This window comes from Tenrec ecaudatus, chromosome 4, assembly GCF_050624435.1.
Source record: "Tenrec ecaudatus isolate mTenEca1 chromosome 4, mTenEca1.hap1, whole genome shotgun sequence".
In the NCBI taxonomy this organism is placed as follows: Eukaryota; Metazoa; Chordata; class Mammalia; order Afrosoricida; family Tenrecidae; genus Tenrec; species Tenrec ecaudatus.
In genome coordinates, this window is record NC_134533.1 from 7,300,877 (window position 1) to 7,361,824 (window position 60,948).

General features: G+C 53.8%; 3 protein-coding genes and 2 long non-coding RNA genes across 6 annotated transcripts; 2 read left to right on the forward strand and 3 right to left on the reverse strand.

Moving 5' to 3' along the window:
* Window positions 1–242: 242 nt before the first annotated feature.
* On the reverse strand, window positions 243–2,343 carry BANF1 (barrier to autointegration nuclear assembly factor 1). Of its 2 annotated transcripts, none has more exons than XM_075545362.1 (3): window positions 2,205–2,343; window positions 928–1,069; window positions 243–757 (listed from the first exon to the last, which is right to left on the reverse strand). In XM_075545362.1, exons 2-3 carry the CDS (start codon window positions 1,048–1,050, stop codon window positions 611–613), a joined length of 270 nt encoding a protein of 89 aa, XP_075401477.1. In that variant the 5' UTR covers window positions 1,051–1,069; window positions 2,205–2,343; the 3' UTR covers window positions 243–610. The 2 variants fall into 2 exon arrangements, with proteins under 2 accessions (XP_075401477.1, XP_075401478.1); XM_075545363.1 differs by lacking the exon at window positions 2,205–2,343 and adding an exon at window positions 1,926–2,065.
* Window positions 2,344–2,675: 332 nt separating this feature from the next.
* EIF1AD (eukaryotic translation initiation factor 1A domain containing) lies at window positions 2,676–6,550 on the forward strand. Its single transcript, XM_075545361.1, has 6 exons — window positions 2,676–2,879; window positions 3,366–3,547; window positions 3,667–3,775; window positions 3,886–3,994; window positions 4,152–4,199; window positions 4,735–6,550. The coding sequence occupies exons 2-6, from the start codon at window positions 3,461–3,463 to the stop codon at window positions 4,889–4,891; spliced, it is 510 nt and encodes a 169-aa protein (XP_075401476.1). The 5' UTR covers window positions 2,676–2,879; window positions 3,366–3,460; the 3' UTR covers window positions 4,892–6,550.
* A 13,671-nt stretch (window positions 6,551–20,221) lies between these two features.
* LOC142444456 (uncharacterized) lies at window positions 20,222–30,883 on the reverse strand. The gene is made up of 4 exons (XR_012783916.1): window positions 30,227–30,883; window positions 24,789–25,293; window positions 20,613–20,688; window positions 20,222–20,524 (listed from the first exon to the last, which is right to left on the reverse strand). It is a non-coding gene; the product is annotated as an uncharacterized LOC142444456 (long non-coding RNA).
* Window positions 30,884–30,975: 92 nt separating this feature from the next.
* On the forward strand, window positions 30,976–43,870 carry LOC142444457 (uncharacterized). Its single transcript, XR_012783917.1, has 3 exons — window positions 30,976–31,046; window positions 40,908–41,047; window positions 41,579–43,870. It is a non-coding gene; the product is annotated as an uncharacterized LOC142444457 (long non-coding RNA).
* On the reverse strand, window positions 31,851–40,426 carry TSGA10IP (testis specific 10 interacting protein). Its single transcript, XM_075545095.1, has 8 exons — window positions 40,352–40,426; window positions 38,604–38,737; window positions 37,770–38,503; window positions 37,506–37,653; window positions 35,176–35,346; window positions 33,147–33,246; window positions 32,619–32,743; window positions 31,851–31,992 (listed from the first exon to the last, which is right to left on the reverse strand). Exons 1-8 carry the CDS (start codon window positions 40,424–40,426, stop codon window positions 31,851–31,853), a joined length of 1,629 nt encoding a protein of 542 aa, XP_075401210.1.
* Window positions 43,871–60,948: the final 17,078 nt, after the last annotated feature.

Genomic DNA, 60,948 nt, shown 5'->3' on the forward strand with positions numbered 1-60,948 from the left:
CTAGCTGTTGACTCGACTGGGGAGCATGTCAACCCGCCTGACTCCCAGAATGCATCAACCCACACTCTCACCCACAGTACCCGGGGATTGAGACACCATAGCACCTGTTGAGTCCTGTGTGGCCGCCCTCTGGGAGTGGGAAGGGAAGTTTTGGTTTGCACTGATAAGAGGTACAGACACCTACTGGGTCCCTGGGGAAGAGGCCACTCCCACCTCAAGGCTCCATACACAAAGTCTGGACATGAAGGCCACTGACTTTATTGATTTAAAAAACTTCACAAGGACAAAGGCCGTTCTACCAAAAAGGGGCTAAATGGCCTAAAACAGACCAGAGGTGAAGGTGAGCGTGAGGGAAGGGCCAGGAAAGCTGATAACTGTGACCGTGGACCTGGCAGGAGACCAGAACTTGAAGGAAGGAAGAGGAACTCATGCAAGAGTGAGAAATCCGAAAACGTTGAAATGGTGAGGGGAGAGACCTCCCAGAGGCCCTGGAGCCATTGGATGCGAACGGGACACAGCAAGCTTCTCCTTTGCAGAGGACGGGGAAAGAGTCCCTACCCAGCCGCACCAAAGGAGTCTGGGCTGGGACCTGGGGGCTCCCCAGACAGCATCACAAGAAGGCGTCGCACCACTCTCGAAGGCACCCAAAGCACTTCCGGGACTGGTTGGCATCAGCGCCACACGTGTCCTTGAGCCATTCCCGGAAGAGATCTTCATCTTTCTTCAGCACCAGAAACTGCCCCAGGACCACATAGGCCTGCAAAAAGAGCGGGGCATTGTGAGCTGAGGCGGCAGCAGCCTCACCCCCTTCACGCCCTCCAGCTGGACTTGGGAACAACCTCTGGCTGTCTCAAGACTGTACCCCAACTTCTCCCTCTCCCTCAACAGACATGGTTGCTTGACTCCCCACCAACCTTCCAGACTCACCTTGTCGAAGCCCCTCTCCTCCAGCTTCTTGCCCAGGACATCACCAATCCCAGCCAGGCTCTTCACCGGCTTTTCCCCCATGGGCTCCGCCACAAAATCTCGGTGCTTCTGGGAGGTTGTCATCTTGAGCAGGCGTATTAATCTGGGAATCCCACCCAAAGCACATCAGACAGGGTGGCAGACGTCCAACAACCGGCAGACCCCCCAGGGGCCACTAGCCATCCCGATGAGAAGGTAACCAGACCGGCCATCATACTGCCTTACCGGATCCCACTTCACGGTGGGAAAACAGCCCCTGGGAAGTCTCTTCTCCGCTACAGGTTGGCCCCCACCCATTCATGAGTACTGGTTATCACTACACCCACCATGTGCTTTCTACACATCTCATCAGTAGTCAAGAGGCGCGGTGGCACAGTGGGTCATCGTTGGGCTGCTAACGAGGTCAGCGGTTCAAACCACCCCTCAGTTGTTCCAATATAGTAAGGGGTGGCCTTCAGTTCCCGCTAGGATTTATGATTGTGTCCCCTAGGGTCACGACGAGTCAGAATGGGCTCGTTGGTCGTAGGCTTCGAACTTCCTTTTCAGTCAGTAACACACACACACACACACACACACAAACACCACACCACCCTCCGCTGCAGCTGTAATCGCTTCAGATAATCACTCTCTGGGGTTCCATCATGAGATTTACTGACAACGACATCGTGGCGTTCTGAAAACTTGGAAGCCCAAATAATGCGATGGAGGTGTGCCGCGGCTACAAGCACCGACTCCCTACGGAGTCGTCAGAAAGGGGCCCTGCCGACCCGGGACGTGTGCCCCGGAGGGCGGGGACCTGTTGACTTCCTGCCGGAGCCGGGTTTGGGCATCGCGCGCCAAAGGGCAAAAGCTCCCGGTCCTACCAGGTGGCCCGGTGCCCAGTCACGCCGCCACGGGCCCCGCCCCGCTGGGGCTCCTCCCTCCGTGACCTTGGCACTGACCCGGGCCCAGGCAGTCACCTGGTTTGATTAGCGGACGCGCGGCGTCTCGGTCCCGCCCACCCTCCGCACGTCGCTCCGCGATCTGAGTCACGGGCTGAGCTCGCCGCCCAGCGCCGGCCGGGTCCACGCGGGAGGATCCGCCGCGCTCCGCCCGGCCGCCCCGCCCCCTCCGCGCGCCGGGCGAACGCCTCGGCGAGGCGCACCCCTGGGCTCCCCGCCGCGCTGCCGCGACCCCTCTTCTCCCGGCTGCCCGCGCCTAGCCTCCAACCCGGGCCCTGAACCGTAGCCCGCGCTCACCGGCAGCTCACCCGTAACGGCTCCTCCCGCCACTAGGCTACTCCCGCCGCTACCTCAACCACTAGAACTTTCTACTATTTCCGCTTCCGGTTCACCTCCAGCACCGCCTCCTAAAAAAATTCAAGTTGGGCCCTTCTAGCCACGAAAACAGCCATAGAGATGAGGCGCCCTGGTCTTCGGCCACGCTCTTAGTGAGCATTCCTTTCCAGTCATTTCGGGAAAGGATGGCCGACTTCTTTGTCCTGGTGTCTTTGGAGTCCCTTTCGGTCTCGGAACAAATATGTCTCAAGAGGAAAAAAAGCTTTTTTCCCCTCGCTGCCCGGTGCCCGGAACCCAAGGCTCGGCCCCGGGTGACCTGGTGGTGGGAAGAGTTCAAAAGACGGACAAGATCGGGGGTGGGTAGCCTACGGACTTCCGGGAGCGCGCCGGAAGTACAGTGCATAGAAGGATCCGATTGGCCTTCGTCATCGAGTACTTTCCTCTTAAGGGCTGCGAGGCCGGGGAGAACTTCAGGCTCCGGAGACCTGAGTTCAAGGCAGCGTCGACACCGTGACCGCCCGCAAGTTCCTTCTCCGAACGTTCGTTGGCTCTTTTGCGAAGTGATTCCTCGTGAGCGGGCCGCTCTTTGCGTCCAGCTGGAGAACGGGGTGGCCCGTGGGAGAGTCGAGTATCAGAGTGAGTCTGGGACGCCCAGGAGGAGGGGAGAGGACGGCGGGGAGTGGCAATTAGGAATGTCATGTCCGGGTTTCCTTCGGAGCCCGTCAGCCCTGGTTACTGGGTCGCGCCTCCGGGCCGGGCTTCTAACTAGTCGACTTGATTGTATTGAGAGATTTTGGATTGAGCTGCGTTGTTGTGTGGCCGTGCGGGATTTGGGATGGCCAAACATGTTGATTTTACTCACACTGTTTGGCAGAATATTTCCGGAACACGCGTGACCAGTTATGGTTAGGCAGGTGTGAATGGTGTGGAGTGCTAAGAGTTTCACTGACAATCAGCGCATTCTAATGATAATGCTTTAGGTATTCTTGTTTGGTTTGGCTCACCAGCCCTAGAAAGGCTAAACAGATAGGGGGAGGGGGCGGGTCAGACAAGAGCCCGTGTTCTCAACTGGGACACTGTGAGCTCCTCCTTAAAAAGGCCCCTCTTCATCTTCAAAAACAGACCTGGGCTCTGCACCTGCCTTTTAAAGAACTCAGGAGGAGGAGCTGCCAGGCCTGAATCTCTCACGTGCCGTGCCGTGACTGAAGGAAGCAAGCATGTCTCAGGTCACCAAGAGGAAGTATGTGGTGAAGGAGGTACTGGGGGAGCACGTGGTGCCCTCAGAACAGCAGCAGATTGTGAAGGTGAGTGGCATGGAGCACTGTGCTCCTCCCCCCCCCCACTGGGCTCCTGGGGTGCAGGTAAGGTGGGATGCAGCTCAGAGGGAGGTTGCGATGAACTGACTGCCTCCTGCGGGACTCAGGTACTCAAGACCCCAGGGAACAACCTGCATGAGGTGGAGACAGCCCAGGGGCAGCGCTTCCTGGTGAGCATGCCCTCCAAGTACCGAAAGAACATCTGGATCAAGAGAGGTGAGAGAGCAGTCCCTTGGGAGACCAGCTGGGAGCCTTTCCCACGGCCTTGCCCCTACCCCACCCCCACCCTGATCACTGACCTGGCCTCTCTTACCCTCGCCTTACAGGGGACTTTCTCATTGTGGACCCCATTGAGGAGGGCGAAAAGGTCAAGGCTGAGATCTCCTTCGTGCTCTGCAAGGATCACGTCCGCTCCCTGCAGAAGGAGGGGCTCTGGTAAGGGGCTTCCCTTGATGACTGGCTTCTGGGCGGATGGGCTTCATTGGAATTTCGGGAGGGAAGACCATGGCATCCCGGACAGACAGCTGGAAACAGCTCTTTTGCGGAGAGGCTTTGCATGTTCCTTCTAACCCTGCCTTTTCTTGTGGCCCAGGCCCGAGGCCTTCTCCGAAGTGGTGGAGAAACACAGCATCAGGGACAGGTGAGCACCAAGCTTTGGGAAAGGGACAGCAGGCAGTGGGAGGCTGAGCCCTAGTGGAGAGCTTCCTTTGTTCCTACACTGGGTGCCTGGCAATGAGGTGGTATGAGAGTCAGATCGCGGTATTAACCCTGGTTGTGCCAGTTAGGGAAGATGAAGCCAATTAACTTAATCCCTTGAGCTTCACCTCTTCAACAGCTTGGCAGTCTTAAGGGGATTAAAGGAGGTAATGCTTATAAAATTTCTTGGTATGTAACTTGGTATTATTTGGTGGTCTTTATTCTTAACTAAAACCAGTGACTAGCAGACATGGAGTGGGGGAGGTGAGGCGGGCAATCTTGAGCCAGTTTCCTTGACTTTTAGATACCAGGGACTCTGCTTCTGCCTCTCCTTTCAGTCTAGGGAGAGCTTGGCTTTGAAAGGCCCAGGAGCCCTGACTTCTTGTTCAGATGAGCCACCTTTGGGTGGGGCCCCTGGGGATGGCAGATCTGGTTTTCCTAGAAGGCATTGAGACAACTCGCCCTCTTTCCCCCTGCAGCCAGACTCAGCCAGAACTCCCCGCCGAGCCCCACTCCTCAGGAGACGACTCCAGCTCTGAAGATGATTCAGATCTCTTTGTCAACACCAACCGTAGACAGTGTCTGGAGAGCGAGGAGGAGAGTGAGGAGGAGGAAGAAGAGGAGGAGACAGCTTGAGACCCCAGGACCGCCACTTGAGGCTCCACTTGCTCAGAGACTAGTCCCTGGGGCCTCTGGGCCTGGACATTCCCAGGGTGCCCTGCAGCTCCTCCCCACTGGATGGGGGACAAGGCTAGCCCCTGGACGAACAAACACTGCACCCTCATTCCTTTGCTATGACAAGGCCACATGCTCCGGAAGAAAGCCCCCGGCACCCTGGGCTGTCCTCTTGGTGGTAGTGGTTCACCTGTTCCGTCACCAAATACAGCTCATTCATGCTTAAGGGTCTGCTGGATGGCTTTGTGAGACTGACGACACCTGCTTTTGTTCCTCCCTTAGTGGAGGGTGTTTTCCTTTCCCTCTGCTAACCAGTGGTGTGGAGCTTTGAAACCACTCGAGATGATGAAGATGATCTTGGTGGTGTCCTTTGAGTGGATTACATGATAGATTTCCTACCCTTATCTCCTGAGACCGAGCTTTTCAAAGGGAGCACGAACCATCAATTCCACCTCATGGCGCGCCCATGACGTTTCTGCGTTGGCCTGTGCTCCAGACGCCCTTCAGTGGCTGGTGTTTTGGAACTAGATCACCAGGCCTTTCTTCCAAGGTGCCTGTGAGTAGACTCAAACCCCCCACCCTTCGGCTAGCCGCTGATTGTGTTCACTGTTTGTCACTCCCAGGATTTTTATGTCGCTCCTTAGGCTGGCTGTTTAAGGTCATTTCCTGGAGTGGCTTTCCTGCCCCGTTTGGTGCCAGCATTGAGCTAGCCTTGGAGAGTAAGTTTGGACCTTGTCTTTCTTACAGGCTTTATTCATAACAGGGATTCTTTGTGTCTTATGAATGTGGAAACTATCCAAATGTGTTGTCCCTTTTTAAGGCATAGATTTTTACCCCTTTTATTTCTTCTGTGACATTTTACCTACTCAGGTTTCCTGGAGTCAGATTTGGTAATTTATACTTTTCTAGAATTATGTGTTTTATGAACATGCCCATTTGGGGCACAGAAAGTAGCATGTACTATGAAAGGCTGGCGATCTGGTGCCTTGGCGTGATGTTGGCAAAGGAGCTGGACCAATTCACAGACTGCCCGAGAACAAACACGTGGGTTTGGGACAACAGTCCCAATGCCCTGTGGAAGGACACGCCACTCGGAAAGACCAATCCCTGGAAACGTGCATCACATCTGCTAAGAGGATCAGTGAGAAAGAGGAGGACCCTCAGGGAGCTGGACTGACATGCGGACCCAAACATCCACATGGGTGAAGAGGGGCCAGCCCAGGCGGTCCTGTGTCCGCCATCCTTAGGGGCTGGAGTGTGCTTGACGGCTCTGGCAGCCTTAAATAGCCGGGTGGGACCAGCACATCAGTTCTGTGTAAATTCCTGGAGGGTCTGTCTCGGGTGCCTTTCCCTGTGTGGAAGAGCCGTCTCGGAAGCAGGAACAGATTCCTGGGACCCCACGAGATGGGACCCCTGCCTGAACCACTCAGGCCACGAGCTGCACCACCAAGCCCACGGGGCCAGTGAGGCAGAGGCCAAGGATGGCATGACTGGGGCGCAGAGACTTGACTGCTGGCCAAGAAGAGGTGCTGCTCTGGGACGATAACTGTCCGTTGTCATGTTTTCTGATCCTGGCCCAAGATCACCTGTGAACCGCCCAATAAACCCTCCTAATGGTGACTGGTCCGTCATTCTGCGTGGCCGTTGCAGTGCGTTGTAGAGCGCAGCAGAGAAGTAGACGGCTGTGGGACGGCTGAGTAGGATCAGACTAGGGTTAGAGAAGGATGGGAGGGGGCAGGAGTGTCTGACCTCTACCTGGTGGTAGTTGACCTTGGGCCAGTATGAGCTGGATTCTCCTCTGTGAGTCTGGTGGTATAGTCACACGTTGGGTTGTGAGCTGCATGGTCAGCAGTCCTAAACCAAACCAGCAGGATGGTCACCGACAGCAGAGTTTGGTTTGGTGTGGTCAGAGGTGGCCCCTGAGCCATTTTCTCAGGGTGGCAACAGGTAGGTCGGTTTTAAATTCTAGGTGTTTAGCAATCAAAACACTCGGGCCTCCTGCTCTTAAGTCCGTTCAAGTCTGTAAGAAAAAGACTTTACCGGCTCGTTTAACCAACTGTTTCCAATGGCTTGGCATATTCACAAGCTTGTCTTCTGTTGCGATTTTACCCATAGTTTTGGCGCCCTCTTCAGAATCTCATAGGATTTCATGCCCCTTTTTATCCAGCCAGCCTTGGCAGAAGGTCACTCATTAGTCTCCGCAGAGCACCATCCATCCTTGTCCTTTACACTGTTAGCTTCTCTGTGGTGGTCGTTTCTGCTCTGCTTCCCCCGTGCTTACAGAGCTCCCTCTTCACAGAGAGGAGGCTGTCTGCTCCCGAATAGCTTTCCAGTCTTGGAAACCCTGCATAGGGTCGCCGGAGGCAGAATCAGCGGAAGGACAGTAGCAAACTCCTTCTAAGAGACCCTTATGCTTCAGTGTGAGTTAAGCTGTTTCTCACATACACACACACACACACACACACACACACACACAGGCACTCGCTAAGGGAAACAAATGAGGCGCTCTGTCTCCCTCAGACCCCAAAGCAGTTCTACTCAGAGGGTCACTGAGACAGGTAAGGTTTATTGTGCAGACCTTGCCGATAAGCACGTGGGGTTAACTGAAGGGCGGAAGAATTGTACCTATCAGGATCAATTTTCTGTCCCTTCTCTTTCACACACAGGCATTTATTTGTATTTGGTCCTGTGCTGTCTAAAGGTGGCTTCCACCCTCAAGACCTGGACAGAGAACAACTGAAGCCTAAGGAGCTTGGCAGCCGAGGCCTGTGCCAGTCCCGCTGGGAGCTGGGAGCTGGCGTGGCTGGATCCATGCAAGACGCAGGGCTTTTTGCCCCAGGTGGACCTGACATTGGATGAGGGCTGCCCCTGGGAGGAGGCACAACCTCTGACATGGCAGCTCCCTTTGCCCGTGGGCAGCTTCTGGAGAGAGACTCAGCTGTGAGCTGTGCCCTGGTCCACACAGCAACTCCTGTAACTGGTTGAGGAGAGGGCCCAGAGGCCGGATCTAACCTCTTGTGGGGACTCCCGGGAGAAGACCAACTCCACACCAGCCGAGGCCGACTGCCACCCTCCGCCCGTCTTTGACCCTGTTCTGCCACCAACTCACAGCAATGCCACTCCCGCGGCCAGCAGCCAAGTCTCTCTCTTGGGTCCTCAGCCTCAGTCACGTGGTCCCTTGGCCTTTGTCTCCATGGGCCAGGAAGCCAGAGGCTGCTCTGTCTCGGGGTCTCCATGCCTCAGCCTCTGGTCTCACCTCAGCATGGCCTCTACCACTTCAGACCCAGATGATATCTATGTATCATTTCACTGGGGGCTCTTACAGCCCTGAGAACAGTCTGTACACCAATTGTATCGAGCACATTTATACATATGTTGCCATCATCAATTTCAAAATATTTTCTGTTTAAGCCCTTGGAATCAGCTCTTCTTTTTTCCCCTTTCCTCCCTCATGGGCCGCTGATAAATTCGAAATTAATTTTATATCTCACACCACCGTCTGCTTTTTTAAAAATCATTTTATTGAGGGCTCATACAACTCTTACCACATTCCATCCATCCATCCATTGTGTCAGCACATTTGTACATTTGTTGCCATCATTCTCAAAACATTTGCTTTCTACTTGAGCCCTTGGTATCAGCTCCTCATTTTACCCCTCTCCGCTACCCTCTCCCTCATGAACCCTTGATAATTTATAAATTATTTTGTCATGTCTTATACTGTCCGAAGTCTCCACCCACTTTTCTGTTCATCCCCCAGGGAGAAGGTTATAGGTAGACCGTTGTGATTGGTTCACCACTTCTACCCCACCTTCCTTCCACCCTCCCAGTATCGCCACTCTCACCACTGGTCCTGAAGGGATCATCCGCCCTGGATTCTCTGTGTTTCCAGTTCCTATATGCACCAGTGCACATCCTTTGGCCTAGTCAGATTTGTAAAGTAGAATTGGGATCATGATCCACCATCTCCTTCTGAGTTACTATTGTTCGTCTCCCTGGGGAGGGGATTATACTTCATCAGAGTCGTTTCCCCATTTCTCCCCCCTTGGCCCCCTTCATGGCATTGTCATTCCCACCGCTGTCCCTGAAGGGTTTATTGTCCTGGATTCCATGTGTCCAGAGCTCCTCTATGTACCAGTGTGCATGCTCCAGTCTAGCTGGATTTGTAAGGGAGAACTGGGATCATGACAGTGGTGGAGAGGAAGCATTAAAGAACTAGAGGAATGTTGTGTGTTTCGTCCATGCTGTACTGCGCCCCGACTGACTCTTCCCTTCCTGTGACCCTTCTGTGAGGGAGTGCCCAATTATCTACAGATGGGCTTTGGGTCTCCATGCCTACCCCCATCATTTGCATTGACATATTTGTTTGTTTGGAGTCTTCTGATGCCTGATATCTTCTCCTACCTATACCTTGTGATCGGTCACACAGCTAGTATGCTTCTTCTGAGAGGTAAACTGAGGCACAGGACGAGAACAGAGTGCGGATGAAACAGATGAAGTCAGAGACAGCTTTATTGTGGCAAAGTGAGCTCCCAGGTGAGGTCCCGTGGTCTAGCAAGTAGCCCAGAGGAGTCACACACTTTGTCTGGGGCCTGGGGTTTTTAAAAAGTAGTGGGAAGGGGAGGGAGGGTCCATGCCATAGCCGCAAGATCTATGACCCAGGATGTAGTTTATCACCTGCGCAGGCAGGCCTGTCAGTTACCAGGAAGTCAGGCATTGCATCCATGCTTTGTTTTCTGGACTCCTCATTCCATGAGGCAGCTGCTGACTTTCAGGGACCTGCAGGGAAGCAGGGCCCTGACCTGCCTTAGCTCAGTCCAAACATCTTCCATATGGGCTTTGTTGCTTCTCAGCTAGATGGCCCCTTGTTTATCTTCAAGCCTTTAAGACCCCAGATGCTATATCTTAGTAGCCAGGCACCATCAGCTTTCTTCACCACATTTGCTTATGCACACATTTTGTCTTCGGAGATCATGTTGGGAAGGTGAGCATCACGGAATGCCAGGTTGTTAGAGCAAAGTGTTCTTGTGTTGAGGGAGGGCTTGAGTGGAGAAGACCCAATGCCCGCCTGCTACTTTACTGCTTAACATTTAAGTATATGTACGTAGACCTATATCCCTATTGTTTTATGTTAATGTGTTTACATATATGCATGCCTAAATTCATGTCTCTAAAAATGTCTTTTGCCTCCTAGTTCTTCTATTTCTTTGTACTTTCCTCCTGTCCCACTGTCATATTCTACCTTCATTGACTCTCAGTACTTTCTCTCGGCTACATTGCACTTGATCAGACCCCACCAGGCACTCTACGCCCTCCAGGACAGCGATTGTAGGTCTTTCATTGTTCCCTGCCCCTTTCTCCCACCTCCTCCTCTCCCATGTCCCCCAGAGCTGACAGCCCCTGGTGGTTTTCTCCTCCTGGTGCTTGGTTATCCAACTATCCTCTATGGATAGACATGAGAAAAGGAAATTAAAAAGATAAAGGAAACACACACACACACACAGCCCTATCAGTAGTTCCAGGTCTGTCACACACACACACACACACACACCCAGCCCTATCAGTAGTTCCAGGTCTGTCTCTCTCTCACACACACACACACACACACACACACACACAGCCCTATCAGTACCAGGTCTGTCTCTCTCTCACACACACATACACACACACACACACACACAGCCCTATCAGTAGTTCCAGGTCTGTCACACACACACACACACACACACACAGCCCTATCAGTAGTTCCAGGTCTGTCTGCTGATCCTCTGAATGTTTTCCAATCTGTCTGGTGAAGTGCCATGCCCTGCCCACTGATTCCAAGGTCTATTTTCGAGATTCCTTGGGTACTTCATGGCTTTGCCTCCCTTGTTCTGCGCTCCCTGCGTGTTTTGCTCTGGTGGGTGGGGTGGGGAGTGAGGGGAGGTGTTCAGACCGGGCACAGTTCCCACTTGGTGTCTTCAGTGCTGTCCCCTGGAGCCTGTGGGTCAGTGAAGGGGCACTGTGTCTAATGGTGGGGCCAGCCTGTGGTCCTCTCTCAGATAGACTTGTGAGAGCTGCCAGCTCTTCTTCCTCCCTGGTCTCAGGCATCATTTCTGTTCCTGCCGCAGAGACGGCTCATTCTCACAGCCGGGAAACGAAAACGGACAAATCCCCTCGACTAGTGATTTACACGGCGTATTTGCAGAGTCCCCCCATCATGGGGTGGGTGTTACAGAGCATGGATAGCCCCAAACAAACAACATGCCATCAAGTAGATTCTGACTCAGAGCAAGCCTGTACAGGACAGGGAGGAACTGCCCCTGGGCTTCCAAGAGTGCTGTTCTTTGCTGGAACTGCAAACGTCTGTCTTTCTCCTGCTAGTCGTTTGAACTGCTGACCGTGTGGCTGGCAGTCCAGTGTGTAAGGACTCAGAGACGTAAACTGAAGAGCCTCATGAGGAAGGGTCATGTCCCCAGGGCTACCAGTGTCCGGCTGGACCCTGGAGTAAGGCTCTCCTCCTGTCATGAGGCTGAGCTATCAGTTTGTCATTAGCAAAGCTATCAGTTTGTCATTAGCAATCTAAATAGCATTCAGTCATCTAGATACTTGTCCATGAATGATATGTTATGACTCTGGACTTGAGGCTGCGACCCGTGGTGACCAGGGTCACCCCCAACCAAGTCATTTCCGAACCCTTTGGAGGATTCCCAAGGTTGTACAATCCTTATGGGACCAGGAAGCTTCCTCTCACCCCCAGGCAGTGGCTGGTAGGTTCAAACCATCAGCCTTGTGGTTTGCAGCCCTGCATTTCCCCACAGAGCCACCGGGGCTCCCTGGGGGCTCCCTGCTGAGCAGGGAGCCCAAACCCAACCCAACCTCGGGGCCACTGAGTCCGTTCCAACTCAGAGGGACCCTGTCGGGCAGAGTGGGGCAGCTCCTGTGGGTTTCTGAAGCCAGAGAGTCTCATCTTGCTCCCCAGGAGTGGCTGGTGGGTCCCCTGCCGACCATGAGCGGGAACCCGCCCCCCCCAGCACCTCCAGGCTGGGTCCCTTCGAAGATGTCCAGGAGACGTCCCGGGTGGTCGTTAGGTAACTTTTATGTCAACTTGAAGGTGTAGGGGTGGACTCAGACCTGTCAATCAAGTCGCAGTCTGATGACGCCCTCGCTGAGTGTGAGAGACTGGCAACAGCTTTGTCTCCCTGTCTCTCCCTTCCTGACTCCTGCCAGCAGCCTGCTAGCAGTGTGTGTGTCCACCGGCCTCGAATCCTCGGGACTCTGCCCCACCGCCCTGTGTCATCCTGCATTCTGCATCACTGCGCGTGGTCGAGTGAGTCTGAAGAGGGACTCGTGGACAAGTACCAAACTTAGGCACTTGTTGGACTGAGCGGGGACGCTGCCTTGGTATGTAATTACTCCTTGATATAAAGCTCTTCCTCACACATATGTGAGTGTCCTTGGATTTGCTTCTCTTGTCAACCCGACCTAGCACTCCCAGCTACGAGTGGGAAGGAGCTCAGAGTCGGCAAGATTTGAAGATGCCTCCCGGCTGGCCTGGAAGAGGCCCCGAGCCCTGGAAGGTGCAAGACACCAGTTTCTCCCGCAGAGCCTCCAGAAGGACCGCAGCCCTGCCGACGCCTTGACCGTAGCCTGTGGTGGAGTGAAATCCCCCCATGTGGCGCCTGATCCAAGCCACGGTAGTTTCATCTGCCTCGTATGCAAGTGAAGTTGGACCCTGAAAAAATAATAATTCATAAATTATCAAGGGTTCATGGGGGAGGGACAGGGAGGGAGGGAAAAAATGAGGGCTCAAGTAGAAAGAAAATGTATTGCGAATGATGATTGCAACAAATGTATGTATAGATTTGTGATAAGAGCTGTATGAGCCCCCCAATCAAATGATTTAAAAACCCTTTTATTGGCACATAATCCACGCATCATACAATTCAACCACTCCATCACCTCAAGAAGAGCTGTGCCGCCGCCACCAGTTTCAGGACATTTTGTTTCATGTCCTCAATGTTATTGGCGCTCCCTTCCCGCCAACCTCCCCTGCCAGACCCCCAAGAAATCATTAATCCAGTTACTGTCTACAGATTTACCTATCCTGAATTTCATATATAGAAAATGATACCCCCTCAGTCCCCTGAAAAAACAAACAAACCAACAATAGCTAAACACAACCGAGAAAAACCTCAACAGAAAAGAAAGCAGAAAACATTACAAACTAGAACAAATCTAAAATAGGTCAAAAGGGATATCGAAGGCTGGGGTGTTAAATTTCAGCCCATGTCTGCAATAATCCACTCTCCAACTCACTGCATGGTGGTAAAGCTACTGATTCACTTCCCCAACCGATCTCTCTCCCCCACCACCGAATCTTCCTTCCACCTGGAAGCCTTGGATCTTGGGACGTCCAAGTCCCCAGTCCCACTCGGGGGAGGTCCTCCCTGAGATCCCTTCAATGAGGTGCCTGACAGGTTCTGGCCCCCAGCAGAATCCAGCTCCCGCAGTCTCCCTGGAAGACAGCTGATCCCTGGAAACCCCAATAAGGCATGCGGAGCTGAGGCAGGGGCAGAGGGAGCTAACCTGGGGCCCAAGAGCAACTGAGCTTCCAGAAGGCTGGTCTGGGCATAACTCCGCTCAGGACCCTGGGAACCAGTGAGGGAGAGGTAGCATCCGGGGCTCACGTGTACAACGGCTCTACTATGAACGTGGACCATGAGACAGTGGGAGGAAGTCCCTAAGTCTGAAAGCCTGGGGGCAGTGAACCCTGTTGTTGTTAGGTGCTGTTGAATGACCCTGCAAACCACAAAACAAAACTCCGCCCGGTCCTGCCCCTCCTCACAATTGTTCCTATGGTGGCAGCCACGATGTCCATCCACCTCGTCAAGGGCCTTCCCCTTGCTTGCTGCCCCTCCGTTGGTCTGCCCGTTTGCCGTCCTGCGGTGGCTTGTGGGTTGTGTGGTGCTGGAAGCTTTCTCACTGGCATTCCAAGTGCCAGCAGGGTCACCGCCAGTGAGCAGGTTTCAGCGGAGCTTCCAGAGGATGCAGACGGACGCAACTCCCTACTTGGGAGAAAGGAGCCGCCGGAAGCCTTGGTGAACACTGGTGACCTAGTATTCCCAAAGACTCCAGCCGGCTGGGACTGTCATCTCCTGGCCCGTGTGGCAGGCCTGGCCCCGTGGCGTCCTTATCTGCTGCTGAACCTTTCGGCGGCAGGGCTCTGTCAGTGCTGGCCACGTGGCTGGTGACCCAGCCTTCGTCAGATTCTTAAATGTGGGCCCTGCTGTCTCCCGTCGGGTCCTCTTTCTTCCCTGCTGGTGGGCAGCCAGCCAGCACTTCATGCATCGTGGTTGGGGGACTGACTGTCCAGGGGTGTCCCCTCCATCCCTACAAGACCCTTGAGTAGCAGGGCTCTAGGTTGGGTCTCCATCGTGACCCATCCTCTCGGCGGACTCATGTCTGAGGCGTCCCTATCAGGAGACCATCCGCGGAATGGAGACATGAGGCTGCTAACCAAAAGGTGGGCGGTTCAGTCCCACGCAGTGGCTCGGCGGGAAAACACACTGGTGGACTGTCGTGTGAAGATGGCGGCGGGGAGACCTGCGGGGCAGCTCTGCTTGGTGACATGGGTGACTGGGAGTCAGGAGGGACGGGAGACCCTCAACAAGAAGGAAAAGCCAGAACACCCAACAGAGAGGCTCGGCGTGCGCTCCAGCCGATGCCGGGTTACAAACAAGATCCGAAGGTCGTGTGGTGGCACTGAGGAAACCTGGCATTAGCGATGGCCGAGGCCCGCTGGCAAGTGCCGCCGGAGGGTTCCCAGGCTGTGCGTCTCTAGGGGGGCAGGGGCAGCAATTGTAGGGGGGCAGGGGCAGCTGTTGACGATATCGCCCTCACTGGTGCGTCAATAGGCACTGCCTTGATTTTTCTCTTGCTGCCTCCCAGCTGGGCAAGGAAGTTCCCGTGGCAGACTTCTCACCTTCCTGCAGGAGGCCCAGGCTCGGCTCCAGGAACTGCCCCGCTGCAGCCCCCGTCTGTCCAGCAGTGTAATGGAAGTGTTTGTGTTACAATGATACTGAACTGGGTCCAGTGGGGCTTTGAGGCTCAGATGCACAAGAGGAAAGGCCTGGGAAACTCTGTGGTCCCCAATGTTCCAACCCCAGACCGATCCTGGGGGTGGCCTTCGGTTCTAGGGTGCATGGGGTCGCCCGGAATTGGGGTGGGGCGATGCAACAGTGACGAATAACAAGGTTCACATCAGGGGCTGTGAGTGGGTGCTGGCGAATCCGTACTGCCTCGCGGGGACACTGTGCACAGAAGGAAAGCCCGCCTGGGCCTGTGCCAGACTCCCAGTGTCCTTGTGTCTGATCCCATGGTGGCAGCCACTGTGTGAACTCAACTTGTGGAAGATCGATGAGGGGAGGCGCCGGGGTGAGCCACCTTCATGACAACCCAGACGGGCCCGTTACCCTTGGAGAGGATGCTGCGGTTCCCTCTTTACTCATCCATTTCTGCATGAGAAGAATCTCAAATCCCCTGTCGAGTCTGCAGGGGATTCCAACAGCATGACCTTGGCCGATGTGAGGAGGGCTAAGTAGTTTCTTGGTAAGGATCGTATTCAGCCAATGGTTGTAGAAGCTACCAGCAAGGAGTGGGACACAATAAGTGTGTCCAACCAGCAAGTCCCCCCCTGGTCCTGGGTTTCAATGCAGGGAGGAAGCAATTGCTGCCCAAAGGGCCCAATTGCAATTGTGACTCTGGGCCACCAGCAGGCAGACGCGACCACTACTGGGTGGCTGGAGAGCACTTGGGTGCAGCAGCAGCTGGACCAGTCTGAAAGTTCCTGAGGGTTAAAAGTTTATTGTGCCAACCTGGCCAATAAACACACGTGGGGTTAATTGAAAGATGGAGGGATAAATGGCTTGGTGAGTCTTGCCTTCCTAGTTCTTGGGTCTCTTGATTTCTGATGATCAGACCAGGGTGTAGCTGCCTTAGCCAGTTCCCTGCCTCAGGTGGCAAGGTTCACTTCCTGCAAGACATCCCTGAGGAGAAGCCATATAGACCTGCCCCCATACAGCCCTGGGTGCTGGAGCAGCCGTGTGGAGATCCCTGCCAGTGCTGAGATGCTTACACACTCACTGATTCAGCTTTCCTCCTGCAGTCGGCATCATTGCATCTGTTTTGTGAGATGGAGGAGGACTTTGTGGGCTGGTGTTGGACATATGGGTTAATGTTGGACTTGTGGGTTTGGGCAGCACTGGGTTGGGACGTTGTCTTAATGTACACTTACCCCTTCTATAAACTCTCATGCATGAGTTTCTGTGGAGTCATTCCCCTAGTTCACCCAGACTCACCCAGTCCCCTAATCAGGGCACAGGAGACTCTGAGGGCACTGCCCATGGCCTGGCACACCCGCACCAGAAGCCCTGCTCTGGAAAATGACCTGCTGTTCCACCTTGTGCTCTGAGGGAGACCCAGGGATGCTGTAGGGGTGACTTCATGGATCACCCCGTGTTCTGTGGGAGAATGTCCTTGTTCACCAGGAAATAGACCAAACCTCCCGAGGTTTGTGGAGGACTGCTGTCCTCTGGTCTTAAGCGGTCCAAAGGGGAAAGAGTCATCTGTGTTGTTCTTGAGCTCTGGTAATGTAGTGGCTACCATTGGGCTGCACCCCATGGTCAGCAGTTTGAGATCACCAGCAGCTCTGCGGGGAAGACTGGGCTTTCTATTCTTGTCCGCAGTGGCAGCACAGGGCTCGCTGAGTCAGCACTGACTCAATGGCAGCAAGTCTGGTTTGGGTGCAATTTCCCTAAGGAGCCCTGGTGGTGTAATGGTTATGAGGCAGGATGCTAACTGCAAGGTCAGCAGATCAAGTCCACCAGTTACTCTGAGGGAGAACGATGGGGCTTTCAATTCCCATAGAGCGACAGTCTCAGAAACTCAACAGGGGCAGTTAGTTCTACCGTGTCTTACAGGGTCGCTGAGAGTTGCCATTAACTTCACTGTCAATGTTTGGTTTTTGGTGTGTTTTTTGGGTAACTTTTCTACAGGTTTAAGATTGCTTCGGATGTGGGTGCTATAGCAAAAGCGTGGTGAAGAAGCCAGATGGTGCCCGGCTCTCAGAAAGACTAGCATGTCGGGGCCTTAAGTGAAGAATCCACTAAGTCCACATGGAAGTACACCAGCTTGTGTGATCCAAGGATTGTAAGTAATAAATTCTAAATCCAAGGAGGGCAGGGTATCAGAGCTTAAAGTATGAACGCTGTCTGCAGAAGGCGATGAATGGCAGTGGGAGCCCCAAATCCCCCCCTGGATAAAGGCTCCAGTGATCCCTCCCTCTGACCAGTCCAGACACGTGAGGAGCCTTGCTCTCGGACAGGGGGCGCTGTAGAGCTGATGACGGCAGGAAGCGTTAGGTAAAAATGCAAGAATCACTCGATCGCTCCTTTGACTCATTTTCAAGTTGTTTGTTTTTAATATTTCCTTTCTTTTCGATGGATGTTTCTCTTTTGTCAAGCCATTGGTTTTTATCTTGCTTCCTGTTTGTGTTTCCTATGATTTTCTGAATATAAGATCCAGGAGCAACTGGTGCAATGAATACCTAGGGGCATGGCAGGGAAGGCTGGGGGCGGGGGGCAAGTCACAAGAAGAAAATGTTCTGAAATTGAATGTGATGATGGCATCACTTTTCTTCATGATTGAACAATTCAATGCTATGTCGAGTACATGCCAATGAAACTATCTTTCTTTAAAAAAAACTGCTATGAATTAAACAAACCAATCTGTTACCAGAGCTACAGCTTCCAATTGATCCTGCTCTGAGCCTGCTGATGTCCCTGCCATGAAGACCCATCTCACTGCAGCCCACGGCCAGTCCTGACTGTCCTCCAGCTGCCTCCTGGGGCTACCGGAGAGCCCGGCTTGGGAGGCAGGTCTAGGGAAGCAGGCACCCAGGTCCTCTCCTTGGGGCAGGTCCTGCCCGAATCCGTGTGGAGGAAGCCGGGGTGGGTGGGAAGAAATGTAACCTGCCTAGGGGCCTTGAGAATTCTCTGGTGAGGGAGGCATGTTTGCAATGGGCGGGGCATCTCCCCCACCCCCACCCCCCAGTCCAAGTTCTCAGCTAGCTCCCCTGAGAACAAGCACAGGTAGAGACGGCCACAGTAGAGGTTCTTGATAAGCATGCGCCCCACTCCGCAGGAAGACAGGGTTCGCAGAGGAAGCAGGCCAATGGGTCCAGGGGGTTGGTCCCCATGCACTGAGGACCGGTGCCCCCTTGGCCTGGGACTGCCTGGCTCTCTCTTCCGCATTCCCAGGCCCATCTCTGGCTGAGCATCAGGGGGCACCTGGTGAAATCACAAAAGACTGTATCCTCGACTGAGCTGGACACAGGCCCTTCGGGTCTGGCAGCACGCAGTCCCATTTTCCAAGTAAGCAACCCAGTAGTCAGGTGGTGTGCCAAAGCAGAGCCAACTGCCTGCCCCTGAGCTCATACTTCCCAAGGCCTGGCCTCTAGCTGCAAGGCTCCCAGGCCACCGTGGGCAGGGTGCTCCCCAGATGAGGGACAGGGTGTTTCGCTGAGAAGTCACCAGGGAGCACGCAGCTCAGGCCACCACTGGGGGAATTGGGTGGGTGGGCTATCCTGGCTCCTCGTAACTGTGGGATGTGAGGTCAGCCCTCCTTCTGCGGCCTCCCCTCACCAGGCAGAAAGTCCTGAGTTGTCGAGGGTGGAGGAGGAGTAAGCCTGGCCTAGGAGCCCAGCACCTTCGTTCCCCCCAGAGAGGGGAGGAAGCATTGGATCTTGCCACCCTTAAGGGGGTGCGATAGTTTATTATGCCAGCCTGGCCGATAAACACAAGTAGGATTAACTGAAGGGCAGAGGGATAAATGGCTCGGTGAGCCTCACCTTGCTTGTTCTGTGCCTTAGTTTAAAGGGGTACACTACCTGTGGGATGCCTAGCCTGTGCACTGTGTCGCTGTAAGTTGAGGTCCCTTTAAGCCCACACGATTGGAATGTTCATCTCTGGAGCTGGGGACTGACAGTTGATGACAGTTGGGGACCTGCCTTGCTGTTTGCTGCCTAGATATATATAGCCCAGCTCTCTCTACAGAAGGGGACTGGCAACTGGCGGCTCTCAAGCCTTAAAGGACTGCTAGTGTCTCACTGCTTTATAATTTAACTGTTAATTTCTTGTATTATCTATCTGTATATAATTTAACAGTTCATTTCTTGTATTATATATCTATCTTTATAAATATATTTATATATAATTACTAGCAATCTGGTTTGTCTCTCTAGAGAACCCTGTCCAACACAGGAGGCTTCCTGGAGGCGGGCGGCACTGCTTACTGTCTGCTGAATTATTTGTAAGAAACGGACAGGGCAGCTGGATCTCAGGGCAGCAGTGTTCCGCACCAGCTTGTGGTCAGCTTGGCTTACCAGTGCTTCCCCTCCTAAAGGACCTATTTCTGGCAGTTGATAAGGAGTGAGATTTGCCAGGGATACCAGTCTGGCTGGCCACTCAAGTAGCCATGAGCTTTTGGAAGAAACAGCCGCCAACCCCCCCAAAGCCTACCCATGCCAAGCCCCCCTAGGCGACCCTCCTGCAGACACCAAAGCTAGCCAGGATGAGACGGCAGAATTAGACTCCCACAGGGCTGCTCCGGGCTTCCCAGAAACACCCACCATCAACTTTTGAAGGCAACTGACTCGTGTCCCTTAATGACAGACTTTTCCCCACCTGGTTGTTTTTCCCCTAAAATGTCACTTTATATTTTGGTCTCATTTTTACCATCTTCAAGTCTGTGCGCCACCTGGCACAAGTCAAGGAAGGCGTGAGCATGTGGGTGGCCGCCCTCTGCTTCATCCAGGGCTCAGCAGCTTGCCAGGTCCTTCCTCAGGGCCCACAGTTGTCTGTTTCCACTGCACATGGTGCCAGTCTCCGAGGCGGCTCTGGGCTGATCACCCCACAGAAGTAGATCCAAGGACACCCCAAGGCAGGACTGCAGCGTGGCACGGGGGGTGTCTGGGGCTCTGTGCTTCTGTCCTGCTCGGAGCTGGCCTGGTCCGGGAGCCCTGGGCCTTCCTGGCGACCCTCAGGTCTGGGAGGACCCAGCGGGCAGAAGGCAGGGGCTGCTAACCTTCTACTACAACCTTCCGCATCTTAGCAGGAGGCTGGCGGGGGGTGGGGTGGGGGGGCGGGGGCGTGTGTGTGTGTGTGTGTGTGTGTGTGTGTGTGTGTGTGTGATGTTCAGAAACTAGACAAGGTCTTTTTGACTGGGGGGATGCTGGCTCATTCTGCCCTTCATCTCAGTGACCACTGTCATGCTGTCTGGTGCCCAGGGGAGCGAGTCAGTGAAGGAGACAGCCTGCAGGACTCCCAGCAGGGGGCACCTGCCTGAGGTCATACCAGCTCGCAGCCCAGGGAGGAAAGAAGCCGCTTTATTGACACTGCAGTGGATCTGAGGTGGCTGGGGGGCAGGGTGCTCACATGCTCATGACCCTGCGGCTGCTGCTGAGCACGACATAGGGCGTCTCCTGGCCCTTTGCTTGCCCTGGAGCAGTGCCACCGTGCCCAGGGGGGTCTCAACTGAAGCTCATCCTCTCAGGAGCTGTGGGCAGGGTGGGAAGACAGCGGTCCCTGAGTGCCCCTCCCCAGAGTAACCCCCACTGCACCTGATCCCCGAGCGGGGCACCCACCTGCTCCTGCTCTGCCGCTCCATCTTCATATTGTCTGAGCTCCTCCTATGGAAGCGGGGGACAGCTGCCGGAAGGCCTGGGGACACAGGGCAAGAACCTCAGAGCCCGGTGCTGCCCAGAGGAGCCTCTGGGGCCCAGTGGAGCAGGGATGACTGGCCAGGAGCTGGGGTTGCCAGGGCTGTGGACACGCCTGGGCAGTGGTGGTGGAGTGGAAGGCTGGCAGTGCTGGGGGGCAGGCAAGACAGTAGACGGAGGGTCAGGGCAGCTCAAAGGCCATGGCAGTGGGGGGTTGGAGGGTTGGGGGGGGCAGCCCTAATACACCAAACTCCTTGTGCATGAGCTTGTGGCCAGTCTGGTCCACATACTCAATCTTGATGTCGGGCCTGTAGCGTCCTTCTCCGTGAAGTTCTGCATGAAGCCTTGGTACCCCTCCCATTGGCCATAACAGTCCTTGACAGTCCTGGCCCAAGACACAGTGCCAGGCCCCACCGGGCATCCCAGGCCCCAAGCCCTCACTCCCATCTTGTCCTCGATGCGGCACACGGAGGAGGGCAGGGCCTTGTTGGGCGCCTTCACTCAGGCCACCTTCGGTACCGTGGTCTCCAGCAGCCCTGGGTACAGGTGACTGTGAGATGCGGGCAGCACCCCCTCCTGGGACAGGTGCAGCTCCGGGCAGGCCGGAGGAGGTGGAGCAGGCCTGCCTGCTCGCCCAGGTCCATGGCCCTAGCCAGCCAGATCCTGAGGGGTACAGGCACCAGGCCCATGTTACAGACCGAGAAACGGAGACACAAAGGACTGTTCACTTGCCAAGGGGCACGCTGACCAGACTCAATGAGCCCCTCCTCCCGGAGGAGGCTCCCCTCCCCACCCCAGCCCCACCTCCAGGACATGAGGGAGCTTTGAGAAGCCTGCCAATGTGGGGGAGGATGAGCCAGTGCCGTGCCTGCCTGGCCCCCTGGAATTCCAGGGAGCAGGCCCATCTCTGGCAGCAGCAGTCTTTCTCAGGTGACACCCAGGTCCCTGCAGGGCACATGGCTGCTCCCAATGCTCACCTCTGTTCTGTTAAGAGCAGCACAGCTGCCAGCCCTCAGCTCACAGTGGGCTCCTCATCCCGGACAGTGATGGGGACGGCAGGGAACTGGGGGTCCATGGGGGCCACGGCGAGCAGTCTCATCACACTACACCCCCCAGTGCTGAGCGCCCCTCACATCCTGGTGCTGCTGCCCCAGTCCAGGTGACGGTGCTCCAGCCCTGCTCCTCCTGCCCGTCTGACTGAGCCGCCATTGGCCACGCGCTGCTCTTCCTGCTCAAGACCCTGCAGCAGAAGCAGGTCAGCCCTGTGCCCTGTGCCCTATGCCTATGCACCCACCGATACCAGGGTCTACCCTCGCTCTGCCTGCTCCACCTCATTGCCAGCCAGCCCGTAGTTGGCGATCTCCCCGAGCATCCAGCAGAACGCAGACGTGGTGTTGAACATGATGGCGCCCTTCTCCTCAGGGCCCATGTCCTCCACCCGGCCTTCTGGCTGTGTTGCCAGATTCTTCATGGTCTCCTACACCTGGGAGCGGGAGCAAGGCCAGAGTCTCTGGGGTGATGACACCCAGGCTCAGGAACCCCGTGTCCTCGCTGGTGGCAGTCACACAAGCCAGAACCACCGTCCACAGCCACCTCCTTCCCTTGCTGTACCTGGTCTTCCCGGGGCATGCCTCCGCTGCACACCTGGCCACGGCTCCCCATGGCTCCAGGCCCCACACCCCTCTGCCTGGGCCTGCCTGCAGGCCCTGGGTGTGCCAGGCCCCTCTCCCTGCTGCTCCACCACCCACTCACCACCTGACAAACATCATGCCGCCGTCCTCCCCCAGGCCTCCAACTACCCCCAGCCTGTCTCCTCCAAGATTCCGACATCGGGAACAGGAAACCTGGAGAAGCAAGCTTTCCCCAGATGCCGGCACAACCTCCACCTCTTTCCTGAGGCAGATGCCGCCCTGCTCCCACCTCAGCCCCCTCACGCCAGCCCGCCACTCTGCTCCTGTCGCCCCAGTCCCTGAGGTGTGCAAGTGTGTCCCCTCTTTAAAAACCCTGTCCCACGGAGGAGCGCTGGCGCTGCCACGAGACGAGAAGGAGCGCATGGGTCCCACGGAAGAAGGGAGATCACAAGGAGGGAGACACAGAACTTCAGACCCCCATGGAATCTGACTTTCTGGAGCCATGGAGGCTGTGTAGAGCCCAGGAAGGATGGGCCCAAGAGCCATCCTCCAACGGTAAATCCAAGACACCCAGCGACTTCTTCCAGACGAGCCGTGTGCATGGGGCCCGGGCTCTGCTCTGAACTACCTTGTGGGCAGCCATGCCCAAGATGAGCTGGGGTGGGGGGGTGGTAAGGCTAGGCTCCAGGGGAGGGAGAGGGGTGCTCATCAACTTGAAGAGAGGAAGCCACTGCCCCCAAGGGACCGGTACAAACTGTGGAGTTGGTCTCAGCTTTGCCGTGCATCCGGTCACCGCCAAACCCTCCCCGGGGACCCACTGCAGGACACAAGGAGCGGGCACTCAGCACCTGCTCCAAGCCACCACCGGCCACTCACCATGCCCCCGTACCTCACTTTATGCTCAAAACCGCTCAAGGCTCCATCTGGATGCACCCCAAAAATGCCAAACCAAATCCACACCCACCAGGTTGCATTCCACGAGTGGCAGTGGTAGGTCTTGTCATGGCGATGAGTGATACACTGCCCGGCCCTGCCCTCGTTCTTATGCCTGAACCCATCGATGCGGCCACGGGCCCGTCCCACTCTTTGAGGGCCTCCACTTGACCGAGCGTGTCCCTCTCCAGGGACCGGCCTCTCCTGCCCACCCGTCCACAGCACAAGAGCCGAGGTCTCGCCACCCTCACTGCGTCTAAGGAGCACTCTGCTAGACTGTCCCAGACGGACCGGTCCTTTCAGCTCTCCACCAGCAGCACGATTCCAACGCCCGACTCATCCTCAGTCCAGGTCCGACTGTCTCATGAGTGTGAGGGGACTGGAAATACCGTGGCACGGCCAGGCCGGCCTCGGTCCTCAAAGTAGCATCCTGGCTGGTCAACGCTCTGAAAGAGGTGTCTGGGTTGAACCCTCAAAGCAGCCTTGTGCAGTAAACTCACCTAATGCAGCGCATCTTTCGAGCTCCTGCCTGCTGCTTCCATGAGCGCTGACTGTGGACCAAGCCAGACCGCGTCCTCAGAGCGAGTCCCACACATAGGGCACTGAGGTTTCTGGCCATCTTGAGGGGAGCAGACTGCCTCGTCGCTCCCCACTGGAGCGGCTGGTGGGTGCCCCCTAGTCCTGCAGTAGACAGCTCAGCATGGGGCCCACTAGACCGCCAGGCTTTTCTACCCATACGTCCCACAAACATTTGAGAAGTGATTTTTTTCTATTTCTGAAGACTGCTCTAAAAAATGGTGTCTTTTAAACAAAACCAAACGCCACCTCCATTGACCTGCAGCCCACGGCTACACCCAGTGCCCACGACCCTGCTTCCTGGGTCTCCAGCCTTGGAGTGAATATTTATCGTGGTTTGGGAGGAAATGTAGCTGGCAAGGGCGGTTTCCATTCAACAACTTACAGGCGGTCTGTGACCAGCCGTGCAACCTTGGGGGCGATGTGCCCCCCCAAAGCCTCCGTGCCTCAGTTTCCTCCTCTGTAGCCTTGCTCCCAGGCTCTCGCTCTGAGGATTCAAGGAACCCACACATCCTCCATGTGGCCTGTGAGCATCCACCCTGCTGAAGGCCCACCTGCCTCTCCCCTGCCCTCCCCTCACCAGCACACCCTCAAGGCTGGCTCACCAGGCAGCAGCTCCCCTCAGTCCCAATCTGAGGTGCCAATCCCCAGACCTGCAGTTATTTCAGTGCCTGCCTGCCCAACTCTGCTCTCCAGATCACCTCCTGGGCCCCCTAAACCAAGAGCCAGCCCCCAGTGGGACTCTTCTTCTGTTACTCCTACCCTGGACACTGCTGGGGGATCGGGCCGCTCCCAGGCCTGACTGTGCTGTGCACACACTGCCGAGGAGAGAGGCCTGCTAGGAGTGGGCCCGAACATAGGAGCGTTCTGATGGGACGTGGTGCTGCCCACAAGGACAGGTCGCCTCACCCATGAATGACCAGACCCTGCCCTGCTGAGGCGAGGGCCCGTCCCCGCTCACCTTCTTGCAGAGCCCTCTTCCAGCTGCTTCTGCAGCTCCAGTGCTGCCTCGTCGTCCTCCTCCTCCGGCACACTGGCGGCCCTGGCTCGGGCTGCTCCACCCTCCTCTGTGGAAGCACAAGCCTGGCCACTCAGGCCACCTCTGGGGGCAGGCGCTCCTGGCCCTGCCCGCTGTGCCCATGACTGCACCTTCATCGCCCAGGTGCCTGTGTTGCTCACAGGGGTGTCCAACTCAGGGCACAGGTGCCAGGCTCCTCCTCCTCCTGGGCCTCCTTGTCAGCCTCCGGCGATGCCCCCAACGAGGACACTCACTGCTGGCCCCAGCCCCCAAGTCTGCAGGGAGAGGCCTCCCCTGTGAGGATGGGCTCGCGGCTGGCCTGAGACCAAGCCTGCCTGGAACCAAAGTCCCCGTCCAGTGTCTGGTCCCTGACAGGCAGCAAGTCATTGGCTCACATTACCATCCTGTGAATGGTCTTCACCCTCCGCTTGGTTTTCTTAACAGGCACCTGCGGTGGAAGAGAGAGCGTGAGAGGCAGGCAGGTCCTTCCACAGCAAGCCCTCTGTTCTGCAGCGCCCACCTGAAGCAAATGATGGGAGCCAGGACGAGGAAACTGAGGCACGGAGAGAGGACGTACCCTCCTGGAGGTCACCTGGCTCCTCAATCGGAGAGCTGCACCTCACTCTTGATGGGGCCCCAGTCAAGGGCGTGGCGCTACCACTTCAATGCCCTTCAGACAACAACTCAGACTCTCAGCTAAATGCCTCCCCCGGGCTCCAGCTGGTACAGACACAGCCAGAACACAGCAGGCTGGCAGTCCCTGCTGTCCCCACCTCCTCCAGGTCCCTCCAGCACAGAGCGTCCCAGCAGCACATGCCCTGAAGGGAGAGTCACCACGTCCTTGGGTGCAAGGCACTCCGAGGCCAGTGGGGCCCTGCAGAGCTCAGGGACTGGGTCTGCATCGCTTCCAGCTCCGGTGCCCGGACACGGTGGGCCGCGCCGCCCTAGTCTTTTAAGTGGAACGAGAGCGGCTGTTGCCCGTCGGGGCCTCATCGCATTTGGACAGGATGGAGCGTGGCTTCTCCTGCAGGGTGAGCCGCTCACTGTTGGGACCCTCCGCACCCACCCACAGCTCCTCGAGCTGTCTTAAGGTCATGGGGTTGAGGGCATCGACTGCCAGGGGCTCCTCTCTGGTGCCCGCCTCTGGAAGGGGACCTAGAAGTGAGACTGTCTGCCCCCAGGGCTTGGGGGGAGAGCAGGGAGCCACTGATCTTGTCCCCCTTCCCAGTGCCAAGAGCCAGAAGTGGCAGGTGGCAGAAAGGAGGGGGCTTGAGTCTTTTTATCCCCCCTCTGCCAACCTCACACAATCTGCTGTGCTTCCCAAAGCCCCTCAAGCAAGTGTTCAAACAGACAAACTCTGCTCCGCCCAGAGCACTCCACGCGGTGCCACTCTGCGCAGGGACACGGCAGGGACCTCCCCGCCCGCCACACTGACTCACCTGCCAGTGAGTGCACCCCTCACGCCACCCCGAGTCTGCCTGCCCCGTCTCTCTCTCTCTCTCTCTCTCTCTCTCTCACACACACACACACACACACACACACCCCTTCTTAACAGCACTGAGCGCCAAGGATGTCAACCCCAGCTTTGCCCAGAGCTTACTGAGAACAAGAGACCCAGGAGTGAGGACTATGAGGGGAGGGGCCTCAGAGGGATTTCTCAGACAGGGGGGTGAGGGGGACAAGGTCAAAGCTCCCCAGGAGTCCTGGTGGCACAGTAATTGACACGACCACCAGGCTGTGCAAACCCGCAAGTCGCTTCATGGGAGAAAGTGTGGCAGGCTACATCTGTGCGGATGGGAGCCGGGAAACTCCCGGGAGTGGGTCCATTCTACTGGGTCTGGCAGGTTCCCAAGGAGCTACAAGCAGCCCAGCAAGAGGGGGCTCCCAGGCACAGGGCCTGCCCCTGACCGGAGGATGTCCCCTCCCTCCTGGGTTTGCTTCCTCTTCCAACAGCCAACTAATTGGCCAAGATGATGCATGTCCCCCACCCAACTAAGGCATTGGAAGAGTGCGCATGTGGACAGATTCTTTACCCTCACTGAAAATGCTGGGGGGCAGGAATCTGGTGGGAGGGTGGCCTTCACACTCGTGAGTTGGAGATGACTCCCAGTAGCATTCTCATCGTTAAAAATCCTGCCCACAATATCCTCCCATCAGTGTCACCTTAATGATCTCTTATGAGCACATGGCTGATTGCTACCTGGCCCCCGACAGCTTTACCTATAGGAGCAGACATGTTGCCATTGCTCTCCGTGCTCAGGGGACAGTCACTCCCCTTACCTGCACCCAGCACCGGTGTTAGGTTTCTCCCCCAAAGAACCCAGAGACCTCTAAGGTTAAGGTACTGCCCACTTTGTTAAGTATGTGGCTCCCTGTAATGGGGGGGGGCCTGCATGCCCCGAGACTATACAAGGTGGCATAAGCATACTCTCTCCCACTCAGATCTGGTTCCTGGCAGCAAGTGGCTGCCACAGAAGCCACCTGTCTTGGGGGGGGTGCAGAAGCACAAATCTATGGGCGGCAGGACTCACTTGGTCCCCTCAATGCTGAGCGACAAGGCCATCTCCTGAGCTGGTGGCTGGAACAAGACGATGTGGGGCTTAGCAGCTGAGCGGTCAGGGAGCCAACACCTGGCACCAGCCACAGTGTGTGTGTGTGTGTGGGGGGGGGGTCCCTCAACAGCACTGGCCCTGCAGAGACCCAAGAAAACAGCAGGTACCTTGGCCACCCTCTCGGTCTTCTTCCAGCCTGCCCATGCCTTCCTCACTGCGCCACCTCACCACCTCTGCATGTTGTCGTCCGCCCCTGCCCATCTTCTCTGGCCCAAGTGCAGATGGACAAGAGCCAGCCCACCTCCTCCACAGGCCTACTAATACTGAGTGAATCACTCCCCTCTGAACCCTGAAAGCACGGTCAGTCACTGCCAGGTCCATTTCTCCCCGTGGGGCAGTGGCATGACTGTGTCCTCTAGGCTGGACGCTGGCGACACAGAAGATTTTACTTTAGACCTTCACCCATGCCACAGTGGAGTCCTGGTGGCACTTTCAAGGAATGGGTGGACTACTGACCTCAAGGTTGGTGGTTCAAACCCATCAGCTGCTGAGAAAGAGGCAGCTCACTGTTCCCATAAAGATTTATAGGCTCAGAAACCCATCATAGGGAGTGAGGATTGTCTGGGGCTTGCCGCCCACCTCACAAACAGCAAAGTTCACTGACCACCACAGAGGCTGCACAGCAGCAGAGGAGTCCCAGCCAGCTGCCACAACAGGCTCGGCATCCCCACCCCACTGGCCTACTTCTTGCGCCTTTATCCACCTGGACCCCAGATCCCACACCACCATCTGCGCTTTCGCCAAGGTCCGATTTCAAAGCTCATGGCTCTTGTAGCCCCAGCCTTTGACTCCTCCCTAAGCTTGGTCTTCCCGAAAGGGAAGATGGTGGGAGATATGGTCTATGATCTGGCTGTGAGTCTTGTTAAACAGGATTCATCTCAGATTGGGGGGGGGATCTCACTACTAGCAAGAGAGATCTGCCAGGAGTGTGGCATGTACTACAGACCCTCCTTGATCCAGGAGGCAGCTGTAATACCAGAGAACAGCAGGAGAACCAGGAGTCAAAGATGTGAGATGGCACAGTGGGCTTCCTTCCCAGTTTCCCTGAGGAAATAAAGCTGAGTGCTTTGGGACAAGAGGCTGGCTTGAAGAATGTGGTGTCTCCGGGCACTTAATTGGGGAGTTGTGTTGAGATTCAACTTATGGCAGAGTGGCATGCCCTTTGGGAATTGATTGGCAGTCCTATTACGAGCTTTGCAACATTGCTGAGCAAGGCAGAGGCCAGGTTGTGGGTTAGGTCGGCCGGCAGGTGTGGGAAGAAAGAATCCCCAACAAATGATCACGGGTGCAATGCACAGTTGTACGGCGATAATAAGTAAAGATTATAGTAAAGTCATAGAGCGCATGAGAGGTAGAAATAATGGAGTCAGACACAATTCATGGTAGCATGCTCACCTCACCTCTGCTTGGTGATCCACGTAGAGAGCAGGAGGGAACTTTATTGCTAACCAAGGCTTATCTCTACTTAGGGGGGGTGTGCTTAGATACCAACCACAGGTCACAGGGAAGGGATATACAATAGGCATAAGCGTGACAGGAAGGGGATGAGCTAGGGATGTACACATGATAGGAAGGGGTGGGACTAGGGGTATGCATGTGACAAGATGGGCGGACCCTAGACTCATAATATAGGCATAACCTTAAGTCACCCTTGGGTGGGCTTGACCTCCCTGGATTCTCCGTCAGGGAAACAACCTACTACTATCATTATCAGAAGGGAGTGGGCCCTGCTTGTTATGGGATAAACAGTGGTGTCTGCTTGCTCTGGATGGCTGATAACCCTTAGGGAGAATGACCCCTGACCTACTTCTGTTGACCTCCAAGTGTATAGTCAGTCATTCACCACGTGTAGCAAGCAGCTAAGTTTGGCATATATTTGAGGGAGATAACTTGGGAGAAATCTGTTTCCCACAGGCAGGCCTGACAAAACAAGGCATTTTCCTGACTGACCAACTGTATCCTGAGCACGTCTCACCTGTTAGCTTCCCTAATAAACCGCATAATTGTGAGCATCATGTTTAGTTCTGTGTGACGGCTGCAATAAGAGCCCAGCTGCAGGACAGGTGTCATGGGAGGGACAGCTGGTGCTGGAGTACAGAGGGATGTCTCAGGTGGAAGTATGCTTGACCTCAGCCTCACAAAAACCGACCTTGGGCAGCTGCTGTTGTTGACACCTGCCATTGGGTCAGTTCCCATCCAGAGCGACCCTATGCAAAACAGAACACCGCCCGGTCCCTATGTCTGAGCCCATGGTTGCGGCCACTGTGTCCATCCATCTTGTAGAGGGTCTTCCTCTTTGGGGGCAGCTGACGCCACCCTAATCATTCCATTTTCTTCCACAGGCACGCAGGCAGCCCGCTGGAGCACTCCTTTCGAAGGATGCTCACCTTCCGAGATGCCAGAACACACAGCTCTTCTGGTCCTCCTCTTGTCTCTGGCCACTTCACTTCCTCTCTTGGAGCTTCTTCCTCCACCACGTCTGAAACAGGAGCGTCTCCAGGCCTTTCTTCCCTGCTGGGCTTCTCACCCCACATTCCTTCTCAGGGCGCCTGCTCTGGTGCCTGGACATGCAGTGCTACCAAGCGGACCTCTCCCTGCACATCAAACTCACCAGGAGCTCCTCTCCCCAACAAAGGGGCCTCGCCCAGGACCTCACAACAGCATTCCTGGGATGGCAGCGCTCAAGCCCAAATCCAGTGAGTGGCCCCATCCTCCCCAAACCGCTCTCCTCCCAGCTGCTGCCCTGCGGTCGTCACCGTCAGCCCTCACCTGTGCGGACCTCACACCGCCTGCCATTGTGTCTCCCCGGCCTTTCCTGGGCACATCACGGCCCTCGCGGTCAAGGACCCTTCGAACCCCGGCGGCCTGGTCCTTTTGCAAGTTGGGCCGATAACCAAGAGGGCAGCAGGGCCGACCGGTCAACCGTTTCAGGGAGATGCGAGAGGCCTTCTGTTCCGGGAAAGATCTACGGCCTCGGACGGCCTCTCGAAGGCGGAAGCTACTCAAAGGCAGGCGGCTTGGCCTTCGGGTAGGGCCCTTCGTGTGCCAATCTGGTCTCCACTGCGCGCCGCGCGAGCCCCCAAAGCCACCTTTTCTCTCGCCTTGGCACGCGCAGTTGGTTCAGTCACCGGACACACCGAGGGCCCGGGTGCCCGGGGAGCCTGGAGAGGGGAACGCTCTTCAGCCCCCATCTAGCGCAGGGGCGAGTGTCCGGTGCGGACCCGCACGCAGTGGGGCGTCCCCTCTCCCAGGCCCTCCCCCTCCGTCCGTGACGCCGGCCCCCGCGCTCGGCCCTCGCCGAGCCTCGAGGACGCAAGAGGGGACTGTTTCCGGGCCGCCCGGAGCCGCGGTCTATTGCCGGAAACGAAGAGACGCCGGCTCGCTATGTCCGCCCGGGAGGCTGCCCCAAAGGCTCTCGGGAAGGCGGAAGCGGAGCCCGACTGCGCAGCCGCGTTGGGCGGGGCGGTGGTGCGCGTGCGCGTGCGCCTGCGCGTGCGCGGCCCGTCATTCGGCGCCAACATCCCTGGAACTGGAGAGCCCGCCCGGCCTCCTTCCGCCTGCACCCTGCACTGGGCCTCCTCGTCCCTCGGTAGGCGTCCTCCTGGTGTCTGGAGATGCCCCGCGCGTGTCTGGAGATGCCCCGCGCCCGCAGCCTGTCATGATCCCAAACGCCGCCCCCCTCCCCACCCCCCACCCGAGTGGAGATTTCTCTGTCGCGTCCGTGAGCGCCTAACACGCTCCAGACGCCGAAGCCCCTGTTTCTAACCTCCCGCAACGAGAGCGCAGAAAGTGTAGAGTTGTGTGTCAGCGAAGGTCGGCGTAAGCAAGATCGTGGATGACCCGTGGCGGAATGGTTAGGCTGGGCACTGAACGGTCAGCAGTTCGAAACCAGCGGCCTCCTCGCAGGAGAAAGAGGAGGCTTTCTAGCCCTGGAAACCCCCAGGAGGCGGCTCCGCCCTGTTCTATAGGGCCGCTCAGAGTCGGAGCTCGCTTGGTGGAGCTGAGTTTAGTTGAGTTCTCACGTGACTTGAGAGGGCTGGAAGCTTTAGGCCCCGCCCATGTCCCTGCTGACCCCCTACCCCCACCCCACAGTGGCAGACCAGACCCAACTCAGCACGTGTCACGTGTGCCCTCTGCACCCCATTCATGGCACCACTGCCACTCGGTTCACCGAGGATTCCTGGGCTGCAGCCTGTGTTAGTACCCCACCTCCCAGCCAGGGCAAGCGAGGACACCTTCATCTTGTTTGCCCTTCAGGCCGACCCACGCTCCAGAAGCGGGTGGGGGACGGACAGCGCAACAGTACTGGGCTGTTTACTGTCCACCGCTTCCCCCCGCCACCCTTAATAGCCCTCTGCCCCAGAAAGCCCACACTGCATTTTTCATAAATCCTTTAATTCGTGTCTTGGGGCCTGGACGCTGGGTCCAGACTGGGAGTCGAGGGTCTGTCAGAGTGGCTGCTGGGAGGTCTGGGTTCCGTCCTTGAGGGTCTCTGAGAAGGTGGCTCCAGTTTCACCCCTACTGACCTGTGACTCCTTAAAGGACACCACACAGATGGAGGCAGCTGGTCGCCACAGCCCCCCATGCCCACCCTCCCTTCTCGCTTTGCCCAAGCAAAGCCAGGCTCCCTGAGAGAAAAGGGCCTGGCTCTGACAGTGGGGGTTCAAATCTCAGCGCCTGTACTGGGGTGCTGTGTGACTTTCCTCCTCCAGGCTCAGTTTCCTTATTGGGAAGGGGTCCTCAGGAGCCCTCCTGTCCAGGTGAGTCTAAGGAGTCAGGGCGGGTGTGCATGGGGCCCCAGAATAGGAGCTGGGGTGACTGAACAGACAGCCGCAGAGATCCAGACGGTCTCTGCTGCACACCGATGTCCTTTGACAAGGCCCTCCCTTCCTCCCGTGGCATGAAGACTGTCTGGAGAGTCCAGGGAAGGCCCTGCTGGTCCTGGACTAAGCCAAGCGTCCAGGAGGAGTGAGGAGTGTGGAACAGGGCAGAACTGATGCTCTGACTCAGGGCTGATCATTGTAACTGCCCTTGAGGGTCCCTCAGCCTGGGGTCCCCTCGGATGTCCGGCTCGTGGCACGGCTCTCTGGTCCTCTCTCTCCAGCTTGGCTCGGCGACTAGCTCATGTGGGGGCGGGGTGAGGGGCGGACCACCGCCTCACCTGGGTTTCCTGGGGGTTCCCTCAGTGTCCCCCTTTCCTGCCTCAGCCAGCAGTTGCTCCTCATCCAGGCCCAACGCTGACAGCACCTGGGAGAAGCGCCGGGTCACAGTGAGCCGGGCGTTGGCCTGGAGAGAGAGCAGATGGTTCCTGCCCTGCATCAGAGCCACCGAGGTCACCGGGGAGCTCTGATCCTGGAGGTCTCGGTACCCTAGGCAGGCAGCAACCTGGGGTCCCACTCCCCACGTCACCTCCTGCCGCCCCACTCACCTAGGCTGGGGCTCTGTTCTCAGGGGGAGGTCACATGCTTGCTCAGGGACTGGCCTCACCTGCATGGCCTGCTGCCACAGGTAAGACCCTTACCTGCATTGCCTAATGGAATATGTAGACCTCACCTGCATGCCTTGCTAGACCAGGGAAGCCTCACCTGTATGGCCTGCTGGAAGGGGGTAAGTAGGCCCTCACCCGCACAGCCAGTTAGGACAGATAAGCCTCGCCTGCACTGCTTGCTGGACCAGGTAAGGTCTTTACCTGCATAGCCTGCTGGAACAAGTAGGGCCGGGCCTGCACCCTGTGCTGGATGCCCTGCAGCTCTGCCTGGTACTCAGCAAACCGCTGCCGCTCCTGGCGCCTGCATGAGAGACGGGTCTCAGGGCAGCTAATCTTCCCCAGTCCCATGGGGGCACAACCCCTCCCCCACCGCCCGCCCAGTCTTAGGCCTGTCGTCCTCACTAGGACTCTTGTGCCATCGCCCCTCATTGACAAAGCCAGGTGTCCCCCCATCCTGCCCTTATTCCTCTTGAGGTCTGCTGGGTAGGCAGTGCTTGCCCATTGGTACTGCAGAGGACTCTGAACTGCAGGGGGATGAGGGACTTGTCCAGAACTGCTCAGCTGGGAAGTGGGGGGGCTTTTAGCCTATACAGCCAGGGCTCATCCAGCCTCCACCACCACCACCCCCAAAAAGGGAGGAACCAGCACAGACTCCTGAACCCATGCCTGTACAGGCTCCCCCCTCCCGCATTCCCACGCCCCTGCAGCTCCGAGGAGGAGGCTGTGCTTCTTGGCTGTGTGAATTCGACCAAGGAACTCGCCCAAGGTCTCTAGACGTTTGGTCCCGACTTCTTTCTGTTGGAGTTGGTCTCCCGGGTGCCACATGTGACCCAAAGGAAACAGCCCACAGTCCCACGGAAGAAAGGCCTGGCAGCCTGCTTCAGCCCAGACACCCCTCGCGGGTATCTCTGTGCTGGAGCCCCTTGGTAGCCCTAGGCCACGTGTCATAGAGTGTGTCCCACCCTGCCGTCTTGATGGCAGCAGACACCAGGTCTTTTCTTGCACCCAGCCTCCAGGTGGGTTCGAACCTCCAACTGACTTGCTGGCAGCCAAGTGCTTAACTGCTGAACTGCCAGACCTTCTCATGAGACGAGCTTTGTTAGATTTGGGCTGTAATACTTTCAGAAACAAACCAACAGGTCTTTCCTGTGCAGTCCAACTGATGGGTTTGAACCACCAGCCTTGGGCTTAGTAGCCAAGAGCACACCCTTTGTACCACCCAAGGGCCAACGGGGATAACTGAACAATGGAGTTTCCCAAACCAGGGGGCCTGACAGCTGGCCCGCTGCCCCTTGCCTGAGAAGTCATGCGGTCCTTCCCGCTTGTCACCTTATTGCCATCTCTGTTAGGAGTGAGAAGCACCCCTCTTCTCAGAAACCCAGAATGGAAAGGGAGCCTCGCTAATGGAGGCGGCCGGCCAGCGGGGCTGAGATGCCATTCTGGCCCATAGGATTCTTGGCTGACTTTAGGACATTACCCCCCGCCTCCCTTCCCAGACTGCCTGAACTGGAGGCTGTCCTGGCACCTGTTCAGCATCATAGCAACACGCTGGACGACAGGTGATGGCTGCCCACCAGGCGACTGCCTGGGAACCAAGCCCAGTCTCCACGCGGGTGAGGATCCCACTCCGAGCCACCTCACAGGCCTGCTCGAAGTTTCAAAAAGACTGGCCTGACATCAAGTTTGCTTTTTGCCCCCCAAAAAAGAAAGAAAGAGACAGACTGCCACCGAGTCGCTGTCGACTCACAGCGAGCCTACAGGACAGGGTAGAACTGCCCCTGTGGGTCTGAGACCGTGAACGCTTGACAGAGTAGAGCGCCCCGTCTTTGTCCTGAGCAGCAGCTGCTGGCTTCGAACTGCGGACCTTGCGGATGGCAACCCAGCACATAACCACTGCACCAAAATCTGAACCAGGGGGAAATGCGGGGGGTGACTATGCCTGACCATGAACAGAGGAGTCCCCAGAGGGGGCCCCAAGGTCTGGTCACTTCTGATAAGCATTTGTCCTGCCCCCTCCAGCATGACTAGAATACACACCAGCATTTGGCACCAGAGGAGCAGGATATGAGGGAGGTAGTCACTGGGGGGGGGGGGGGGCGCCTCGGTTGAAATGTGGCAATGACTGTGGAGGCTGCACCCTGAGGGAAGGGAGGCCTGGGTCTCTTCCATCCTGCAATGGCATCCTTTCTGGGTCTCCCTGCCAGCCCCTCCGAGCCCTGGACCCCCCTACCTCATCTCCTCCAGCTTGCGCTGGGCAGCCGATGGCCCGCGGCTCCTTCTGGGTGCATAGGCTGCCAGGCAGCGAGCCACCTGCTGCTTAACCTGCTGCTCCCGGGCACGCCGCAGCAGGGCCCGCTGCCGCTCCTCCTCCTGCTGCCTCTCCCAGGACTGCAGCAGGCTCCTCAGTGGAGATGGAAGAGGAAGGAGGATGGTTCCGGGGCTAGCCTCAAGGAGGGTCGGGGATTGATGAGGGGAGTATGGGGATCCATGGAGAAGAATTAAGAGAGCCAAGGTCATGGGCATTAGAGCTCCAGCCTCAGAAACATACAGGGGGAGTCCCATCATGTCATACAGGACCACTAACAGTCGGCCTTAATGCGATGGCGGTGAGCTTGGTTCTTTAGTTTGGTCAATCATGAACTTGAAATGGGAACTTCCACTCACCACTGACAGCCTGGGACCCCCCTGGTATGGCCGGCCTTCCCTCCCCTGCCAACTGTCCTCAAGGCCACAGGGGCAGTCCGTCGTGTTCTCCACGACCCCTGTGTCCGGCAAGAGCTTGGTGGATGCCTACCTGTTGAAGGGAAGGTTGGGTGGATGGACATACGGATGGATGGATCCATGGGAAAGAGGAGCAGTGGTGAAAGGATAGATGGGTGGGCAGTGCAGCTGGGTGAACAGATGGCAGCTAGATTGTCCTACAATATCCTTTCCCCAGATCCGATGGTCCCTTCTTGTCGACCACTTTCCCAGCAAGGCTTTCCCTGACCGCCTCACCAGAAGTAGCCTCCCAGGTATGTTCCGAGTCTGTGTGTTGGGTGCCATCGAGTGGGTTCCGACCCACCACAACCTAACACTGCCTGGTCCTGCGCCACCCTCGCCGTCTCCACTCTGTTTCAGCCACTGGGTCGGTCCTCTCTGGGTATATGTTTTATTCACTTTTTTAAAAATCCTTGATTCTTCTTCACAATGAAACTGTAAACTCCACAAGAGCAGGGTTCTTCACCCGCCTCACTCACCACCAGCGTCTCCCTGACTCCTGGCTCAGTGCCTTCCTCTGCGGAATCCTTACATACTGAATCATGGTCAGACAGACCGATGGCCAGACAGACAAAGAGATACGTGCGTGCCTTCACTTGGTGTGAGTGCTCCATGGGGCACCAGCGGGTGCAGGCTGCAGTGTGGGGAGCCAGGCAGGCTGAGTAAGATCTGTCACCTGCCTGCAGGGAGCCCCCCAACCTGTGCCCAAAGCAAGCAGACAGCACCCCAGTGCGGTAGGGCGTGACCCGTGCTGAGACAGCTTCCAGGAAGAGAGCGGGGCTTGGGGGTGGAGGTGGGAAATAGGAAGTCCTGGGCGGGCAAGGAGGGCGATCATGGGACGTTCCAGCCTCTGACCAGCTGGCATGGGGGACAAGAAATCCAGACTTTGTCTCAAGGGCTTTGAAAGTGGGAATACATCCCAAAGAGAGCCACAGGTTAACTGTCTCAGCAGGAGGAGGGGGGCAGCGAGGTGGCTGGCTGCTTCCCAAGAGATTATAGCTCCAGAAACCACCCTGCCCTCTGCTCCAGAGCTGACGGAGTTGTCAGCCAGCCAACCTGAGGGCAGGCTAGCATGCTCCCCCTCCCTCTCCTGTGACTCCCCATCGCCTGCCTAGGCCATCCATAGCCGCCACTGCTCCCCTCTCCATCCAATAAGCACCTCCCTCGGGTCACCGTCCCATGTGGGGCAGTGAGTGTATCTAACAACTGCCGCCCTGGCCTTTCAGAACTTGCGCTTCTCCCGGCTGGGCCCCCACTTGTTATTCACTCTGTGTTGCATTCTTTACTTAGATAACAGCGTGATGGGCAGTGAGTGAAATGTGGTTGTGTCACTGGACAAGGCCACCGGAGAGACAGATGGATGGTGGGATGGGCACGGCGGTAAATGGGGAGAGGTGGACAAAGGGCTGATGGGTAAATGGGGAGAGGTGGACGGAGAGCTGGTGGATAAATAAGGAGAGGTGGACGGAGAGCTGGTGGATAAATGGGGAGAGGTAGACGGAGAGCTGGTGGATAAATGGGGAGAGGTGGATGGAGGGCTGATGGATAAATGGGGAGAGGTGGATGGAGGGCTGGTGGATAAATGGGGAGAGGTGGACGGAGGGCTGATGGCCTTGAGGATGGGTGGGTCAGTGGAACTATGAGCTCACTAGCTGGATGGATGAAGGGAAGGTGGGGGTAGGTGGATGAGCAAATGGATGAGTCATTGATCAGAAAGATTGGTGAATGGGGAGTGGAAGGATGAGTGGTTAAGTGTCTCTTGCTTCCGTCCCTGTGCCCCTCCCCGCTGCTCCACCTCACCTGGTGGCCTCCTGTCGTTTGTGGAAGGTGCGGTTATGGAGACTGATGGACAGGGACGGCTCGGCATCTCCCAGGGCAGATGTCTTCCCACTGAGGCTAGCCGTCTGGAGAGCAGCCCGTAACACTTTCCAGGGCTGCTTTTGGGGGCCTAGTCACAGGGGGGCCAAGTCAGAGATGACACACTTCCCCAGGGGTCCCCCCAGCCCCATCCCCTGGGGGATCAGCCCGGCTCCCGGGTTGCTCTGCCCACAGGCAGCCCCTCACCGCAGAGGCCCTGGTTCTCCAGCTCCTGCTGTAACTGCCTGTGCAGCTTCTCCAGGTCCCAGGGTCCCTCCAGCTCCTTGGCCCTTGACCTCCTGCTCCTCTCCCTGCAGAGGCCGCTGGGGCTGGGGCAGTCGCCCTGCACGTCACCCTTGTTGGAGTTCTCCTCACCAGAATGCCGCCCCTTTCGTTGAGACCGGGCCCTCCTCCTGGGGAAGGCTGGAGGCTCACCGCCCTCCTCGGCTCCCTCTGCCTCTTCCTGTTCCCAGGCCAGCCCCGTCATGGGGAGCTGGGGGAGCTCCCTAGGGCTTAACCTCTGCTGGGCTTCCTCAGCACCCAGGGCTTCAGGCTCAGCCGCCTCCTCACACTCGGGGCCCCATGTCTTTGTGGGCAGCCAGGGGCCACTGTCTTGGGGCCGCGCTGGCCCCCGGTGCTCCGCTCGGCGGCTCCTGGTCTCCGACTGTCTGCTCCTCTCCGGGGCGTGTGGCTCCGTCGTCGTCTTCCAGCCCAAGGCGTGGGGCTCGGAGAGGCTGGCTGTGGACTTGCGCCTGGACTTGGGCTGCTTCTGGGGGCCCGCTTGGGGCAAGGGCAGGCTTCGGGTACTTGGGGCTGTCTGGGCATGGGGGCTAGAAGCCACAGGGGAGCCCGACCGAAGTGTGGCTTGGCCATCCAAGGTGAAACTCTCCCAGGCCCACTGGAAGGGAAAGGACGACTTCCGAGGAGCAGCCGGGCAGAGGCTGGGAGAAAAGGGGGTGGGGTTAGGGCCCCTGGTGTCGGCTCTGGGGGGCCAGACACCTCCTTTCCTTCCTTGCCAGCCTCCACAAGCCACTTACTCACTCCTCAGTCTGGGCAGGGCCATGTGCTTGTTGCTGGCCTAGGGGCTGCTGGTCCTTCTTGACTTTCTGTCCTGCGCTGTGAGGTTTCTGCTGCTGGCTCTGGGGCAACCCCTTCTCACCACGCCCGAGGATCTCCTGGGTGGGACCAGAGACAAAACCCAGCTCCGAGCCCCTCCTGGACCCCCTTGGACCTCCCCCAGGGGTGGGGGCTGTCTTCCTGCACAACCCCTGGACTCTGCTGCCCACTAAAACCTCTTCTTGCTGGGCGTGCCAGCACCCCCACGGGACACGGCAGGAGCGCCCAGGAAGGTCTTGGCCGGGGAGTGGTGCTGGGCTAGCCCAGTGGTCAGTGGTTCGCTGCTCTCCTTCCTGCAGGTTCTCACTTCACCACCAGGGACTCCTTTCAAACCAGTGCCTAAGACTAACTGGAAACTGGCCCCCATGCCTTCGATGGGACCGCTCTCCCCAGCCCGGGCTCGGGTTCCTCGGAACTCCCGCTCCTGTTAAGCAGCTGAGAAGTCTGAGGCTCACGAGAAGGGAAGGGCATCTGCCTCTGAGCCCCAGGTGGGCACCATTGCTCCAGGCAGCCCCGACAGCAGCATTTCCAGAACGTTCCACAGAGCCCTGGCTGCTCCTCTCTCCCCACAAGGCCTGTCCTCCTCCCCTGAAAACCAGGTGCAGTCTCCTTGGCTCTGAAGGACAGGGTAGAACTGTCCCAGAGGGTGGGTGCCAATCGGTTCCGACTTCTAGAGGCCCTGTGCCCAAAAGAGAGAAGCACCGCCTGGCTCTGTGCCACCCACAATTGTTCTTCTGTCGAGTGTGTCATTGAGACCTAGGTCGTTACTGTTACAGGTGAGCACACGTTTATATAGCGAAAGGGAACACACAGCAGTAGGCGATCATTCCTAAGCCAGCGGCCTGGCCCCTCTGCCTCCTGCAGAGAGGTTTGGTGGATTGAAGCTGCTCCTCTTTCGGTTCTCTGCTGTGTGTTTTAACTGCTGGGGCTCCTGCACCTCCTGCAGGACTCCCCGAAGTGCAGGAGCTGAAGAGTCGTCCCTCATCTTCATCCCACCCTCGAAGCCTCCCTGTTCCTTAGTCCTCCAGCCTCCCTGTTCCTTAGTCCTCCAGCCTCCCTGGTCCTTAGTTCTCCAGCCTCCCTGGCTATCACTTGGCCCAAAGTGCCATCCTTTGGGCTGCTCATGGGCCTCCCCTTCTTCCTCCCCCGACCCCCAGCCAGCCTGCCTACAGGCAGTTGGAAATCACCCACTGGGCCTTCCTCACCTGCTCTGTCAAGGACCTGCCTGACAGAATCTTAAGCAGCCCTGTGCCAGACCCTGGACCCTGAAGCCTTGTGCCCTGCTCTGGCCTCTCTGCCGTGGCCTTGACCGACTGTTGGTGGGTATTTAGCATATTGGTGTCCTGCCTCCTCCCCTGCCCCCACCTGCCAACCCATGGAACTGACCTCTCTGCCATCTCTATGGCAACCAGTCTCCAGGGCTCCAGCATACGCAGGCCAGGGGAGGCCTGTTTGGCTCAGGGGCAGAGGGTGCAGTTGGACACGGAGGAGCGGGCCAGGCCTGGCAAATCCCTGTACTTGATCACATGGTTCCCATCTGCCTGTCAGGGTGGGACCATGGGGGCCAGGAAAGACTCCGGATGTCATAGGAAGATACCCATGTTGTACCTGAGGGGGGCCTGCCTTTCTCTCTCCAGCCCCTAAGCACGGGCAGGAGAGCAATAAGTGAGCACCTTGCCCAGGACAGAGGCGGCAGGCGAACCCGAGCTCTGGGGGCATTGCACCGTTTCATCCCACGTGTCTGACATGGCAGCACCAAAACCCTCGGGGATGTTGAGCCCTCGATATATATGAAGTCCAGGGACGTGGGATCAGCCTGTGGCTCTAGGGACAGACGGGCCAGCTGGGCACCCAGTGCAGCCTCTCCCTAGCTCTGTGGCTTTGGGTGAGCCAGTCTGTCCTGTGCAAGACTCATCTCGTGACCCCACGCCCTGACTTGTTGAGAGGATTCGGTCTGCATCAAGCATCTGTCACCGTCATTCCTCCTCACTGACCCATAGGGGGCGTGTGGGGGCAATTCTGCTCAGAGCACAGCAAAGGGCTTAGCTGATACCTGGCTCCCTTGATCGCAGGTTGCTGCTGCCCTACCTGTGCTTCCTCGTGGGCAGAGTTGGGCTGGTTAGAACCACGTCTGCTTCCCAGGGCTGCTGCTGCTGCTGCATTGACGTGGGTTCACAGAGCCCTGACGTCACAGAGGAGACACGGTCGGACCCTGCCCTGTCTTCACAGGAGAGAGGTGGACCCACAAGCTGTACCGAGGGGTTCAGCTGTGAACGGTGGTGCAGCTGGCTCAGGACCAGGCAGCATTTCGTTCTGTGTTACACAAGACTGCTCTGCGTAGGAGCCAACTTGAAGACCCTTAACAGCTGGTACGTAGAATTGTTCAACGCCCCCCCCCAAATTGGATCATGCTTTTTTTTTTTTTGACTCACCAATATTTCATATTCCCCTTCCTGTGTCATCACATAAAAAACACTTGTTATTATTATCTTCCCTGGATTTCGCAATGCGCTGAGCCCTTCCTCTGCCGTCACACACAGATGGCTTCCATGACTTCCCTGTGAAGTGAAGTCACCGCAGCCGCCAGTGTCCTTGTGGACAGGCATTTGTACACGCCGCTATTTCCGCCAGGCAAGACCCTGTAAGCAGGCTTGCTGACTCAGTCTACATCCTGATCACACCCGTTACTAACACCCTGTTCCATCTGTATGTATGTCTACCCACAATGCGCATTCTAATTTTTAAAAATCTTGGTTCGTCTGCCAGGTTTGTTCAACATGGGTCCTGTGCTGATAACTTGCGTTCTCTTCTGTAGTTGTGGAATAAGCCTGTTTTCTGATCTTCATGCACCTCGTCTGTAAACAGCTCAATCGGGTCTTTGCACCTTGTTCCTCTTTCAGTCCCGAGTGGAGGCGTCCTGTGCGACCGCGGGACCGGCTGCTGGCTGGGAAGGAAGCAGTTCAGACTCACCAGCTGTTCCTCGGAAGGAGGACGTCGCGGTGGTCTTTACAGAAGAAATCCGAGGCGGTAATGCTGCTCCATCCTTAGGGTCACTCTGAGTCACGGTCCAGCCGGCGGGCTCTGGGTCGTGGTGTCGAGAGCTCAGTTTAATGAATTCGCAGCTCGTGAGAATCGACCCTGGATAAGAGGCTGCTTTCTTTTTAGCACAGCCCCACCTCTCCCCGTTCCTCCTTGGTCCCCAGCCTTCCTCCACTGGAAACCAGTGCATCTTATGCGCCCGCCAGTGGGCATCGTGGCATCATCCACAATAGCCAGCAAGTGGACACAGCTGTCCACAGAAGAGCAGATGAACGCAATGTGCTCTAACCACACGATAAGCTATTATTCAGCCATGGGCAAAGGAGATTGTGATCATGCTACAGCATACATGAGCCCTGAAAACATTATGCTGCTGGGGAGGGAGGAAGAAAAGGGGAGCTGATACCAGGGGCTCAAGTAGAAAGAAAATGTTTTGAAAATGATGATGGCAACATGTGTACAAATGTGCTCGACACAATGGATCCATGGGCTGTTCAAATGAGCCGTAAGAGTAAGATGACCAGACATCCCGCTTTGGGCGGGACAGTCCCGATTTTTAACAATTTGTCCCGTGGCATTTTTAAAAAGTCCTGATTTTGGGAAAGAATGCACGACAAGCTAGGGAACTGCGGGACTTTTAAAAAACGCTATTTATTTCATAAAGGCATACATTTTCTTGAATTTAGCAGACAGTACTTGTAGTACCGTATATATTCGTGTATAAGCCGAGTTTTTCTGGAGTTCTGCTTATACACGGGTCAGTGGTACCCCAGCGAGGTGAAACATCTTGCTGGGCCCCCCCTCTCGAGGTAATGGGAGTAGCGCCACTGTTCATTCAAAGCCCCACTGACACCCAGGGTTTTGAATGTTTGTTTTCTCACATCTAACCAATCAGAACCATCCTATGACGTGTGTCTCCGAATAAGCCTTTTAAAGACCGTGTGCGAAGGATGTGGCATGAATGGATGTCATCTGGTCAAGCCTGACTGACAAAAGGAGGAAATCTCATGAAGCCTGACATAGAGTTCATAGCAAAGTGGGTTCCAGATGCATGGGAAGACATTCCAGAAGACATGGTGCGACGTGCCTTCCAGAAATGTAGTATTAGTAATGCGATGGATGGCAATGACGACTGCGCTGTGTATGAGAATGACAGCTGTGATGGTGATGACGGCGATCTCAGTGAGGACAGCCTCTATGATGAAGCTCTGCATTGGGATACGGATGATGATGAGGAATCCAGTTTGGAAGGATTTTAACTCTTAACATTTTAGCTTGGTTGCTGATTGAGCTCAGGGAATAGTACTCTTAAGGTATCATTGTTGATACCTTATTGTTTTGGTTGAACCTATTTTCCACTTACTGTGCTGGTTTACTAATGTTAAATGACTTGCTGTCCTTTTATTTATGTTTTTTTATTTAAAATACATATTTAAATACATTACCCCACTGATGTCTCCATTTTTAGTAGTTTTATTTTCATTTGTTTTGATTATTGAAACTTGCCAATAGCTTCTGCATTTTCTACCCTAGGCTTACACTTGAGTCAATCAGTTTTTCTGGTTTCCCAGGTAATAATTAGGTGCCTCGGCTTATACTCGGGTCAGCTTATATTCGAGTATATACAGTATTTATATATATTTTTAATTTAGTAAATCATTTTATTGGAACTCATACAACTCTTATCACAATCCATACATACATCAATTGAGTAAAGCACCCTTATACATTCATTGCCCTCATCATTCTCAAAGTTCACTTTCCACTTGGGTTCCTGGAATCAGCTCATTTTCCTTTTTTTCCCCCTCCCCCTCCTTTCCCGCTCCTCCCTCCCCCCTCCCCCATGGTATTTATAGTCTATAGTGGCGGCAAAAAGTATCGCACCAGCCTTGAAAGTGACACTTATGACATGTTACAGCAAATTCAGAGAAAAAATAATACAAGTTAGTATTGTTATTATTTAGAAAGAAATATAGGATTAAAATTAAAATAAAATTTAAAATATAGTTACTGTATAGCAATCAAATTAATTCAATTTATAAACTAACAATAAAATATGTTCAGGTGATTATGTACCTACTTGCTCTGTTCTTAAGCAATACGTGTAATACTGATTTATAATGTAATTTTAAGGTTTTTTTTTAGATTTTTAACATAATGAGTAAGAAAAGAGGATGCAAATTCAATGATGATCTAAGAAGTGAATTTCCTTTTATTAAAAAGCCCAAAAGCAATTACATGGTAAAGTGTGAGAAATGTAATGATGAATTTTCTATTTCGCACTGTGGGAAGAATGATATTTCAAAGCACTTGGAGACACAGAAACATAAAAGATATTTAAATACTGCTGCATCTTCCTCCAAAATACAGAACTTTTTTCTGGATAACAACTTATGGAGACGAAGAAAAGAAATTAGCATTAGCAGAAGGACTTATGTCTTTTCATGCTGTTAATCACAATCATTCCTTCAGATTTATGGACTGTATATCACAAGTTGTCAAAAAGTTAATCAACCAAAAATCTGCCTGTGCTAGAACAAAATCCAAGCCAATTGTGTGTAATCTGCTTTCCCCATATGCATTTTCAGAATTAAACAAAATTCTAGAAAAATTAATTTTATATCCATATATTCTGATGAATCTAATCATAAGGATATAAAGTTATTTCCAACCATTATTAGATTTTTGATTTGGAAACTGGAATAAAAATTAGAATTTTAGATTTCATTTCTGTGCCCGGTGAAACTTCTAAAATAATTTTCAGTTCCATTATTAATAATTTTGGAAAACAATTTAAAACATAAAACGACTGCATATTGTGCAGACAACACGAACGCAAACTTTGGAGGAAAAGCGAGAAGAGATACAAATAATATTTTTTATAAATTAAACAAAAAACTTAACCAAAATATTATTGGTGTTGATTGTGCTGTGCACATAATACAGAACGCCATTCAAACAGCTGCTGAGTTGTTACCCGTAGATGTGGAAAATATTGTTATTAAAATATATTCTTATTTCTATATATACACCGTGCGCATTGAAATGCCTAAAGAATTTTGTGAAAGTGCAGAAGTCGAATATCAGACAGTAAAACGCGCTGGTTAGCTCTTTTGCCAGTTGTCGAAAGAATTTCGAAAATATACAATCCTTTAAAATTCTACTGTCTATCACAGGATAAATGTCCTAGTATTTTAGAAGAGTTTTTTGAAAAAGAATCTTCAAAAATTTGTCTAGAGTTTGTACACAATCAAGTAGCTCTTTTTCAAAGTGCTATAAAACTTATTCAAGGTGACAAAATTTTGGTAATCAAAGTAGCAAATGAAGTTAATAATTTAAAATTTCAGTGTCAAGAGCAGTTAGAAAATAATTTTCTTCCATTAACTATCCATAATAGTATAAGCCAGCTAGAAGTACAAGGTGTAATAAATTGTGCAGATATCATGAATCATGCTAAAAAGTTCTATAGTAACTGCATAGATTATTTAGAAGAGTGGACGGTACATTACAATGATATTGAACATTTTCATTGGGTTACATTAAAACAATAACTTAATTGGAGTAATATGCAAAATTCATTCGATCATATTACTCAAAATTTCCCATATAGTAATATTTCCAAAAATGATCTTTTTAATGAGTTATCATTGTTAAAAAATATATTGATAAGGAAAAGGTTAAATCTTGGGCATCAGCAAAAATCACAATAGAAAACAAATGGTTAGAAATATTTCATCATTTTGAAACAAACCATGTTCCATACAATAATGCACTAAAAATTGTGGAATACGCGCTGTCCTTACCAGGAACTAATACTGCGACTGAACGCGTTTTCTATGGCAAATAAAGTGTGGGCATCAGAAAAATCACAATTAAGTGTTGAGACTTTGAAAGCCATTTTATGTGTAAAATATAATTTTTAAAATTCTTATGAAAAAATTCCTGACCTTTTAAACGACAGCAATCTACTAAAAAAATTCACTCAAATGAGAAATATGCCAAAGAATAAAATAATGCTATACATAATTTTAATGTATTATATTTATAAATTGTACTTATGTTAAAAAATTTAAAATATATTACCATACTATTTTTGCATTCTATGAAATGTTTTGTTGCTCCATATAGACCAAATTTTTAATCAAGAACACCCCCCCCCCATTAGTGTCCCACTTTACCAATGTTAAAATCTGGTCACCTTACTTACGTAAGAGCCCCCAAAAGAATTATTTTTTAAAAAAACAACATTAAACTGACGCAATCCTAGCTCTAATCCCAGAACAACTAATTCTTACGACAGGGCCCTACTCACTATTTGCCCTCATGAAGATTTGGGTGCAGTGTGTGATGGAGAAGTTAGATGGCGCCTGGTCATCAGAAAGAATAGTGTTTGGTCTCAAAACCAGCAACTGGCTCAGTAAGGAGTCCACATGGAAAAACCTACCAGCCTGTGTGTTCCAAGACCGGAGGAGGGAACTGCCCTGGAGCTCAGATTCTGAGCACTGGTTTGCAGAAAGGCATGGGTGACATTGAGAGGACGCCTCCAGCGACCTGCCCATGACCTAGGGCGTGAGCAGCCCCGCGCAGGCAGGAGTGCACTGGAAAGTGGATGGGTGCAGATGCAGTGAGGTTGGCGTCATACTCAAGTAAGTTTTAAGAAGTGTAAATCTAGGAAAATCAGAAATCATTAAGAAAGAAATTGGATTCATAAAGATAGCCTGGGTAGACTAGAGAGACAAATTCATATACATGTATAAGGGAGTTTTATATAAAGGGCAATTGTACATTAAGGAAGCATTCCAACCCAGTCCAGTCCAAGTCCATAAGTCCGATATTAGCCCATATGTCCAATACCAATCTATAAAGTCCTCCTCAAACTCACAAGACATATGCAATGACGCTGAATACAGGACAATCACAGGCCAGTGGGTAGAAAATCTTTGGATCCAGTGGCATTGTAAGCATCTCAGCACTGGCAGGGATCTCCATTGACTTCTCCAGCTTCCAGGGCTGCATCAGGGTAGGTCCATGTGGCTTTTCCTCAGGGATGTCTCACAGGGAGTCAGCAGAGAGAGAGAGTGTGTCTCCCATCTCCAAGGAGGAAAATCAGCAGTTCCCAGAATTCTTGGGAGAAGGTCATGCCTACCCAGAGGTGTCATTGGATCTCTGGATTGACAGGCTGGGCTCCACCCCTATATTCTTAATCCTCAAATTGACACCAGATTAGGTAACTACCACAGATAGATATTCTAGGCGTTAGTGAGCTGAAATGGACTGCTATTGGCCATTCTGAGTCAGAAAATCAGGTGCTTTATTACGCTGGGAATGAACTAAGAGGAACGACACTGCATTCGTCAAAAAGAACACTTCAAGATCTATCTTTGAGTACACTGTTGTCTGTGATATGATAATATCTATCAGCATACATGGAAATCCAACTCACTACAACTATTATTCAAATTTATGCACCAACCACTAAAGCTAGTGATACAGAAACCGAAGAATTCTACCCACATCTTCAGACTGAAAATAAACACCCAATTAAAATGCATTGATAAACAAATGTACAAATGTGCTTGACACAATGGATGGATGGATGGATTGTGATAAGAGTTGTACGAGCCCCCAATAAAATGACTTAAATAAATGCATGGATAAATATTGGCGATTGGAATACAAAATTTGGAAACAGAAAGGATATGTAGTTGGAAAATATGGTCGTGGTGATATAAATGAAGCCAGAGATCACATGAAAGAATTTTGCAAGACCCACAGCTTGTTCATAGCAAATACTCTTTTTGAACAACACAAAAGGTGATTACGCACGTGGACTTCTCCAGATGGAAATCACACAAATCACATTGACTCTATTTGTGGCTGGAGACAACCGGGAAGCTCAGTATCAGCTTGTTCTCTTCTGCTTTTCTCCCCTCCTCCCCACCCCCCAATCCTCCCTGTGGCACCAGAGCCCTTTAACTCTTTCCTCGCCAAACTCCATTGTAGATTGTTAGTGAGTCTGTGTTGATTCTAATTTCTCTTCCTTTCTGTAATAGCGGCTCCGGTGGCCTCTATCCCTTTGAAGGTAGCTAATTCTCTGGCTTTAGATCAAGGGCCAGCTCCAGCCTTTATCTGTCTGTCCTAAACTCCTTCCAACTCATTTTCTTTGATTTTCTGTTCCCTACAAACCTCACCTCCCTTAATAAATCTATTTTTTAAATCAGTTCAGGAGTTAACTGTGGAACAGACTATTAACTGCACCCATGTCAGTTCAGGTTGAACCTGAAAAAAGTTAAAACAAGTCCATCAGAGCCAAAATACAACCTTGGACGTAAACACACACTTACTTGCATGAACTCTATACTGACTCATAGCGATGACCCCATAGGACAGGGTAGAACTGCCCTTGTGAGTTTCCAAGACTAACTGTTTATGGGAGTAGAAAGCCCTGTCTTTTATTCCACCCAAATTTTAAGAACATCTCAAATGAGCTGTGGGAGGACACCAAGAACATCATACATGAAGAAAGCAAAGGCTCTTTTAAAGGAAAGAATCGAGCTGAAGAAAACATCTCAAAGGGCAGCTTGAGAGGACAAAGTCAACTATTACAACGAAATGTGCAAAGACCTAGAGTCAGAAAACCAAAAAGGAAGAACACACTCGGCATATCTTAAACTGGGAGAACTCAAGAAACAAATTCAAGTCTTGAGTTGAACCATTGAAAGATTCCATGGGGAAAATAGTGAATGATGCAGGAGCTATCAAAAGAAGGTGGAAAGAATCCACGGATTCACTGTGCCAAGGAGAACTAATCAACATCTCACCGTGCCAAGAGATAGCATCTGAACAAGGACCAGTGGGCCTGGAGGAAGAAGTCCAAGCTTCACTGAAAGCATTAGCCTAAAACAAGGCTCCAGGAATTGATGGAGTACCAATTGAAATGTTTCAGCAAGCTGAGAAAGTACTGGAAACGCTCATGAATCGCTGCCTGGTAATTTGGAAGACAGGCACTTGACCAACTGACTGGAAGAGATTCAGATTTGTACCCATTCCAAAGAAAGGTGACCCAACAGAATGCTCAAACTATAGAACAGTATTATTAATATCGCAGGTGAGTAAATTTTTACTGAAGATCATCCAACAACATGTGCAGCAGTGCATTGACAGGGAGCCGTCAGAGGTGCAGGTTGGAGTCAGAAGAGCACATGGAACAAGGGATGTCATTGCTGAGGTCAGGCGGACCTTAGCTGGAGTCAGGAATACCAGAAAGATGCTAACATGCGATCCACTGACTGCAAAGGTGTTGGATTGTGTGGATCGTACGAACTCTGGACAGCCTTGAGAAGAACGGGAATCCCAGAACATTTCATCGTGCTCACGTGGAACCTCTACATGGATCAAGAGGCAGTTTTCCGAGTAGGAAATTGCGTAGTTCAAGACCAGGAAAGGTGTGTGTCAGGGTTGTATCTTCTCACCGTATGTATTCAATCTGTGTGCTGAGCAAACCATCAGAGAAGTTGGATTATATGAAACAAGACTGGATGATGTGAAAGAGATTGGGGTTGGAGGAAGGCCTGGCAACTTCTGCTGTGCAGATGACACACCTTGCTGCAAGGGAGGGGACGTGAAGCCCTTGCTGAGAAAGATAGAGGATCACAGCCTTCAGTGTGGATGACACTCGATGTCAAGAAGACCCACCTCCTCACCACCGGGCCAGTAGGTGACATCATGATGAACGGAGGAAAGGTTGACGTTGTCGAGCATTTGTTCTTGCTGGGATCCACTATCCATGCTCATGGAAGCAGCAGTTAAGTCAAATGATGCATTCTTGCACTGGGTAAATCTACTGCACAAGACTCCGCTAAAGTATTGAAGACCCAAGCCGTGGTCTTTTCAATTGCCTCGCATGCATATGAAAGTTGGATATTGAATAAGGAAGACTGAAGAAAACTTCTAGTATGGTACTAGAGAGAAATATTGAAAATGTCAGATGACCAAAAGAACAAGCAGATCTGTCTTGGAAGAAGTACAGCCAGAATGCTCCTTAGGGGCAAGGATGGCGAGACTTCATTTCAAGTCCTTTGGACGTATTTTCAGGAGAGACCAGTCCCTGGAGAAAGGCATCATGCTGATAAAGTGGAGCGACAGCACAAAAGAGCGGAAGGCCTTCGATGGATGCACGGACACAGTGGCTGCGACAGTTGGCTCGGACACAGGATCTTTGTGAGGACGGCGCAGGACTGGCCGATGTTTTGTTCCGTTGTGCACGGGCCCCTCTCAGGTCGAGCACCCACCACAACACGTTACCGCTCTTTGGCTTATCATTTGTTCTCCCCTTTGGCCCACTTTCCATTTGTTCTAGTGTTTGCTAATTTCTGCCCCTTTTCCATTTTATTTTGTTGTCGTTGGGTTTCTTCCTGAGTGTGTTTAGGCGTGTGTCTGTTTTTCCTGGTGTGAAATCCAGGAGAGGGAAATACATCCGTAGAGAGAATAAGTAGGTGGATAGTTTCTCAGGGTGATGCAGGGGAGGCTGGATGGAAAGGTGGAGTTAATAATGAAGACAGAAGGAATACAGTCTTCTAAAGTCGATTGTGGTGACAACTGCTATGTGAGTTGTAGGTCAATACATCTTAAAATTTTAAAGAAAGAAAGCATTGTGCCGAGCAAAAGATCTCATTTGCCAAAGGACACTATTGTGTGACCGCCCCCCTCCCCCAGCACAAAACATCTGGAGCAGACAGATTCATCGGTACGAAAAGCAGATTCGTGGGACCAGGAGGAGAGGCTGGGGAGAATAGGGGTGATGGCTGAATGGGTACGGACTTTGTCTGGGCTAATGAGAAAGTCTGGAAAATGGATCGCGGTGATAATAGTATATCATTAGGAACATAATCTTTACTGACTCACACACTTAAAATGCTTAATATTGTCAAGAAGCCCTGGTAGCACAGCGATTAAGCGCTCAGCTGATAACCGAAAGGTGAGTTGTTCAAACCCACAAACTGCTCAACTGGAGAAAGATGCCGCAGAGTGCTTACGCGAAGATGACAAACTGGGGACTCAGCAGGGATCCATGAGGGGCTTCAAAACACTGTGTGGGGAAATGGAATCGAAAGATAATGGAAATTCCCCACAATTGCTTTTTTAAACCCCTTGTACAATTCTAGAGGCAGTGGTAGTACTAATAGGCGTCCTCTTACCCTGTTCCATTTCAGGAGACTAACGATCAGGTTCAGCCTAACACGCTGCTGATGAGGCAGGTCCACGTAGCTCCACCCTCCATTCTTCTTACAACTCTGAAACCGGTGTCCTCCCACAGCACCCTGCCTCTCCCCTGGGTTAAGAGCCCATGGCCATGGCCACAAAGAACTCACAGGCCAGACACGCGGATAAGTCCGTGTTCTATTCAACAGGCAAATCAGCAAGAACCCAGGATTAAGAGGTGTGTGGATGGAGCCTTCCAGGCCCCCTGAGAACAAGCTCCTCCGGGCCCTTGTGGTAGTCACACAATTTCATGTCGACTTGATAAAAGTAGGGGTGGAGTCTAGCCTGTCAATCAGGTCGCAGTCTGATGGTGCCTCCTTGTGGGTGTGGCCTTCTCCTAAGGAGGGTCCTGGGAACACCCACCTCCCTCCCTCCCTCCCTCCCTCCTTCGCTCCTGCTCTCAGCATTCACCTGGCTGACCCTGGTTGCTGCGAGCCCTGCGATTCAACCACCACCATTGGATCCACACGACTTTGCACCCACCGGCCTGTGATCTTCCTGCATCCTGCATGTGGTTGTGTGAGTCCGAAGAGGGTCTTACGGGCCAGTATCAGCCTTATGGACTTGATCTGGACTGGGCGGGGAGGTTTTCCTGACATACAATTACGTCCTTCTCGATATAACGCTCTTTCTCACACACAAACGAGTGTCTCTGGATGTGTTTCTCCAGCTTCACACAGCCCTCCCTTCCGCTATGGCTGCACTTGAGCCTCTTTCTCGCTCACCTTTACAGCCCTGACCCATATTACAGACGGAGGGTTGGGGCATGCTTTGCTGCTGTTCTCTCCTCCTCCTTTCCGTCTCCTAGCCTCTCAGTCTGGCTGCTGCTGTACACTCCTTGTCAATTTTAAGCCACGGCACCCCAACAGGGCCTCAAACTGACCAGTCCCATCTTGGTAGGCTACAGATGAACCTACTAACTTCATCTCATTGCATAGTTTATTGACCATTCTCTGCAGGGTGATGCTTGCTAGCTACTCAGGTTATGCTGCAGCCCTGGGACCAGACAAAATGTTTCACACTAAGTTGCTCAGGAAATGTCAATCACCCAGAACAAAGAGAGAGAGAGTGTGTGAGAGTGTGTGTGTGTGTGTGTGTGTGTGTGTGTGTGTGAATCTCCCTCTAAGCTGTTTTTCCAAAGGGCAAAGGCAAAAAGGTCACACATAGGAATTCATTTCGCCACAAGGAGGAAGTTCTGTTCGTTTTACATAGGGCTGTTTGAGTCAGAACCGTGGTTTTATGTAATAATGATTTAAGTTCATTAAAAGTGACTTAAATGAAGCAACGTATAGCCCAATAGCCCGCGTGGTGAGCGTATTGATGGGAGCTACTGAGTCATTCTGACTCACAGCCCCGTGTTCGACAGAGCTCACAAGCACGCATGCAAACACGGAGCGCCAATAGCGAGCCACTTGAACGGATGACGCAGCGAGCTGTCTGACAAACTCCAGTGCCCACTCCTGATAAAAACAGCAACAGGGCAGGAGGAGGGAAATTCCCCAGCATAATGAAGGGCATCTATACAGAGCCAGCAGTCAGCATGACTCTTCCCGAAGAGAAACGGAAAGCATTCTTTCCCCTTGAGCACAGGAACCAGACAAGGGCGCCCTTGATCGCGACTCCTGTTCGGGGTTGTGCTGGAAGCCTGAGGGCTGTCATGTGCAAAGGGGAATGAATGAAAGGCATCCCCAGTGGCAACAAAAGAAGCACGACTCTCCTATTTGGAGATGATGGGATCCTGAACACAGAAAATCCCAGAGACTCGGCCAGAAACGTCGAAACGAGTTGAAAGATTCCACAAAGTGGCAGGACACAAGATCAACAATCAGTCGTCCTGGCAAGCTAACAGAAATCTGAAGAGGACATCAGGAGGGCCTGGCCATTTACATCCACCACCCACAAGGAATAAACTCAACAACACATGAAAGTGGTCAAAGCAGCGTGTCTAGAGAGAGCGAGTGATTGATTTGAGGAATGAGCTCGCATGATCACGGGACTGGCAGGTTCAAAAGCGGCAGGTCAGGCGACATTCTTGCAGGTCAGGGTGGAAGAGAGAGAGGAATTCTGGCAGAATGGGAATGGTCTAGAGCAGTGGTTGTCAACCTTCCTAATGCTGTGACCCTTCCATACAGTTCCTCATGTTATGGTGACTTCCCCCACTCCCACCCCAACCATAACATTATTTTCATTGCTACTTCATCACTGTCATTTTGCTAGTTATGAATCGGGCAACCCCTGTGAAAGGGTCATTCCACCCCCAAAGGGGTCTCGACCCACAGGTTGAGAACTGCTGGTCTAGACACTCACTCCTTTTTCTGGAAACTTCTGGCTTTGGAGGCCTTCAGTGAAATGGACTCGCTCTGGAGATAAATCTGCTTTATGAAAATGACGTGGTTTCAAAATTGACCACATGTAAATACTTCCCAGTAGCAGTGAGACACAGAAGATGAACCGTCATGGACAGGAGATCCCACAGGGGATTACTACAGAGCCAGAAGCCAGAATGTTCGAGATGGTAGAAAGAAAGATGTCATCATTCGCCACTCTTGAATCGCTCCCTCCCGCTCCAGAGAAGAAGGGGGCTTGAGAGAGCATTCTGAAAGGGAAAGTAGGTGATGGGGCTCATTTAGAAAGAGCTGCTGGGGCCCCACACTCCCTGCCGAGGGTGGCAAGCCTGGGAGCTACCTTCTAACAGAGCTTCTGCAAAGTCCCCTGGCATGAAACACCGCATGGCATGGAAGGACCTAGAAGCCGTTATGCTGAACGAAGTTTAGGAAAAACACTGTAGGAGTAGAATGCCAATTCAACAACTAGCGGCGAATTCCCAAACAAAGAGGTAGCAAGGCTACCTACAGGCCATGAGCCTTACCTCACCCCTCTTAGGTGCACATCCTAAGAAGCACCTCCAAAGAGGAGACCTCACCGTGGTGGGCGTCACCCCTTCAAGAAGTGGGGGAAGGGAGAAGACCATGCCCTGGATGCGCTACACCGTGGAGACAAGGCTGCGACATAGCAACGGGCTCTCCGCAGGACGGGGAGGAGAACCTTACTGCAAAGTCAAGTTCAGACCAGGGAAGGCGAGCATCCGCGTTTCAGAAGACACACGGGAATTTCTGTCGGGGTGTGGTGGGTAAATGGGAGGAGCGGCCTCACATCGGGCAAAGGGAAGGGACGCCCAACAATAATTGTGAGGAACCTAAGGGATAATAAACCCGATCCTGCGGTCCTGGGTAGATGATGAATGTCTCTACCCAACCCTCGGTGAACCACGCCATGGACTAAGCACATGATGACCTCAGGCCCCGGCCTTCGAGGGACCATGGCATGCCCCAAGGGCCACACCAGAGGACTCAACGTGGACGCCCTACAGAACGAACTCCCTGTACCCTTGGACTTAGGACTGAAATGCTCTGATGGGAGAGGGAGCAAAGGATGGCCCCCCCAAGACTATGGTAATGGCGGTCACTGGACCTTGGGTGGGACCCCTGACTTGGTGGGTGTCCAATGTGGGTGGACCCAGACTGCCATGTGTGTATGACTTCAGTGCTCCCCTTGCGTTAATATGACAGGTATTAATCTGATAGGCAGGGATCTGCACTTACAACCCCAGGCGCAGTGTCAACAGAGCTCAATTATGAAATCAAGCTGTACAAAGCAGCACCTCCTGGATTGCAGCTGTCAGTTGGACTGTACGCACGTAAACTGGTCATATCAACAGTATCTCAAATTCTGTTATTGGATAAATTATTGGTGTGATCGCCTAATACCCCAGGGGGATGATGAACAATGTGGGGTTTTTTGCCATTTGTTTATTGTTTGTTTTTGTCATATTATGATCGCCAAAGTAAACCAGTCACTCACAACTCGTGGACAGGCAGATGGATTCTGGGCCCCCATGTAAATCTGGCCCTAATCCAAGAACACTGGCTCTGATCACACGGTCCTGCTGCAGACCGGCCTGCACGCAGAGATCACAGAAGGTAAGGGTACCGCAGCGAGCTATGGGGAAGGAAGCAGACGGTGCCCGGCTGCCAACTGTAACCGTGCCCGCGGTCTTGAAGGGTTGGCTTTAGACACGCAGCCATCCGAGTGAGGCACCAGCCAAGCCCTCATCAACGAAGCACGCCAGCCCGTGCCATCCAAAGAGGGTGATAGCAAAATCCAGATATGAGGAAGGAAGGGGAAAGAACTACAGCCTAAATCGTGAACACCCAATTCGCAGAAGGCTCTGGAGGACGGTGGGGCCCACGATCCATCTGCAGAGTTTCTAGTAATGCACAGCCCCTCTGGCCGCAGGTGAGGGACTGGAGCGGCTTTACCCCCAGACAGAGATGACTGTGAACTTGACCATGGGGGATGGAACCATGGCTCGCTTAATATGATGCTCGGTCAGCCGACCTCCCTTTGAGCCAACTCTGAAGTTGCTCGAGTGCTTCTTGCTCGTTCCATGACAGACATGTCTTCTCTGGCTTTCTGACTCTTTCTTTCTATTCTTATCTTCGTGTTTTCTTCTCGCTGCTTCATTTTGGTTTTGCTTCTCATGGTTTCTGTTGGGTTTTCCAGCTTGTGGAGCACAGAGGAGTGGACAGAGAGAGACAGTAACTGATGCAATGGTTTCTCGTCGGGATGTGGGGGTGGGGGTGGGGTGGGGGTGGGTGAGGCGGGTGAGAGGGTCTGGGGAGCAAACAATGAATGGGGGAGGGGGGAGCCCAAGAGCTGATTGCGGCAACATGTATACAACTCTTTTGCAAAGCGATTTGACTGTGGAAGTGTACGATATGTGATATTATAGCAAGACAACTGGAAAAAAAAAAGCAAGCAAGCAAACTTGACCAATGGCCCCCATGGGTAAAGGAGGAAGGCTCTTTGCTCAGGGGCACTGAGTTTCGGTCAATGGTGAGAGAGTAATTTGGAAGAGGATGTGCCGATAAGGTTGTTCAGCAACAGTGGCACTGGATTGCGCGTGTAGAAGCTGTTGGATGGGAGAGTGTTGGGTGCATGTGTTTGTGCCGCCATCAAAGTAATGACAGAAACGATCATGGGTGGCAGGAAGCAGGGGCTGTCCTGAGGTGGACGGTGGTGGCGACCGCAGGCCTGCTCTCGATGTGACTGGGTGACTGCACGACATGTGGATGAAGGGCCAACAGAGCTGTGGGCGAAGAGGGAGACGAACATCACAGTGATAGGACAATCAACTCCGCTGTTGTTCAGTGGGCTCCCACTCCCAGAGGAGAACTGCCCCACGGCGGGGTTTCCAAGGCTGCAGTGTTGATGGAAGAAGAGCCCTGCTGTAGCCTGTGTTACACATTGGATTGCCAGGCACTGGGTCGGCAGTTCAAAACCACCTGCCGCTCCACGGGGCAAAGGCGAGGCTTTCTACTGCGGTAGAGAGTTCGTCTCAGCCGCCCACAGGGGACGTCCTAGCCTGCCCTGTAGGGTGACTGAGTCGGCACGGACTCAGCGGCAGTGGGGTGCTTCGTGCGGTTAAACCAGGACTCTGCCTGGCGGTGCAGGAGGACATCTAGAAGCCTGGGGCCATTGGCAGCTGTAACGAAGGCAGCCAGTATCCGAGTGGTGCTAACAGTTAAGGCTCTCACTGCTGACTTAAAGGTTGGTGGTTCAAACCCACCGAAAGTCTGCCGGGGGCAGAGGGGGGCGGGTAAGAACTAGGGATCTGTCTGCTTCCATAAAGAACCCCAAGGGCGGTTCTATCCTGTGGCACACGGGGGCACTATTGAGCCAGAATACAAGGGACGGCAAGTCCAAGGGTGGTGTAGCCTGTGAACGCTCTCTGCAGCGCTGGAAGGCTGAAGACTGGAGGTTGGAGGTTGGAGACCCTCCAATGGCACTCAGAGGCAGGCCTGTTTATCTAGTTTTGAAAACCTAAGGCTCTAGGAATGCGGCTCTGCACAACCTGATGGAATCTGTTAGCAGTCCTGTTGGAATTCGCCTTCCACCGGGAGGGAGGCCCGGTGCAACTCCCGGCCGAGGTGCCCTGCATACAGACAGCCACCACCTGCCTGTCGGGGTGCCCGCCGGTGAGATCTGCATGCTGCATGACCCGGGTTTCAGCAGAGCTTCCGGACTAAGACCGGCTGGAAGAAAGGCCTGTCAAGCTACCCCCACGCCCCCATCAGCCACGGGAATGTCAGCTGCAGGTGGCATTTTGTTCCACTGGACACGGCGTTACCAAGACTCGGGGGCCAAGTCAACAGTGCTGACGACAGTGTCGGAGGAAGCTGTCTTACCCAGAGGGCTCCTGTGACCGCCCCGAGCACTCCACCGCCCGCGTCTGTGTGTGCGGCTGAAAGACCCCATCTGAACCCCAGCTGTTCATCAAAGGACTGGCTCGTGGAAGAGCCTTTGGGAAACCCACAGCTAGCGCCGTACCATTGCTGCCACACACGGACGGGCTGCCTCCAATGCCCCTGGGAGCTGAGAGGACACGACTTCGTTCTTGATACAGTGGAGACCTGGTTGCCCACAACAGAGGCGCACTTAGGGGATAGGAGAGGTCCTGGTTTCCTCTGAGGACAGAGAGCGACATTGCCTCATTCCATGAGGTTTGGAGGGACCCTCAGGGACCCAGGGGCCTTTGGCGTCTACTCCGTGAAGTCTGTTTGGTCAAAGCAGCCGGCACCGAAGAGGGTCTTGGACTACTGACAAGCGCGTTGTAGCCGGGAGGCACAGGCTCGTTGGCAACCGTGGCTGCTGAGTGGCTCCCGACTGGAAGGGCCAGTGTGTCTGTGGTCAGGAACGAGGCTGGGGGGCTCGGGCCAGGGCCAGTGGTGAGGGAGCGAGGTCTGGAGACTGGGCCTCTGCTGCCAACGCCTAGAGGTTCGAAGGCGTCTGGGAGGTCAGACAAGAGCCCAGAAGCGAGGACTCCCAGCCAAGCCAAGAACATGTTTCAAAGAGGAAGGCGTGTCTTGGTCATGACCAGAGCCACGAAGAGGTCAAGGCGAGCCGGCGGTGCCGCACTGGGTGAGTTTTCCTGCTTACCAAAAGACTGGGGGTGTAAGGCTCCGGAGGAGGCTGTGGAAGTCCATCTGAGTAAAGCCGACAGTCTGGAGACCGCGGGACAGTTTCTGCTCGGTCCTCTCAGGGCGCTGCGAATCAGAACCAGACCCACCACTGCAAGGGGTCTGGGTTTGGAGAACTTGATGTAGGAGGTCCTCACGGCCTTGAACTGTCAAAAGTGACTGGGCCTCAGCCACAGCACAGTGCTCCTTACAGAGCTGCCCCGCCCCGCAATATTTTCTCTCCGCTAAAGGCCCCGGGAGAACTGTCTCCTCGGAGCAACAGTGTGTTCTCGGAGGTGGGGGAAAAGACGCTCGGTTGGTTTTCTGGGTTTGTTGGTTTGTTTGTTTTGCTCTGGCTGCCAGGAAGCTCAGCCAGGTTTGTTCTTCAGTGAGCTGCTTCTGGTCCTAAAGATCTTCATCTCCCTTTTTAAGCCCTGAATTCCAGCCTTGCCTCGCCGTCCCTGTTCATGGTGGCGGTTTTTGGAAGTCACCCGGAGTGCAGTCGCTATGCAAATCAATCCCACTTGTATTGGACAGGGTTCTCTAGAGAGGCAAACCATATTGCTAGTAATTATATATAAATATGTTTATAAAGATAGATATATAATTCAAGAAATGAATCGTTAAATTATATACAGATAGATAATACAAGAAATTAACAGTTAAATTATAAAGCAGTGAGACACTAGCAGTCCTTCAAGGCTTGAGAGCTGCCAGTTACCAGTCCCCTTCTGTAGAGAGAGCTGGGCTATATATCCCCAGGCAGCAAACAGCAAGGCAGGTCCCCAACTGTCATCAACTGTCAGTCCCCAGCTCCAGAGATGAACATTCCAATCGTGTGGGCTTAAAGGGACCTCAACTTACAGAGACACAGTGCACAGGCTAGGCATCCCACAGGTAGTGTACCCCTTTAAACTGAGGCACAGAACAAGCAAGGCGAGGCTCACCGAGCCATTTATCCCTCTGCCCTTCAGTTAATCCTACTTGTGTTTATCGACCAGGCTGGCACAATAAACTATAGCACCACTCATTCAGCAAATTTTGGCAATGGACAGAAATGAAGCCCGACCGCCAAAGTGAACGTTGTGATTGGCCGAGTTTACTCAGTCCTACGCAAGGGCAGAGCGTACCCTCCGTTTTTTTTACTTCAGTCCCCTCGTCTGTGTTTCTCTGTTTGTCTCTCTCCTCCTCAGCTCCCTTCCTTTCTGTAACACCTCTCTCTCAGGTGGGCCGACTGCTGTCCTGGGACGTCACTGCCACTCACACCCGCCAGACAGGAAAGCCCCAGAGGAGACTGGCGTGTCCTGCCTGAGTAGGGCATCCCTGGGCCAATCACAGGGATCCTGGTGGGGAGGGGACCTGGGTGGCAGTATTAGCAGGCTCGCCTGGCTGGAGTGGGGAAGGAGCAGCTATCTAAAGATGACCTGGAGAAAGAGGGGCAGAACAATGCCTGCCCATCACCTGTCTGTCGTCTGGTCTGCTATGTGCCAGGTCCCATGTGATACCCTGGGGACACAGGCATGACCCAGACCTGGAGATGGGCATAGTCGTGTGGGAGGTAAGCAAGCCAAAGGGGCACAGGCGTGACACAACCCGGAGACTGGGAAAACCTGCGAGAGGGACGGACCAAGGACCGGAGGAGCTCAAAGGGGGGAGAGAGACTTGTGATTGCATTCATAAGCGAACGCTCCACCGTGGGCTAGGCTCTCCTGAGGGCAACGGCTGTCTCTCCGCTCTCGGTCTCGGTCTCGGTCTGGGGCATTTCTCACTGCACGAGTCACACCTCGCCAACACACCAGTGCGAGGCCTCCTCAAGGGACGCAGGCTGCATTGCTTTCTCGTGGTCTTTGCGTTTGGGGCACAGAGAAAAGCTGTCGGGTGGATGTGATGAGGTTTCCCAGTGAAATTCTCACAGCACAGCCGGATTCCTTGGACTTTCTTGAGCCTCCGGTGAATCCTCTCTGCATGTAGCCAGGGGACGTGAACAGCAGTGCAAAGTGTCTCTTGCAGATACAATTAGGTTAAAATCGACACACTTGCCATTTGCTCTCCCTTTGACCTATTTTAAAGTTGTTCTGGTTTTACTTTTGTGGTGGTTCTAGTTTTCAGTGTGTTCTGCTTTCTTTAGGTTGTTTTTTGTCTTGTTTCCGTGTTTCCCAGCATACGAAATCCAAGCTGATGAATCTATAGGGAGAGTCCCTGGATGAGTCGGGATACGGCAGGGAGGTTGTGGGGAAATGGGAAGCTAATAACAAGGAGTACAAAAAACCGAGACTGTTCTAAAATCGATTGTGGCAGTGATTGTACAGCCCTTGATATGATTGAACTGTTGAATTGTGGAGGCACGGCTGTGTCCCAATAAAATGGTTTAAAAATGACAACGTTTTCTTTTCCGTTCCCTGGAAGCGCACTGCACAGGGGCCTTGGACGCACAACTGGCTCTTGCTGGTAATGAGCTCCCGACCTTTTTAATTTTTGTGGGGGAGGGCGCCCTAACAGGACTTTTTTAGAAAGCAGATTTCAAAGAGCGCTGGTCCGGGGCTCTCCATTGACTGCAGAGGCCCGTCTGTTTGCAACGAACCTGCGCGCATGCGGACACTGGAGCCTTGAACGCATGAGCCAGAACATCAGCGGCAATACTTTGGTTCGCTGACCCTCCCTGAGAGCGTGGTTTTGTGTTTTCACGGCTCAGGAGGCTACAGGTTCCTCTTCAGAGGGTGGCGCTAGGAAAAGGCCCGCAAGGAGGCTGGCGTTTCTTGGCCTCTGTCTTCCCCGTGTGTGTGCGTGTGTGTGTTCACTCGCCGTGTTTTAATAACTCAGAAGCGGCTGGGTTTAGAGTCTCTACCCTACCTTGCCCGCCGGCATCAGCCCTAACAGACGAAGGACTCCTAGTTCCAATCAGTCGTGATGACCAGGAGCCAGAGAGGAAACCCCAGCTCGCAGGGGGGGCC

Excerpts from the sequence above, each read along its gene's own strand:
- BANF1 (XM_075545362.1), bottom strand. The coding sequence starts at position 1,050 with ATGACAACCTCCCAGAAGCACCGAGATTTTGTGGCGGAGCCCATGGGG. Across the intron at positions 758-927 it reads AGGAGAGGGGCTTCGACAAG|GCCTATGTGGTCCTGGGGCA; the intron begins GTGAGTCTGGAA and ends CTCTTTTTGCAG.
- EIF1AD (XM_075545361.1), top strand. The coding sequence starts at position 3,461 with ATGTCTCAGGTCACCAAGAGGAAGTATGTGGTGAAGGAGGTACTGGGG. Across the intron at positions 3,548-3,666 it reads AACAGCAGCAGATTGTGAAG|GTACTCAAGACCCCAGGGAA; the intron begins GTGAGTGGCATG and ends TGCGGGACTCAG. Across the intron at positions 3,995-4,151 it reads CTGCAGAAGGAGGGGCTCTG|GCCCGAGGCCTTCTCCGAAG; the intron begins GTAAGGGGCTTC and ends CTTGTGGCCCAG.
- TSGA10IP (XM_075545095.1), bottom strand. The coding sequence starts at position 40,426 with ATGTCAGACACGTGGGATGAAACGGTGCAATGCCCCCAGAGCTCGGGT. Across the intron at positions 32,744-33,146 it reads TGTTCCAGCAGGCTATGCAG|GCCAACGCCCGGCTCACTGT; the intron begins GTAAAGACCTTA and ends CTCTCTCTCCAG. Across the intron at positions 31,993-32,618 it reads GGAACCCCCAGGAAACCCAG|GAGTCACAGGTCAGTAGGGG; the intron begins GTGAGGCGGTGG and ends GTGTCCTTTAAG.